Raw genomic sequence first — 72,089 nt, 5'->3', positions numbered from 1 at the left:
CATAGCTGATATGGCTGATTTGCTTAAGCAAATGTGGTTTCTACTGACAATTGAGATGTACAAACTATGGCATAAGGGAATGACGAGCAGATAAGAGGCAATCTGTAATTTCGATTAAGACATTAATGAGCGAGCTAGAACGGACGTAGTCAAAATAACTATTTGTTCAGCACTTTTAAAATGTACAGCGACAGAATTCAGAACATGGGCCGTTCTTACAGTATTCTCCCTGTACACCAAGTCAGAACCGTAGGATAAATAAAGGGGGCATATAAGCAGACAATGAAAGCTCTTACAATATTAGATGATTACATTTCTCTAAAACAGGCTATAGGCTACATGTGTACCATCAACTGACAGAACACTGAGCCAATCATGGCGCAACTAGAGAACATTACCAACCCCTACGCTCCACTCTGCCCCACCTGCCCTGAATGAAGCGTTGCCACTGACTGTAAGTGCTATGACTTTATTGTTACAGGGAAACGGTGTTATTCTGTCCTTCGGACTGCGGTCAGTTCAAAGAAGGAGCGACACAGATGTGTGCTCATATCATTTAGATAAGTGATTTTCAACTGTTGGGTTGCAAGAGGTTTTGAATGTCAAAAATAAATAAAAATAAAATGTATTTTTTAAATTGTTTCTTTATGTAAATATACTCCAGTCTGAACTTAAATTGCTAAAACCAGGTTGAAAGCAGTAGAAAGTGATTAATGAATTTAATCTCTGAACAATTGTTCTTAAATCACAGTATTTTCAATATAGAGCTATTGGCAGCGATGTTTAGCTGTTTTGGATGATTTTGTGTTCTCAAACCAGAGCTTATTACAGCATGATATAATAATAAAACGTCATCCTGGCACGTTTTAGCAAAAAGGTCACAGTAGCTGAAGTTTTTCTCAATGCATTGCAGTCAATGGGAAAAGATGAGTGTCACAGGGTTTGTGATTTTTCTCAATACATTGCAGTCAATGGGAAAAAATGAGTGTCACAGGCAGGGGTTGGAACCGAAATAATTTTCCAATCGTTTAGTTCTGAACAGAACCACCATTTTTTTTTTCACTGTTCCAACCAGCAAAATAAAGTTCTGAACCAGTTCGAACCCAATAAAGTAATGGATTATATCATTCCTTTCTGTTCCTTTTTAAAAAAAATTGAGCGAGGCAACAGAATTTAAATAAAAACACTTCTTACCGTTTTGTAAATAATAAATCCAATGTGAAACCTAATAACTATAGTATCCTTAACTAGCAATACAAAATCTCTCTCCCGGCCTCCTGAGTGGCGCAGCGGTCTAAGGCTCTAAGATAGGTTATAAGTAGGCCTGTTGTAAAATAAATAACAGTAGGCTATTGATGTCATTTGTCGGGTACGGTTGGCACTAGCCTTTGTTGGTAATTGCTGCAATATTGCCTTTTCAGAACTTTTTTGAAGGTTTAAACCAGTTCACAAATGTTTTGTTTCATTCTGTTAAGCCATTTTCTTTGACCAGATTGTTGAGACAGACAGATATGCAGGAAGACAGTTTCAAGTTTCAAGTCAATAAAAAAATAAAGACCAATATCCTCTTCAGAATTCATTCAAGAACTCATAATAAGGCTCTTAGTTTCTAGAACTGCAAGACCATTGTATCCAATGGAGGTCAAAATGTTTTGGGTTGATTGACTTCAAATTGCATATGCCGGGTCATGACTGTCCCCCGGTCACAAATATAGTGAATTTGGGAAGATTACATATATTTAACCCTTCAAAACCGCCCCATGACCCCCAAATAAGTCACTTCCTGTAATCAAACAGACAGGCAGGCATGCAGACACAGACAGACAAACAGACACAGGCAGACAGACAGGCCAACAGACAGGCAGGCAGGCAGTTAGGCAGACAGACAGGCAGGCAGGCCGACAGGCAGGCAGTTAGACAGACAGGCAGGCAGGCAGGCAGGCAGGCAGGCAGGCAGGCAGACACAGACAGTTTCACATTTCAAGTCAATAAAAAAAATGGGACCAATATCCTCTTTAGAATTCATTGAAGAATTCATAACAAGGCTCTTAGTTTATATAACTGCAAGACCATTGTGTCCAATGGAGGTATAAAATGATTTTGGGTCGATTGACTTCAAATTCCCTATGCCAGGTAGCCCTGTCACCAATATGTAAAATTTGGGAAGGTTAAACCTTTTTAACCCTTTGAAATCACCCCTATGACCCACTCTTAGTTGCAATGTATTGAGATAAACGTGAACGCTGTGACACTCATCTTTTCCCATTGACTGCAATGTATTGAGAAAAACGTCAATCCTGTGACATTCATCTTTTCCCATTGAATGCAATGTATTGAGAAAAACGTTAGCTACTGTGACATTTTACCCTTTTTAAAAAACATGCCAGGATGACGTTGCTTATTAACGTTCTTCAAGAATATGGGCAAAATGAAATTATTGACTATGAAAAATTATATATTTTTTACCCCTGTCATATAATTGCTACATTTACTATCAATATAGCGTTAAAAATTGTTTTCCAGATTGCACTTTAGTAATTTATTTTCCCGGTGCGACTAAGACAAACAGGTTAGATTTGGGTCCCGAGGCAAAACCAGTTGAGAACCACTGATTTTGATAAGAGTTGGATGATTAGATCCAAGAATACGTGTGTTGTTCCTGCCTTTTGTTTTCACTAGCAAAGTGCTAATCAATATTAATGAAGGTATTTACTGTAGTGGGGTAATATTTGATATACAGTGATCCCTCGCCACTTCGCGGTTCACTTATCGCGGATTCGCTATTTCGCGGATTTTCATAATGCATTTTTTTTTTTTTTTTGGTGCATTGTGCTCTGCATTCTGATTCGCTAAAAACTCACTCCCGCTTCTTGTATCAAAACATGCTACGAATTGTGCTATCATTTTGTCGTCTCGTGCAGTTATGTGTACGTACATAAAACAGCTTGGCAAATTTACATTAAGTTGGCCAAATTATCTTGTAATTTCGAACATCTTCTAAACCCATAATGTCGACGAAACGGCCTACACGTGAGTCACTGTATTTGTATACATGTAATAGTTGCTAATTGTAAAAAAAAAAAAGTTTTCTATTTCGCGGATTTCACTTATCGCGGGTCATTTTCGGAACGTAACCCCCGTGATAAACGAGGGATTACTGTATATTCATATTATATACACCACACATGTGACGCATAATATGACTATGCAATTAGCCTATTAAAATGTGTATCGGACTCCATAAAGATAATTTAGCAATATGCAAGAGACTATAGTTGAGTTACAGGAGTTGGCTATCAAGAAAGGTCTGAAAATGGTCTGTATCAAAGGCAGATATTCATTTAATGTTGTACAATAAATGATTACATTATACAAGGCATAAACTTAAGTCACAAAGCATTAACAAGCATTACAAGGCATTATTCTATGCATGATCAGAGAGGGAGAGAGAGAGAGAAGTTATAGACTGAAAGGCCATGCCCCAAGAGTCCCTGGGTTGGAGAGAGAACGAAAGAGTGTATCTCACCAGCACAGGTTAGGAACAAAGAGAAAGAACAATGAATCTAAGGCCTTTTATAATCATTTGACCGTGTTTAGATTCAAAATCTTAGTTGTTGACCATTAGCATTGCTGTTGAGTTAACTTTCAATCAGACATCAGACCTACAGAATGTTATCACAACAGAACCTCTGCTTCACTGAGGTGTGACAAAAGGGGGTTGGAGAGATAATGCAGCATTCCTAAGACAACACAGAGGAATCATTGCACAAAGTTGATAAGAGTCGCTGCGGATGCTGGGCCACCCTACAAAAGTTACACCTCACTTTTATATTTTTCGAGTTATTACATAAAACCGATCAGAATTCCGAAGAATGCCGAAGTCATGTCGGAAAATGTTTTTCCAGGGTGTGATGTAATATGGAGGACCTGGCAAGCCAGCCTATTCCCTATAATGTAAACTCCAACAGAAATAACTTCAAATGTATAACGTTACGTTAGCACTGCATGAGTTAGCCAATTGATATCAACACCTAGCTTACAGCTACATTAAAGCAAACCAATGTTTTGGAAATACATAACGCCATCTAACCAGTTATCAAAGAATGTTAGCTATATGCAGTTATCTTAGCCAGCAAGTTAGCCAGCCAGGTAATGTTAACTATTTGGCCAACTAGCTATTAGCCTAGCCAGCCTAGCCAACCACCACGGTTATGGTCGGCAAGCTAGAGCCCAACTACTGGAGATGAGCTAGAATACAACTAACACAACACAACTAAAAGATAACCAAGAGCAGAGACTTACAGATTGATGGTAAAACTTTTAAGAGTGCAGGCTGAGTTAGCTACCAAAGTGAGGGGGAGGCGGGCGCTTCACCGGGCCGAGAGACTGTCAAGGAAATCCAATAGCTACCGTATATAGCAAGCAAAATCCAAAATAGATAGAATCCAGATGTCAGTCAGCTAGCGCGCTAGCACTAAGCCAAGGTGGAAAGTTTCAAAACTCCTGTAGCCTACTTCAGAGAACATACCGAAAAGTTGACAAAACAAAAAGGAGAACAGATGACGTACTTTAGTTAGCTACCGAGCTAGCATACGTACTCCGTAGCACCACTGAGTGTTTCAATATGTTTCATAATGTGTAACAACATGTGCCCAATGATGTGCCAAATCAGTGATTTGGTGCATTATTATTGGGTAGGCTAGAAAAGCCGCAATATTTGTAGCCATATAGGTGATAATATCTCTCTAGGAGCTGCTCCATCATCAGTATTGCGGAATCATTCTAATGTTAAGGTAAGATTTGAATGGAGAAAGCAGGTCCGAGATCAGTGATGTCTTTCTTCTGATTCTATCATTAGGCCTATCAACACATGCTCCAATGACGCTTGAGTGAAAGTTCTCCCTACGTGGTGTTTTGGGAAACACATGTAAGTTGTTCGGCTGTTATATATACTATAGGAACGATATATTGTTAAAACACTTATACGCTTAAATTCCATTGCTATCAGGAAACTGGGCCCAGATCGTTATCATACTGATTAGGGTCCTGCAATGTAAAACTTTACTTCTGCATTTGTAGAGCTCTATCAGATCTGTATCAGGGCCATGTTCATCGAGAAAACATTTTAGAAAGTTGCATTTAGAAATGCTATGAACAGAGCCTACGTGATTCTTTATTCTACAGTGGCTTGCGAAAGTATTCACCCCCCTTGGCATTTTTCCTATGTTGTTGCCTTACAACCTGGAATTAAAATGGATTTTTGGCAGGGTTTGTATCATTTGATTTACACAACATGCCTACCACTTTGAAGATGCAAAATACATTTTTTTTGTGTGAAACAAACAAGAAATAAGACCAAAAAAAAGAAAACTTGAAAAAGTAAATACTTTATAGAGCCACCTTTTTCAGCAATTACAGCTGCAAGTCTATTGGGGTATGTCTCTATAAGCTTGGCACATCTAGCCACTGGGATTTTTGCCCATTCTTCAAGGCAAAACTGCTCCAGCTCCTTCAAGTTGAATGGGTTCCGCTGGTGTACAGCAATCTTTAAGTCATACCATAGATTCTCAATTGGATTGAGGTCTGGGCTTTGACTAGGCCATTCCAAGACATTTAAATGTTTCCCCTTAAACCACTTGAGTGTTGCTTTAGCAGTATGCTTAGGGTCATTGTCCTGCTGGAAGGTAAACCTCCGTCCCAGTCTCAAATCTCTGGAAGACTGAAACAGGTTTCCCGCAAGAATTTCCCTGTATTTAGCGCCATCCATCATTCCTTCAATTCTGACCAGATTCACCCTGCCGATGAAAAACATCCCCACAGCATGATGCTGCCACCACCATGCTTCACTGTGGGGATGGTGTTCTCGGGGTGATGAGAGGTGTTGGGTTTGCGCCAGACATAGCGTTTTCCTTGATGGCCAAAAAGCTCAATTTTAGTCTCATCTGACCAGAGTACCTTCTTCCATATGTTTGGGGAGTTTCCCACATGCCTTTTGGCGAACACCAAACGTGTTCGCTTATTTTTTTCTTTAAGCAATGGCTTTTTTCTGGCCACTCTTCCGTAAAGCCCAGCTCTGTGGAGTGTACGGCTTAAAGTGGTCCTATGGACAGATACTCCAATCTTCGCTGTGGAGCTTTGCAGCTCCTTCAGGGTTATCTTTGGTTTCTTTGTTGCCTCTCTGATTAATGCCCTCCTTGCCTGGTCTGTGAGTTTTGGTGGGCGGCCCTCTCTTGGCAGGTTTGTTGTGGTGTCATATTCTTTCCATTTTTTAATAATGGATTTAATGGTGCTCCGTGGGATATTCAAAGTTTTTGATGTTTTTTTATAACCCAACCCTGATCTGTACTTCACAACTTTGTCCCTGACCTGTTTGGAGAGCTCCTTGGTCTTCATGGTGTCGCTTGCTTGGTGGTGCCCCTTGCTTGGTGTTGCAGACTCTGGGGCCTTTCAGAACAGGTGTATATATACTGAGATCATGTGACAGATCATGTGACACTTAGATTGCACACAGGTGGACTTTATTTAACTAATTATGTGACTTCTGAAGGTAATTGGTTTCACCAGATCTTATTTAGGGGCTTCATAGCAAAGAGGGTTAATACATATTCACGCACCACTTTTCCGTTATTTATTTTTTAGAATTTTTTGAAACAAGTTAATTTTTTCATTTCACTTCACCAATTTGGACTATTTTGTGTATGTCCAATACATGAAATCCAAATAAAAATCCATTTAAATTACAGGTTGTAATGCAACAAAATAGGAAAAACGCCAAGGGGATGAATACTTTTGCAAGGCACTGTATATGTCACGGTGGACGTAGATTTCAGCGTGCACACGGGTGCAGACATTGTGGAATCTAGTCAACACACCGCTACAGGTTTGCACTACACGACTAAAAATCCTTAACATCGCTGAGCCTCTCACATGAAATGACCGTCTTTCCTGTTGTGTTTTGTCTTGTAATGGATGTTACTGTTTCATCAGGGAGCTACAAAGATGACGTAAACAAACGTAATCGCTGAATTCACGTTATGTTTGCTATTTCAAATGATTTTGTATTTGAATTTCACGTTGTTTAAAGTTGAGAGATATCATTCACGCAAAGTAAGGGACTGTACAATGAGACTGGGCGTGTAAGTATGGCTCCAGGATAATATGCTAAAGTTTGCCTCATGTATAGGCCCTGAACAAATAAATAAGACCAAGGACATCCAAAATCCATCAGATTAACAGTTTTTAATGAAGCCAGCATCGCTGATACCAAATGAATTTCCTAGAAGAAGAAACAAGTTATCACATTGGGAGAGAGAGAAGAGAGAGAGAGAGAGCGCTTCATCAACTTATAGATTTTTTAGAACACAGGTAAAATAAAATATGCTAACTGTGAAACATTTACAATATAATCAGCAGTTCACATGATCACATCACAGCAGGGGGGTTGACCAATCGGGTCGATCGTGAGCTACCAGTAGCTTGCAGCCCACCTATGAGTAGCTCGCCAAACAATTCTGAAAGTACATGCAATTTTCACCAACGCAAACTGTCATAAACAAATCTCACAAGTATCAGACACTGCAAGCTCCCAGCTACTATCTAATCCAGTGGAGGCTGCTGAGGGGAGGACGGCTCATAATAATGGCTGGAACGGAGCAAATGGAATGGCATCAAACACATGGAAACCATGTGTTTGGTGCATTTGATACCACTCCAGCTATTACCATGAGCCCGTCCTCCCCAATTAAGGTGCCACCAACCTCCTGTGATCTAATCAATGCAACATTATCCCACCCCTGGTTAGCCACTATTGGCTTAAAAATCCAAACATAAGAAAATATCTGCCAATTAATTTCCAACAATATTACCCGTCGGTTTGTGTGGTGCCGCACATTTGTCTATTACGCGATGTGAAAACGGTGATGTGATAACCTTTGATGTGATAACCATCTTGTGGGTTCACAGAAATACTTTTCCAAAAACCTTCCCAATTAAATGTTAACTGCAAAGTAGGCTTACCTGGCAGAAGGATATCATGAGTAAGTACAGTGCATTTGTAAAGTATTCAGACCCCTTGACTTTTCCACATTTTGTTATGTTACAGCCTTATTCTAAAATTGATTAAATCTTTTTTTCCCCTCATCAATCCACACACAATACCCCATAATGACAAAGCGAGGATGATGGAGGCCACTGTGTTCTTGGGGACCTTCAATGCTGCAAAACATTTTTGGTACCCTTCCCCAGATCTGTGCCTCGACACAATCCTGTCTAGGAGCCCCAAGGACAATTCCTTCGACCTCATGGCTTGGGTTTTGCTCTGACATGCACTGTCAACTGTGGGACCTTATTTAGACAGGTGTGTGCCTTTCCAAATCATGTCCAATCAATTGAATTTACCACAGGTGGACTCCAATCAAGTTGTAGAAACATCTCAAGGATGATCAATGGAAACAGGATACACCTGAGCTCAATTTCGAGTCTCATAGCAAAGGGTCTGAATACTTATGTAAATAAGGTATTTCTGTTTAAAAATATATATACACTGCTCAAAAAAATAAAGGGAACGCTTAAACAACACAATGTAACTCCAAGTCAATCACACTTCTGTGAAATCAAACTGTCCACTTAGGAAGCAACACTGATTGACAATAAATTTCACATGCTGTTGTGCAAATGGAATAGACAACAGGTGGAAATTATAGGCAATTAGCAAGACACCCCCAATAAAGAAGTGGTTCTGCAGGTGGTGACCACAGACCACTTCTCAGTTCCTATGCTTCCTGGCTGATGTTTTGGTCACTTTTGAATGCTAGCGGTGCTTTCACTCTAGTGGTAGCATGAGACGGAGTCTACAACCCACACAAGTGGCTCAGGTAGTGCAGCTCATCCAGGATGGCACATCAATGCGAGCTGTGGCAAGAAGGTTTGCTGTGTCTGTCAGCGTAGTGTCCAGAGCATGGAGGCGCTACCAGGAGACAGGCCAGTACATCAGGAGACGTGGAGGAGGCCGTAGGAGGGCAACAACCCAGCAGCAGGACCGCTACCTCCGCCTTTGTGCAAGGAGGAGCAGGAGGAGAACTGCCAGAGCCCTGCAAAATGACCTCCAGCAGGCCACAAATGTGCATGTGTCTGCTCAAATGGTCAGAAACAGACTCCATGAGGGTGGTATGAGGGCCCGACGTCCACAGGTGGGGGTTGTGCTTACAGCCCAACACCGTGCAGGACGTTTGGCATTTGCCAGAGAACACCAAGATTGGCAAATTCGCCACTGGCGCCCTGTGCTCTTCACAGATGAAAGCAGGTTCACACTGAGCACATGTGACAGACGTGACAGAGTCTGGAGACGCCGTGGAGAACGTTCTGCTGCCTGCAACATCCTCCAGCATGACCGGTTTGGCGGTGGGTCAGTCATGGTGTGGGGTGGCATTTCTTTGGGGGGCCGCACAGCCCTCCATGTGCTCGCCAGAGGTAGCCTGACTGCCATTAGGTACCGAGATGAGATCCTCAGACCCCTTGTGAGACCACATGCTGGTGCGGTTGGCCCTGGGTTCCTCCTAATGCAAGACAATGCTAGACCTCATGTGGCTGGAGTGTGTCAGCAGTTCCTGCAAGAGGAAGGCATTGATGCTATGGACTGGCCCACCCGTTCCCCAGACCTGAATCCAATTGAGCACATCTGGGACATCATGTCTCAGTCCATCCACCAACGCCACGTTGCACCACAGACTGTCCAGGAGTTGGCGGATGCTTTAGTCCAGGTCTGGGAGGAGATCCCTCAGGAGACCATCCGCCACCTCATCAGGAGCATGCCCAGGCGTTGTAGGGAGGTCATACATGCACGTGGAGGCCACACACACTACTGAGCCTCATTTTGACTTGTTTTAAGGACATTACATCAAAGTTGGATCAGCCTGTAGTGTGGTTTTCCACTTTAATTTTGAGGGTGACTCCAAATTCAGACCTCCATGTGTTGATAAAATGTTTTGTGTGATTTTGTTGTCAGCACATTAAACTATGTAAAGAAAAAAGTATTTAATAAGATTATTCCATTCATTCAGATCTAGGATGTGTTGTTTAAGTGTTCCCTTAATTTTTTTGAGCAGTGTATATATACAGTACCAGTCAAAAGTTTGGACACATCTACTCATTCAAAAAAATTACGGAAAAGTGGTGCGTGCATATGTATTCACCCTGTCACCACCCCTATTTAGCCCTGGACTGTTCTGGATGATGTGTGTGATTGTTAAGCTTCGTGTCGTTTACTCTATCTTTGTTATTTATCTTGCTCATTGTTAAGTAAACCTTGACCTGGTTAATTCCTGCGTCTGCGTCCTGCCTCTTCGTATACTCAGTACGCGTCACTCACCCCCTTTGCTATGAAGCCCCTAAATAAGATCTGGTGCAGCCAATTACCTTCAAAAGTCACATAATTAGTTAAATAAAGTCCACCTGTGTGCAATCTAAGTGTCACATGATCTGTAACATGATCTCAGTATATATACACCTGTTCTGAAAGGCCCCAGAGTCTGCAACACCACTAAGCAAGGGGCACCACCAAGCAAGCGGCACCATGAAGACCAAGTAGCTCTCCAAACAGGTCAGGGACAAAGTTGTGGAGAAGTACAGATCAGGGTTGGGTTATAAAAAAATATCTAAAACTTTGAACATCCCACGGACCACCATTAAATTCATTATTAAAAAATTGAAAGAATATTAGGCACAGGTCCTAATCCAGGCACTTGTCATCTCCCGTCTGGATTACTGCAACTCGCTGTTGGCTGGGCTCCCTGCTTGTGCCATTAAACCCCTTCAACTTATCCAGAACGCTGCAGCCCGTCTGGTGTTCAACCTTCCCAAGTTCTCTCATGTCACCCTGCTCCTCCGCACACTCCACTGGCTTCCAGTTGAGGCTCGCATCTACTACAAGACCATGGTGCTTGCCTACGGAGCTGTGAGGGGAACAGCACGTCCTTAACTTCAGGCTCTGATCAGACCCTACACCCAAACGAGGGCACTACGTTCATCCACCTCTGGCCTGCTAACTCACCTACCTCTACGGAAGCACAGTTCCCGCTCAGCCCAGTCAAAGCTATTCGCTGCTCTGGCACCCCAATGGTGGAACAAGCTCCCCCACGACGCCAGGACAGCGGAGTCACTGACCACCTTCCGGAGACACTTGAAACCCTACCTCTTTAAGGAATACCTGGAATAGTATAAAGTAATCCTTCTTCCCCAACCCCCTATAAAAAAATTATAATAATGAGGTGGTTGTCCCACTGGCTATCATAAGTTGAATGCACCAATTTGTAAGTCGCTCTGGATAAGAGCGTCTGCTAAATGATGTAAATGTAAATGTAAATATGGCACCACAACAAATCTGCCAGGGCCGCCCACCAAAACTCACGGAGCAGGCAAGGAGGGCATTAATCAGAGAGTCAAAGAGACCAAAGATAACCCTAAAGGAGCTGCAAAGCTCCACAGCGGAGATTGGAGTAACTGTCCATAGGACCACTTTAAGCCGTACACTCCACAGAGCTGGGTTTTATGGAAGAGTGGCCAGAAAAAAGCCATTGCTTAAAGAAAAAAATAAGCAAACACGTTTGGTGTTCGCCAAAAGGCATGTGGGATACTCCCCAAACATATGGAAGAGAGGTACTCTGGTCAGATGAGACTAAAATTGAGCTTTTTGGCCATCATGAAAATCGCAATGTCTGGCGCGAACCCAACACTTCTCATCACCCCGAGGGATGTTTTTCCATCGGCAGGGACTGGGAATCTGGTCAGAATTGAAGGAATGATGGATGGCGCTAAACACAGGGACATTCTTGAGGGAAACCTGTTTCAGTCTTCCATAGATTTGGGACTGGGACGGAGGTTCACCTTCCAGCAGGACAATGACCCTAAGCATACTGCTAAAGCAACACTTGAGTGGTTTAAGGGGAAACATTTAAATGTCTTGGAATGGCCTAGTCAAAGCCCAGACCTCAATCCAATTGAGAATCTGTGGTTTGACTTAAAGATTGCTGTACACCAGCGGAACCCACCCAACTTGAAGGAGCTGGAACAGTTTTGCCTTGAAGAATGGGCAAAAATCCCAGTGGCTAGATGTGCCAAACTTATGGAGACATACCCCAAGAGACTTGCAGCTGTAATTGCTGCAAAAGCAGTCCCCTGTAGCTCAGTTGGTAGAGCATGGCGCTTGCAACGCCATGGTTGTGAGTTTGTTTCCCACGTGGGGCCAGTATGAAAAATGTATGCACTCACTAACTGTAAGTCGCTCTGGATAAGAGCGTCTGATAAATGACTAAAAATATATACACATACAGTGGGGGAAAAAAAGTATTTAGTCAGCCACCAATTGTGCATGTTCTCCCACTTAAAAAGATGAGAGAGGCCTGTAATTTTCATCATAGGTACACGTCAACTATGACAGACAAATTGAGATTTTTTTTTCCAGAAAATCACATTGTAGGATTTTTAATGAATTTATTTGCAAATTATGGTGGAAAATAAGTATTTGGTCACCTACAAACAAGCAAGATTTCTGGCTCTCACAGACCTGTAACTTCTTCTTTAAGAGGCTCCTCTGTTCTCCACTCGTTACCTGTATTAATGGCACCTGTTTGAACTTGTTATCAGTATAAAAGACACCTGTCCGCAACCTCAAACAGTCACACTCCAAACTCCACTATGGCCAAGACCAAAGAGCTGTCAAAGGACACCATAAACAAAATTGTAGACCTGCACCAGGCTGGGAAGACTGAATCTGCAATAGGTAAGCAGCTTGGTTTGAAGAAATCAACTGTGGGAGCAATTATTAGGAAATGGAAGACATACAAGACCACTGATAATCTCCCTTGATCTGGGGCTCCACGCAAGATCTCACCCCGTGGGGTCAAAATGATCACAAGAACGGTGAGCAAAAATCCCAGAACCACACGGGGGGACCTAGTGAATGACCTGCAGAGAGCTGGGACCAAAGTAACAAAGCCTACCATCAGTAACACACTACGCCGCCAGGGACTCAAATCCTGCAGTGACAGACGTGTCCCCCTGCTTAAGCCAGTACATGTCCAGGCCCGTCTGAAGTTTGCTAGAGTGCATTTGGATGATCCAGAAGAGGATTGGGAGAATGTCATATGGTCAGATGAAACCAAAATATAACTTTTTGGTAAAAACTAAACTCTTCGTGTTTGGAGGACAAAGAATGCTGAGTTGCATCCAAAGAACACCATACCTACTGTGAAGCATGGGGGTGGAAACATCATGCTTTGGGGCTGTTCTTCTGCAAAGGGACCAGGACGACTGATCCGTGTAAAGGAAAGAATGAATGGGGCCATGTATCGTGAGATTTTGAGTGAAAACCTCCTTCCATCAGCAAGGGCATTGAAGATGAAACGTGGCTGGGTCTTTCAGCATGACAATGATCCCAAACACACCGCCCGGGCAACGAAGGAGTGGCTTTGTAAGAAGCATTTCAAGGTCCTGGAGTGGCCTAGCCAGTCTCCAGATCTCAACCCCATAGAAAATCTTTGAAGGGAGTTGAAAGTCCGTGTTGCCCAGCGACAGCCCCAAAACATCACTGCTCTAGAGGAGATCTGCATGGAGGAATGGGCCAAAATACCAGCAACAGTGTGTGAAAACCTTGTGAAGACTTACAGAAAACGTTTGACCTGTGTCATTGCCAACAAAGGGTATATAACAAAGTATTGAGAAACTTTTGTTATTGACCAAATACTTATTTTCCACCATAATTTGCAAATAAAATCATAAAAAATCCTACAATGTGATTTTCAGGATTAGTTTTTCTCATTTTGTCTGTCATAGTTGACGTGTACCTATGATGAAAATTACAGGCCTCTCTCATCTTTTTAAGTGGGAGAAGTTGCACAATTGGTGGCTGACTAAATACTTTTTCCCCCCACTTTATATATATATATATATATGACCTTGAGCCTTCTTGGATGGGCACTTCTAATGTAACTCTATGGCAGCACCCAAGGGGCTTGAATTTTCGAGCTCTACCCTTAGACTTGGCGGTGATGTAGTGTCCCCATGAGTGAGAGAACACTGAGCCAATCACAGCGCAACTAGAGTACATTACCAACACCTACGCTCCGTATTTTCAGCTGGCTGCCCCACCACCACCACAGAAAGCACTAGAAGTTACTTTAGAAGTGCCCATCCAAGAAGGCTCAAGGTCATTGGCCACAGATAAAATTATGTCAAATCACATTATATCTATAGTAACTTTGATAGGACTGATCATGTCAACATCATACTTTCAACATCTTAGCTAGCAGTCATCATCATGGCAACTGGCAAATCCTTTTTAATTCTTGTCATATGAAGAGAAAAAATGAAGAGAAATAATAGATAAAAGGTATCGGTGCTAGGCTGAAGCATTTTGGAACTGCCTTACTCAAGAAAGCAAAAATGAGACCATGTTTGTATGCAGCTTTATTAACTCAATGATTTTTATTTTGTATTGATGCAAAACAGGCAAGACCCAAAAAAGAAATATATATATATATATATTGAAGTCGAAAGTTTACATACACCTTAGCCAAATACATTTAAACTCAGTTTTTCACAATTCCTGACATTTAATCCTAGTAAAAAATCCCTGTCTTAAATCAGTTAGGATCACCACTTTATTTTAAGATTGTGAAATGTCAGAATAATAGTAGAGAGAATGATTTATTTCAGCTTTTATTTCTTTCATCACATTCCCAGTGGGTCAGAAGTTTACATACACTCAATTAGTATTTGGTAGCATTGCCTTTAAAAACAAGCTTCCCACAATAAGTTGGGTGAATTTTGGCCCATTCCTCCTGAGAGCTGGTGTAACTGAGTCAGGTTTGTAGGCCTCCTTGCTAGCACACGCTTTTTCAGTTCTGCCCACACATTTTCTATAGGATTGAGGTCAGGGCTTTGTGATGGCCACTCCAATACCTTGACTTTGTTGTCCTTAAGCCATTTTGCCACAACTTTGGAAGTATGCTTGGGGTCATTGTCCATTTGGAAGACCCATTTGCGACCAAGTTTAACTTCCTGACTGATGTCTTGAGATGTTGCTTCAATGTATCCACGTAATTTTCCTTCCTCATGATGCCATTTATTTTGTGAAAGTACGATCTTTGTCCCCATGTTCAGTTGCAAACCGTAGTCTGGCTTTTTTATGGCGGGTTTGGAGCAGTGGCTTCTTCCTTGCTGAGTGGCCTTTCAGGTTATGTCGATATAGGACTCGTTTTACTGTGGATGTTGTGTCAATTCCTGACTACAAGCTATACCGAGCACTCAAGCCTAAATCCACCCAGGGTGCTCAAAGCACTCCCAACCTGCAGGGGGCAACCATGCAACCGGAGCTGTTGAAACCAACCACCAGGAAGTGCTCTGGGGACCATATTAACCTGCGCACCCACAAGCAGTGCATGGCATCGAAATGTTTGGTAAAAGCTTACTTGGCTCTCACTCATTCCTGAGAAGAGATACCAATGACCACAGCTCCTGATCATCCAAAGACGCAACTGGTAGGACAGAATGTGTTGTGAATTCATGCTTCTATATGCCCTTTTGTTTGGTTGTAACATACAATTATTAATTAAATAGTGAAGACTTCATTATGTGAACGTAGTACTTGACAGTAACGTTACTATAATCATGTGTATTGTTAAATGTTTAATTATGATATTGATATTTAATTATTAACTTGCAATGATCCTAGGTTAATCTAAATGATGAAATGATTGTTTGGTTAGGTTTGAGGATTCAGTAACATTAGTTTATGCTTATTTTTGAGAAGTGGAATTGAGAGTTATTTGTAACTAATCCATGGGTTTTTGTTTGTGTGGTTTGAAGGTTATCAACCTATTCTGTTCCATCTTTATGACAATAAAAAATCATAAAGTGAACAGTTTTGAGTTGTCCTTTGCGTTCATCAAGGATAAAGCCGTTTTCAAGTTTGGGCAGAGCTGTGGTCAGCCAGAAATCACGCAGAACTTGACAGTTGATAACCAGCGCGGCAGTGAAGACGAGGATCAAAGGGCTGAAGTCAAGCTGTCGACGCAAAGGAAGAATTGCCTGTGAAACTCTACACCATGGCCAAGGAAACTTTTGGGAAAACAGTCAAGCAACTGAAGCAAGAGCGGACCTTAGCCAAATCTGCTTTCACCAGACAAGCGAACGACCTGAGTAAAGCTGCAGCTGGTATGATTAAGCATGAACTACAAGAGGAGTTCAGCAAGCTCAGTTCCCTGGCTAGAAGGGTCGGTGATTCAAATGATGACTACGCGGCTGGCCTACTGGCTGAAGCGGGAACTAAGGGAGATGAAGAGGTCAAGCTCGACAAGGACCAGCATGCTGATCTTGAAAGGACGATTGAAGAGTGCGACATGAAATTGGAGGAAATCCGAGAGGCAGTCCAATTCAACCTCTGGCCAAGATACGGTAAAGAGGAGGTAGACTTTGCAATCCAAGAAGCGGAGAAAGCCTGTGACAGAGCCAAAGAAACCCCCGTCACTGCTATTAACAGGGACGGCTATGAACTACAGCTGGAAAGAGTGAGGAAGCTAATCCATGATGCAAGTGAAAGCCTGAAAGACTGGGAAAAATGGGTCCCACACGATGAGACTGCAGATCTGAAAGGCAGAGTAAAAGATCTGAGAATATTCGGCAGTAACCTCGAGGCCAAAAGAACAGAATTCCTCATCGCACAGAGAATTGCAGAAGAGGACAGAAGACCTACAGAGCTTCAACCAAGAGCAGTCCCACAACCAGTGGTGAGAATAAAACCAACCAGTCTACCTAAATTCACTGGGCTTAGGAGGAATTTCCACAGATGGAGGAAAGACTGGGAGAGCCTGCAAAAGCAGGGAGAGCCGACTGGTTCAGTGGAGGTGAAGAAGTTTCAACTTCTTGACAGTGTGGACGAGAGAATATGTAGAGACCTGCGCCTGTCATCATATAACAGTGCTGAAGACATGTTTAGAGTACTCCAAAACCGGTATGGAAACAGGCCAACAATTGCTTTGGAGATAATTGAGGACCTGGAGAGGATCCCTCCTTTAAAGTCACACCAACCAAGGAAGGTTATTGACCTGATTCAAGCTGTGGAAAAGGCCCTGAATGACCTCACGGAGCTCGAAAGCAGTGGAGCCATAAAGAATCCCCTTGTCATCAGATCCATAGAGAGCAAGCTGCCGGATAACATGAAGAGGGACTGGCTGACATTCATGGTCAACCCAAGAAATGGAGTCACACCTGACAATCACTTCGACAGCCTTCTAAGATTTTTAAAGACACAAGAGGACATACTGGAGAAACTAGACCAGTTGGGTGTAAGTGAAAAACCTGAAAAGAAAGCTACGTACCCGGAGAAGCGGTATGCTTCCACAAGGTCCACGAGAAAGGGAGGATGCGTTGTGTGTGGAGATGAAAAGCACCGTGAGAAGATTTTCTTTTGTAAGCAGTTCAAAGAACTAAAGCCTAGTGAGAAGCTGAATGCTGTCGAAAGACTGGGAGCATGCAGAAGATGCCTCAGATGTCATGGAGAGGATGAGGAATGTACGGACACTTACCTTTGCAGAAACAGAGACTGCAAAAGAGGAAGCTCCTCGGATCACCATTTCTTTCTCTGCCTTAAAGGAGGGGCTAAGAGGAAAGAATACGTGAAGGTGGAAAAACCCAGCACCAGGAGGCAAACATTCACAGAGGAGCAAGAGAGATTAATACGTGAGCTCACCCCGAACATGGCAGAAAAATTCAGGAATGCTTTCACCAACATGGCAAAATCACACTGCACTGGAGGAAGCCTTCCTGGGGTAATGGACTCAAGCACACGTGAATTACCAGTTATTCTTATGCTTCTCGAAGTAACTACTAACGCAGGGCAGAAAATTGGAACTCTCATTGACTTAGCATCAGACACCAACTACATCACTCACACAGCCGCCAGGAGACTGAAGCTTCGAAGTGAAAGGATCACACTAGTCGTCCATGGAGTTGGAGGCATGGCCATGAAGGTGAAGACCAAAAGATACTTACTCAAGGTGAGAGTCAAGACACCAAGAGGCACGGAGAAAGCTCATGAGCTGATCTGTTATGGGTTGGATGAAATTGCAAAAGTTCACAGAGCAATCAAAGCACAACACCTCAAGAAGTTCTTCCCCGATACCAACCTGGAAGACCTTCACAGACCAGAACATGTTGAGCTTCTCATAAGCCACCGGGAAGGAAGACTTGCTCCACAGAGAGTAAAGGTAGTAGGAGATCTTGTCCTGTGGGAGAGCCCTTTAGGAAAGACCGTTGGAGGAGCACATCCAGACCTCTGTGAAGTAGTGGACATGGCCCTGCACAATTCTGAAACTCATTTTGCACGATCTATGAGAATCACAGCAGTAAAGTATCAAGAAATTGCTGAGATGCAAGAATCTAGAGCTGAAACTAAAACCACTGTTATTGGCAAAGAGTTCTTGGACTGGTGGAAGTGGGACAGCATTGGGGCGGCCTGTGAACCCATGTGTGGAGGATGTCGTTGTGGTAACTGTCAACCAGGAGGCAAAGACATGACTCTTAGTGAAGAAAGAGAGCTTGAGATAATCAGGCAAGGTCTCAGTTACGTGGAGTCAGATGTGCATAGTCAGGAGCCTCACTGGGACACAAAATACCCTTGGATTGAAGATCCAAGTTCCCTGCCCAACAACAGAAGCGCAGTGGAAGCCACGTTTCTGAGGACGGAGAAACAACTCAAGAGAGAACCAGATTGGCGTGCAGCATACACAACTCAAGTTCATGAGATGGTGGAAAGGAAGGCAGCAAAGAAACTCACTAGAAAGACCATTGCCGACTGGAAAGGTCCAGTATGGTACGTCAGTCACTTGATAGCACCAAACCCACACTCTATAACTACACCTGTCCGACTGGTATGGAACAGCAGCCAGAGGTTTAGAGGAAGCAGCATGAATGACCTTCTTCTGAAAGGGCCTGATGTACTTAATCCTATTCGAGCGGTACTGCTAAGGTTCAGGAGAGGAATCCATGCTGCTCTCGGCGACATCAAAAAGATGTACAATTCTGTGTGGCTCGAAGACCTGGAGATGCACCTCCATAGATTCCTCTGGAGAGACGGTGATGATGGGGACATTGAGGAATATGCCATCACCAGGGTCAACATGGGCGATCGACCAGCAGGGTGTATCGCACAACTAGCCATGAGAGAAACAGCGAAGTTGCCCATGTTCACACATCTGAAAGAGGAACGGAGGGTCCTTGAAGAGGATTCCTACGTAGATGACATCCTGACATCCCATAATGACCTGGAAAAGCTAGACGGAACCACCAAAAAAGTCGAAGAAATCCTAAAGGCAGGTGGATTCTTCCTCAAGCCGTGGGTCCGATCAGGCCAAAGTGGGAGGCAAACATCTACATCAGAACATCCAACATCATCAGATGAAGTCTTCATCCTCCCCAACCAAGTGAGAGAAGGAGACAACAGAGCCCTTGGAGTTGGTTATTTAGTCGAATCAGACAAACTGTACCTCATGACCTCGATAAACTTCTCAAAGAGACAAAAGAAGATGAGGATCAGTCAAGATCTCGTTGGAGAGGAAGTGAGAATGAAAACTCCAAACCCACTGACCAGAAGGCAACTGCTTAGCCAAGTAGCTAGTTTGTATGACCCAATAGGCCTTGCAACACCTGCCAAACAGAAAGGAGCCATTTTAGTCAGAAAAGCATTCCAAGAAACTGGAGGCAAAGCTCTAACAAGAGACACATGGGACACACCTCTGTCTGAGAAACTTAGAGGAGAAGCAATCCGCCTGTTTGAGGAATACAGACACCTCAACCAAATTACCTTCCATAGAAGCCTGACTCCAGTCAAAAGGATTGGAGAACCCTGGGGAATAACATTCTCAGATGGGAGCGACCAGAGTTATGGAGCAGTGGCATACTTCAGGTGGGAGACCGAGCAAGGCATCCTGGTCCGACTTGTTGAGTCCAAAGCCAAGCTTACACCACTTGACCAAAAGGGAGAACCAGTGAAGGCTGAAGTCTGTGGTGCTGTGTTCGCTGCAAGACTCAGGAAATACATTGAAAAGCACAGTCGGATGCAAGTAGGACGTTGGATCCATCTGTTAGATAGTCAAACTGTGCTGGGTGCAATCCAAAGGGACAGTTATGGGTACCAGACCTTTTTTGCAAACAGAGTGGGAGAGATCCAGAAGTCCACATCAGTTGAGGACTGGAGATGATTCCAGGTGAGCAAAACATTGCTGACCTCATGACAAGAGGAGCAACCCCAGAGGACCTCAAAGAGAACTCTGTGTGGCAGAACGGCCCAGAGTTTCTGAAACGACCTGTAGAGGATTGGCCGACAAAGTCAGCCAAAGAAGTCGCTGCAGATGCCAAAGAAGGCATAAACAAGCTCCAAAGGAAATGTTTTACAGCAGCACTGACCCGAGCGCAGGTGGGGAAAAAAATCCAACATGCTCCACGTATACCAATATCTCCAACCTCTGACAAAGGTAAAGACCTGCAAAGCAGCCCTAATGGAAGAGGGCACCAAATCCAAGTCCAAAGACCACCTTCTGGTTATTCAGTGGGGAATATCCTTAACATCAGCAAGTTCAGCAGTTTAACCAGGTTGACAAGAGTCATTGCCTGGGTGTGGAGAGCTGCCACAAGGTGGAAAGAAATGCTAGCCAAGACCACCACCACAAGCAAGCCAAAGAAAAAGGAAATTCCTTCAGCTCTTGAGATCAAGTCCAGAATCAAGAGAGCTACACTTACCATCATGGAGTGTGAAGATGCACTCAGGGATCTCTTCCTTGCAGCCCAAAAGGATGTAACCTGGCCAGACACCACACTCAGCAGGCTTGCTGTGGTCAAAGAGGAAAACACTGGACTCTTGCTCTGTGGAGGAAGATTCCAAATCTTTAATGAAGAAAAAACTGCAGTACAGGCTTGCCAGAGTTATTGACGTTAACACGGACAAGAAGGGAATTGTGAGGGATGTATATCTCCGATCCTTCCCCAGCTACCCAGTCGCAACTGTGAAGCCCACTAAAAAGATGGAAAAACATTCAATCAAGATACCAGCAACAGTTCTTCACAGGGATGTCAGATGGATAGTTGTCTTGCTTCCAGTTGAAGAGCAGCAGCAACAGGATCAAAAATAGAGTAACTGAATCCAACACATCACAGTTCTGTGTGACCTCCTTGGGTTGAAGAACCAGGAGGTCAAGTGGGAGGTGTTGTGTCAATTCCTGACTACAAGCTATACCGAGCACTCAAGCCTAAATCCACCCAGGGTGCTCAAAGCACTCCCAACCTGCAGGGGGCAACCATGCAACCGGAGCTGTTGAAACCAACCACCAGGAAGTGCTCTGGGGACCATATTAACCTGCGCACCCACAAGCAGTGCATGGCATCGAAATGTTTGGTAAAAGATTACTTGGCTCTCACTCATTCCTGAGAAGAGATACCAATGACCACAGCTCCTGATCATCCAAAGACGCAACTGGTAGGACAGAATGTGTTGTGAATTCATGCTTCTATATGCCCTTTTGTTTGGTTGTAACATACAATTATTAATTAAATAGTGAAGACTTCATTATGTGAACGTAGTACTTGACAGTAACGTTACTATAATCATGTGTATTGTTAAATGTTTAATTATGATATTGATATTTAATTATTAACTTGCAATGATCCTAGGTTAATCTAAATGATGAAATGATTGTTTGGTTAGGTTTGAGGATTCAGTAACATTAGTTTATGCTTATTTTTGAGAAGTGGAATTGAGAGTTATTTGTAACTAATCCATGGGTTTTTGTTTGTGTGGTTTGAAGGTTATCAACCTATTCTGTTCCATCTTTATGACAATAAAAAATCATAAAGTGAACAGTTTGAGTTGTCCTTTGCGTTCATCAAGGATAAAGCCGTTTTCAAGTTTGGGCAGAGCTGTGGTCAGCCAGAAATCACGCAGAACTTGACAGTGGATATAGATACTTTTGTACCTGTTTCCTCCAGCATCTTCACAAGGTCCTTTGCTGTTGTTCTGGGATTGATTTGCACTTTTCACACCAAAGTACGTTCATCTCTAGGAGACAGAATGAGTCTCCTTCCTGAGCGGTATGACGACTGCGTGGTCCCATGGTGTTTATACTTGCGTACTATTGTTTGTACAGATGAACGTGGTGCCTTCAGGCGTTTGGAAATTGCTCCCAAGGATGAACCAGATTTGTGGTCTACACATTTTTTCCAGAGGACATTTCTCAAAAAAGTACGATCTTTGTCCCCATGTGTAGTTGCAAACCGTAGTCTGGCTTTTTTTATGGCGGTTTTGGAGCAGTGGCTTCATCCTTGCTGAGCAGCCTGAGGTCTGAGGTCTTGGCTGATTTCTTTTGATTTTCCCTTGATGTCAAGCAAAGAGGCACTGAGTTTGAAGGTAGGCCTTGAAATACATCCACAGGTACACCTACAATTGACTTAAATTATGTAAATTAGCCTATCAGAAGCTTCTAAAGCCATTCCATCATTTTCTGGAATTTTCCAAGCTGTTTAAAGGCACAGTCAACTTAGTGTATGTAAACTTCTGACCCACTGGAATTGTGATACAGTAAATTATAATTGAAATAATCTGTCTGTAAACAATTGTTGGAAAAATTAATTGTGTCATGCACAAAGTAGATGTCCTAACCGACTTGTCAAAACTATAGTTTGTTAACAAGACATTTGTGGAGTGGTTGAAAAACGAGTTTTAATGACACCAACCTAAGTGTATGTAAACTTCCGACTTCAACTGTATGTATATATATATATATTATTATTTTTTTATGTGGGGCTAATTTCCCTCATTAAAGTGCAAATCAATTTATAACATTTTTTACATGCGTTTTTCTGGATAATTTTGTTGTTATTCTGTCTCTCACTGTTCAAATAAACCTACCATTAAAATTATAGACTGATCATTTCTTTGTCAGTGAGCAAACGTACAAAATCAGCAGGGGATCAAATACTTTTTTCCCCTCACTGTATTTTACCTTATGATTGCTGGAGACAAATGTGAAACCAGTCATATTTCAGCAAACTGAAAAGCATGTCAACATCACAGGTACAGTATTTCGTCCTCTTTTCCACAGTGAAGTATAAATATGTTGTGTCTTTATTCAGAATTGCAATTGTATGCCTTCATAATTTGCAGGGCTGAAATATTGAGGCTCAAGCCGAGGATGTAGCCTATGGAAACCTGTGCACGCTGACAGTAGCACTGAACCTAACAAGTTTATTTATGCCCTCTAGAAATGTTTTATTTAAATGCCTGGACTTTTCAGTTGTTTTTTTTTGTTGCCATTTCTATCATATGAAATATTAGCCACTATCGGTAGCCACCACCAGTAATAACCAGATACACAATGACTGTCACTTTAGATTCATAAATACTTTCCTAACCCTAAATAATCTACAAGATCAGAGTATTCTTTAAATCTACCAATTGGTGCTGAAAAGGAGATGAATATGTGAGTATTTAGATGGTGTTCTTTCATTTATCCCTATTCTGAACCGTTCTCTCTATATTTTCTAGTGAGTCTGTCCAAAAAATTATAATTAACTGTACACCGTATTTAAAGGTATGGCTTTAGATAAATGTACTGAAAACCCTATTGAATGAAAACTCCAGGAGAAAATGTGTTGGCCAGCAAGTGGGAGGGTTTTCAGTGGTTGATTTACATTTATTCAGAGCTCGCAAGGGAACCACACCTACAAAACCCGTTACACACCTGCATACATGTGGAGGCTCCTCAGAGGAGGAAGGGGAGGACCATCCTTTTCAGTGAATTTTATAAAAAGAAAAATAGTGAAACTTTAAAAAAGTTATCCTTTTTAGATAAAACTATACTAAATATATTCACGTCAGCAAATAATTGATTAAAACACACTGTTTTGCAATGAAGGTCTACAGTAGCCTCAACAGCACTCTGCAGGGTAGCACCATGGTGTGGCCGGAGGACAGCTAGTTTCCGTCCTCCTCTGGGTACATTGACTTCAATACAAAACCTAGGAGGCTCATGGTTCTCACCCCCTTCCATAGACTTACACAGTAATTATGACAACTTCCGGAGGACGTCCTCCAACCTATCAGAGCTCTTGCAGCGTGAACTAACATGTTGTCCACCCGATCAGAGAATTAATCTAGTACTGAAAGCATAAGCTACATTTAGCTAGCACTGCAGTGCATAAAATGTGGTGAGTAGTTGACTCAAAGAGAGAAAAAGACAATAGTTGAACAGTTTTGAACAAATTAATTTCTTTAAAAATTAAGGAGACGCAAGAGAGAGAGAGCGAGAGAGAGAGCTAGCTATAGTTTGTTGTATTTTTTTCACTTTCACTTAGCTACCGAATGCAGCTAGCTAGTTTAGTCTACTCAAATACCCAGCTCAAATAGAGAGGGATGCTATGTTAGCTATCTGGATTTGGCTATCCAACACTGGAACTCTTCCATGTCAAGGTAAGCGTTTGATTTTATTCATTTATTGCCACCGGGGCCCGCCGTTGTAACTGCTTGCTGACTGTACCCTGTTCTGCATGATTGTAGCAGGTTTACTAATGCGTTAGTTCTAGTAGCTATGCTGACTATGACGTTAGCTAATATGGTGACAATGATGTAGGCTGTGCGCAGCGGTTAATGGTTATGATATGAAGGTTTGGCTTGGAAAGGTTTTTTCGCCTAGTCACAGAAAGCTGATGTGTTGTGCACTGAAGTCCACAAAGGGAAAAGGTGAGAGGAGGAAAGTGCATAGATGCAAGAAGGAATTATACAATGAGCAAAATGATCATGCTGTTTGTATGAGGTTGCTATGAAAGTGAACTGTGTTTGCGTGTGATCAGGGGTGTATTCATTCTGCCGATTCTGTTGAAAAACGTTTCTTAAACGTAAGCAAACGGAACAAAACGGGGATAAACATACCTGAATTTGTCCAATAGAAACTCTCGTTTGCAACTGTTGGACTAATGATTAATAATAATAATATGCCATTTAGCAGACGCTTTTATCCAAAGCGACTTACAGTCATGCGTGCATACATTTTTGTGTATGGGTGGTCCCGGGGATCGAACCCACTACCTTGGCGTTACAAGCGCCGTGCTCTACCAGCTGATTACACTCTAGATCAGTTAGATGCAGGCTAGAGTTTGTAAGTCGGTATTGAATGTGTCACTGTCTGTCACCTTGATTACTCAAATTTTTCTCTCGACCTGTGCACCTACGTTGTCAACTTTTTTTTTTTTTATCAAATCAAATCAAATTTTATTGGCCACATGCGCCGAATACAACAGGTGCAGACATTACTGTGAAATGTTTACTTACAGCCCTTAACCAACAGTGCATTTATTTTTTATAAAAAAGTAAAATAAAACAACAACAAAAAAGTGTTGAGAAAAAAAGAGCAGAAGTAAAATAAAATAACAGGGGGGTACCGGTGCAGAGTCAATGTGCGGGGGCACCGGCTAGTTGAGGTAGTTGAAGTAATATGTACATGTGCGTAGAGTTAAAGTGACTATGCATGAATAATTAACAGAGTAGCAGCAGCGTAAAAAGATGGGGTGGGGGTGGGGGGGGCAGTGCAAATAGTCCGGGTAGCCATGATTAGCTGTTCAGGAGTCTTATGGCTTGGGGGTAGAAGCTGATAAGAAGTCTTTTGGACCTAGACTTGGCACTCCGGTACCGCTTGCCGTGCGGTAGCAGAGAGAACAGTCTATGACTAGGGTGGCTGGAGTCTTTGACAATTTTGAGGGCCTTCCTCTGACACCGCCTGGTATAGAGGTCCTGGATGGCAGGAAGCTTGGCCCCAGTGATGTACTGGGCCGTACGCATTACCCTCTGTAGTGCCTTGCGGTCGGAGGCCGAGCAGTTGCCATACCAGACGGTGATGCAACCAGTCAGGATGCTCTCGATGGTGCAGCTGTAGAATTTTTTGAGGATCTGAGGACCCATGCCAAATCTTTTCAGTCTCCTGAGGGGGAATAGGCTTTGTCGTGCCCTCTTCACGACTGTCTTGGTGTGTTTGGACCATGATAGTTCGTTGGTGATGTGGACACCAAGGAACTTGAAGCTCTCAACCTGTTCCACTACAGCCCTGTCGATGAGAATGGGGGTGTGATCAGTCCTCTTTTTTTTCTGTAGTCCACAATCATCTCCTTTGTCTTGGTTACGTTGAGGGAGAGGTTGTTATCCTGGCACCACACGGCCAGGTCTCTGACCTCCTCCCTATAGGCTGTCTCATTGTTGTCGGTGATCAGGCCTACCACTGTTGTGTCGTCGGCAAACTTAATGATGGTGTTGGAGTCGTGCCTGGCCATGCAGTCATGGGTGAACAGGGAGTACAGGAGGGGACTGAGCACGCACCCCTGAGGGGCCCCCGTGTTGAGGATCAGTGTGGCAGATGTGTTGTTACCTACCCTTACCACCTGGGGGCAGCCCATCAGGAAGTCCAGGATCCAGTTGCAGAGGGAGGTGTTTAGTCCCAGGATCCTTAGCTTAGTGATGAGCTTTGAGGGCACTATGGTGTTGAATGCTGAGCTGTAGTCAATGAATAGCATTCTCATGTAGGTGTTCCTCTTGTCCAGGTGGGAAAGGGCAGTGTGGAGTGCAATAGAGATTACATCATCTGTGGATCTGTTGGGGCGGTATGCAAATTGGAGTGGGTCTAGGGTTTCTGGGATAATGGTGTTGATGTGAGCCATGACCAGCCTTTCAAAGCACTTCATGGCTACAGACATCAGTGCTACGGGTCGGTAGTCATTTAGGCAGGTTATCTTAGTGTCCTTGGGCACGGGGACTATGGTGGTCTGCTTGAAACATGTTGGTATTACAGACTCAGTCAGGGACATGTTGAAAATGTCAGTGAAGACACTTGCCAGTTGGTCAGCACATGCTCGGAGTACACGTCCTGGTAATCCGTCTGGCCCTGCGGCCTTGTGAATGTTGACCTGCTTAAAAGTCTTACTCACATCGGCTACGGAGAGCGTGATCACATAGTCATCCGGAACAGCTGGTGCTCTCATGCATGCTTCAGTGTTGCTTGCCTCGAAGCGAGCATTGAAGTGGTTTAGCTCGTCTGGAAGTCTTGTGTCACTGGGCAGCTCGCGGCTGTGCTTCCCTTTGTAGTCTGTATTAGTTTTCAAGCCCTGCCACATCCGACGAGCTTTTCATTCATAGGCTAGGTTGTAGCAACCTCATGATGGGTATATGGAAAATCTGAGTATCATGTAGTAGCCTAAACCTATCAATGTTACATTGAGCTGGGTGAATGGAATATGAATGACAGTCATCCAATATGGTAGTCCCCTGTAGCTCAGTTGGTAGGGCATGGCGCTTGCAACGCCAGCGTTGTGGGTTCGTTTCCCACGGGGGGCCAGTATGAAAATGTATGCACTCACTAACTGTAAGTTGCTCTGGATAAGAGTGTCTGCTAAATGACTAAAATGTTTAATAGAACTATGGCCACGCTCATTAAAAAAATAATTGTCCTCCCCATCTTAAACATCACCGACCGCCACTGCTGCATACGGGTCTGAATACCAACTACTGACAAGTGCTTTAATCAAATTGGCCCTAAATTGCTTTAAATATGCACTCAGACTGCTAAAGGTACATAATGTAGTTAGGCATAGTGTTTAAGTTACTGTTGGCAAGTATGGATTCAGTGACCATTAGCCATTAACATGCTCCGTATTTCTTTGAGGATTATGATTTCAGAAACAAACAGCCGCTCATTAGCATGTGTGACCCGCTGGTGTTAAACACTTATTTCCACTTGAGTGCTAGGGCAGAATGAAAGCAAACAAGTGGTGGTCAAGTTAGGTGGACCCTGCCGCCACTCTTTATGAGAAACAGTTTATGAGGATTTAACAAATGCAAGTGGACAGGCAGGTCAATCACTGGAGACCGGGGATAATTATGCAGGAATGACTCACCATATCTGCAGTCTGGGTGGCCAGTGAAAGGCTTTATCTCTTTGATACAGTTTTCCTTTCTGATACAATGGTTCTGTTGACACGCAAACAAGTTGCAGATAAAGTATTTATGTTGGCAGTCATTACAACCAGAACTACTGTGTTTTACCTTTAACTAACTGATATGACCTTAGAATATTTTCCTTCAAAAACTGTTTCTACCTATTTGTGAGGATTATTGCAGCCTCAAAAATCTTCCAAATCAAGTGGTTGGGCCACACTATAAAGCTTCTATGCACCTTTTCCCAGGTTCTAGTTAGGATCAAAAGAACAAAGCGAGAGTAGCCTAGATTTATGACTGACTGACCATTTGGTCTATTGGCTTGCAATAATACTTGCAATACAACAGGGTGTCAGACAGAACAGACTCTGAAAAAGCTTTGACAGAGCAACACACTCATATCCCAACACAGTTTCAAATACCCTTGCTTGAAGCTGCATTGTCCTCAGTGATGCATCAATACTATCTTTGTAGCAACAGAGGGCGCCAGTTGCAAAATTGTGCATGGATAGAGCTCCTTGATGCACGGTATAGAAGCGGTCTAGACAGATGGCAAAACAATATTTAAAAGAATGGTTTACATTTTTTTTTGTCACTTAGCAGACGCTCTTATCCTTAGCGACTTACAGGAGCAATTAGGGTTAAGTGCCTTGCTCAAGGACACATCGACAGATTTTTCACCTAGTCAGGTCGGGGATTAGAACCAGCGACCTTTCAGTTACTGGCACAACGCTCTTAACCACTAAACTACCTGCCGCAGTAGTTGATAGTAACATCAGTGGTGGTGGTATAATAGGGGCACAGGAGTGCCAGTAAAATGGCTTTCATTCTGTGTCTCATTCACTTTGTTATTATTTTGTCTTAGATGCCTCTAACCCTAAGACAAAATAATAACAAAGTGAATATATATATATATATATATATATAAGCAATATACACAGTGACCATCAGTGCCCTCTCAAAAATCGTTGGTGCATGATGCCACTGCTTAGGTGTAATTCAGTAATTGTTTATGAAATATAAATGTAAAATGTTGATAAACATAAAATCCATACTGTCTGTTCAAATTTATTCTGACAGACACATTCTAATAAGAATGCCTTCATAAAAATAAATGAGTAGGCTCCATATGAAAACGTTATTGTCATTCCCCTGGAGGTTGGGGGCCACCCAGATAGCATATGATAGCAGAATGTGATGAATTGCAGGAAATTAGCATAAAAAATGCAACATTCTCTCAGCCTCATGGCAAAAAGTGTAGAATTGCAGGAAATTAGCTTTAAAACTGCAACATAAGATAGCTCAGACGTGCAAGTGCCTTTTGAATTTTGAAACAAAAAGCACGTCATGGTGTATCTATAAGCTAACACCACAAATTAAAAATGTGTGACCTGTTTTATTATTTGTATCCTATTCAAATCAGAATGTTATTTTTGCAGAATGAACATAGATTATTTGAGCCCAACCCATTGCGCGCTATCTATACAAAACAAGCCAGAGACAGGCCACAGATGAATGAACGCTAATATTGAGTCCAATCCGTGCATTTGAATGAAATTCTATGGCGGATTTTACTACTCGCTTTGGCCTATCGTGTGTCAGGCGAAGTACCGTCCGTGCACATCAAAAATGTGGAACTGGGTAAGATTATCTATTTGAAAATGGTCAATGTAGGCTATACAACACATACGGCAGTCTATTATAAGTCAATAATCATATACATTTAATTCCAAACATAAAGGTAGGCTATATAAACGGACATTCCCATCCATATACAACCAACATATCCCGAAAGAATCAAACAGGCACTGCGGAAAATAGACTAACACAGGCTAGGCTATTTATAAATTCTGTGTACATTTATAGGCCTATCAATAATCTAATATAACAAATAGTTTTGCATTATAAGCACAATGCATCCAACAATACAATGTTGCACTGTGATTGTAATTATTTGCTTGCTAAATGTTTATCAGGAATTAGGCTACCTGTTTTGATAGGGCCCGAAGTTAAGAGGGAGCTGGATTCTAAAGTTTAAACAAAATAATTACAAAACATAACATTTAGGCCACTGTTATATATATATATATATATATATATATATATATATATATATATATAACTACTCCAGGGAATAACAAATAAATTAGCTCTTGTTCCAGATATCGCACTTGTTAGGCTACTACACAAAATAATATATGGAAAGTAGACATAGCCTATAGGCAGAATAATGTATCTTTACTTTGCTTTTATTACCCTATAGACTAATATGTAACGTTATAACCTAATGACCATCAATCAGACCAAATAGCTTAATTTAAGGCAACACCGTTAGCTACATGGTATAACGGTTATAAAGGGTTTAGCTGTATGTAGATTATAAACTCTTAATTATTAGTTTAGATATTATAAATGTAATGTAAACGTAATAAACAGTTATAACACATTGGTTGAAACTGTGTGTTTGTTATGGTTCTTGCCCATGACTGCACGGGCAATAATAAAAGTAGCCTAATAATGATTAACAGTGTAGGCTGGTCATATATGAACACACAATTTGGCAAACTCAGAAATAACAATCTCACAAATGTTTATTACAGATTTACCAATGTAGCCTATACAACGGGAGCTATAATTAACCGTTTACAAACGACTTATAACCTTTTGTTAAACGTCTTTTTTTTTTTTCCAGGGCTGCATCTTTTTTAATAGGCTAAATTAAATGTAAAATAACCTTAACATTGGTTATCCATGTCATCGGCTGCTTGCTCCATTCCAGCTTTTGTCCGTGACTTGCCGTATGCTTAGTGCTATGTGTTTCTGTGTGAGCTGAGCTGACTCTTGTTTACAGCAGTGATTCTACGGACTGGAGACCGACAACGAGGGCAAGTGATAGGATTGCTGCTTACTGGAGCTGTACGGGAAAACAAAAAAAATACACATCATCACCCATAAATGGCTCACAGGACATAACGGAAGCTTGAGTTTGGTGCAAGTATACCATACTCCACCCCAACAGAAGCTCTTAAACTCGATAGTCTACTGTTGCGTGGCATACATCTTTTTTTCAGCAGCAAAGGAGTGGATTGACTGCGCGAACGGCGAAAACAGACAGTGCAGGGGGGCGGGAGTAAAGGGGGGTGAGATTGGTGAAACAATTTCTGTTGTGGAGGATATTTTGGATTGCGCCCTGTTGGCTCATTGAACGGAGTTACGTTCTCATTCATTTCCCATCTCAGCCACCACCCTGTGGAACTGGCCATATATTTTCGTGCTAATTCTCATCACTCAGACGGAAATGAATGATAGAAGATTGGAATTCCCTTTGGTCTACTACAAGTGAACATTGTTCGATTGCGAGTCATAAAAGCTCCTGCGCACAATTACTGGGGTTTCAAGAAATGGAGACTGAGGATGCGGATTACCATCATCTGTCGAGTGAAATCAGTGGCACGAATGTCTTGCCAGCAATCCTTAAATCATTGTGTCGTTGGCAAGAATAACGAATTGTTTTAATTTATTTCATGTTATTATATTTTTTTTATATAGGCTTAGGCTATATATAATATCACCAAAACACAAAACTTGGAAAAACAGTAGGCTATCGTTTGAACACGAATTTGTATCGACCTGTCAAACAGTGTAGCCTATTTGCTGGACCACATGTTTTTTCTTCTTTTTTTCTTTTTGTGAACTCGGTGGCATCATCTCCCTTTTCCACTATTTTGGAATTAAGTTATTTGCTTTTTAGAGAGGTGAATAATTGATCAGGAATGAGATCTGGGACAGAGAGGAATAATTTGACCTTGTTTTGGGGTCTGATGCTATCTGTCTCCACTATCTGCCTATGGTCCGCAAATGGAGAAAGTAAGTGCCATTGTGAAGTCCTACTCAAAATAATACGGTATTCGTTGGCAGGTTTCTTCGGGTTTATCCTCATGCATGCGAGCCGTTACAATGCAAAAATGTTTGGCCGCCAATGGTTTAACATTGTAGCTATTTTATATGTTAATATTATTTAGTTACAGCTGTATTGTTGGTCTGACTACAGTATCAGTATCTTGTTTTGGTCCACATCAGATGGGCTACATGACTGTAAAGAGATACATAGGCCTACATGCTAGGCTACATGTTATTGTAGGCTTCATCGCCAGGCTCACATGAGTTCAGCGATTAAGCAATTTTGGAGTAGGCTAAATAGCAAAAGCAAATTGATGATTTTTAAAATAATGCATAAGCTAGCTTGTTTTAGCTATGGAAATAACTGAAAATATGGTCACATTGCATAATGTAAACATATATCACATTAGGTTTTGGGATTGTTAAGATTTTTCCACAGTAGCCTACAAACAGATTAGCCTATATGTTTTTGATTTTGTTTAAATCTTATTAGCTCATATATTGAAGGAGTGAATTAGGCCTACAGCCGTAACAATTTGAGCCTTTACAACGATGCTTTCCCGCAAACGAACGAGGATGAATCCATGGATGAAGGTTAGGCTACTATTTCGACCATGTGGCCATTTTGCATTCGTAGTGGTGGTGGGAGCGCACTGTTTCCGAGTCCCACCAATGTCATTATGTGTATGCACATGCACGCGCATAGTAGAGGTAAATACTGTCATATTGGCTTATCTTAGCTTTTGGCCTTTGCTTTTAGGGACAAAAAAATGCATATAGGACTTGATATCACATCCCGGATGACTGTGTTAAACAAATGAAATAAGCCTAGTATTTCACCAGTTTTACAATAGCCTATACAATGGAAAAGTGCGCCTCTTTATCCACTTCAATGTATTCAAATAAAGGTACACTCTTAGAAAAAAAAGTGCTATCTAGAACCAAAAAGGTTTCATTGGCTGTCCCCATAGAAGAACCCTTTGAAAAAAACCTTTGGCTCCAGGTACAACCCTTTTGGTTCCAGATAGAACCCTAACTGCTTCCACAGCTGTTTTTTAGTTTACTCAACTTTTTGATTGGTCTTACCTGAATTTAACATTTTTTGTTGGCCCAAATTCAGCTCCAACTTGAGAAAATGTTGTCAACTTAAAGTTATGTGTTTGCTCAACTTGTCTCATATGTTTATTCAACTATAAATTATTATTTGGGCATCTTCACTAAAAAAGGCTGTGAAACTAGTTACACACACACAGTGCTTTTGGCGTACAATGTTTTCAACATACATATTTGACACACTTTGACATACATGATGACATTGTGCATGTTCATTTATACAGTAATTATTATTCAACATCTCCTCACCTGGGATTTTAACTCATAATCTCTTGGTTCACAGCATACCGATCTTCCTGCTACGCCACCATGTCTGTGTCAATGACTGATTTCACCTGTATTGCTATACTTTGCACTTCAAAGTAAATCTCAGCTCTGTTAAAAGTACATTCAAGTAAAATTAATATTAAAGAGTAACATTAAAACAGAGTACTATTCCCCACCAACATTAGACAACTATACAGAAAACCCTAAAATTGCATAAATAAGTACATCAAATCAATGATGAGAGAATAGTCAGATGAACTGCTAATTGACACAGACATGGTGGCGTAGCAGGACGATTGGAATGCTGTGAACCAAAAGGTTGTGAGTTCAAATTGCAGGTGAGGACAATAATTACTGAATAGATGAACATGCACAATGTAATCATGTGTGTCAAATATGTAAATTGAAAAGATTGTATGTCAAAAGCACTGTGTGTGTGTTACTAGTTCCACAGCCTTTTTTGTGTGAAAATGCCCAAATAATAATTTCTAGTTGAATGAACATATGAGACAAGTTGAGCAAACACGTCATTTTAAGTTGACTGAATTTTTGCCAAAGTTTTCTCAAGTTGGTGCTAAGTTTGGGCTAACTAAAAATGTTAAGTTCAGGTAACACTTTGACCAAACAGTTTAGTAAACTAAAACAGGCTGTGGAACCAGTTACTTAATAATAATTAGTTGAAACAACTATATATTTTTGTACAGTGTATGCAACCTCTTAAAAGTGGTGCGGGAGGCCTATTCAGAAAGAAGGACAAGGTCATTGGGTACCTAAGTAGCCAAAATTACTGTTTATATGCCATGAGTAGGCAAGCAAGTGGTGGAATACACATGAAATGCAGAAGACCTTCTCTGGGAAATTAAATTTACAACTGAGCTACTACTCAGTCCTATTTCTATTTACAATGCCTCCAGTCTCATCCCCATGCATGTTCTATGTCAAGGAAATAAACAGTTCTCAACTATTTTCTTTAAAGAATTTATACATAGTTCACCACCATGACTTTGAAGGACTGAGCGGCTTGTAAAGATGTGGATTATTTTCCATAGCATAAAAGAGTGCATCGCTCAATGTTTTGAGGACTGTTGCTGTTGTCAAATTAGCATTATTCTCTACCTCATCTGTCTTGCAATCATTTAGCAGATGCTCTTATCCAGAGTGACTTACAGGAGCAATTAGGGTTAAGTACCTTGCTCAAGGGAACATTAACACCTTCACCTAGTCTGCTCGGGGATTCAAACCAGCAACCTTTTGATTACTGGCCCAGCGCTCTTAACCGCTAGGCTACCTGCCGGCCATTAACTATTTCTTGCTCAAGTGGTTACCCTCAACAGCTCAGGGAACCTGGGCACCTGGTTCCTGCAACCAGTCAGAGCAGCTTCCAATTGTGCTGATTGATGTTAATAGTGTTCTTCATCATGTTTTGAGAAGGCTATGAAAAGGCAATGGCTTATTAGTTAGTGGAGAAGACAACTGGGCCTTGCTATAGCTTCTGACATCATCATTTGGAGCCCGGTTTCCAGCTAGCCTTCAAGAAGGGGCAGGTGTTTTTGGAGAGTGAATAAAGGAGTCAAATGTAATAACGTTTCGGAGCAAGCTTTGCAAGGTTTGCGCAGTATCCAATTTTCTTGTCTCATTCGTTTACATCTGTAAAGACAGGTAGAGGTGTCTAACTAAATAAAAAATAGAACAAATGTTTAATCCAGTCATGTATAATCGGAATGGGAAAAGTTTAATGAGGCTCAATGCATTTCTGACTGTGTCCCCTCTGAATAGAGTATATGCCCAGTTTGTGACAATTAAGAATATTTAGGCTACTGTAACAGCTCACTTTGATCGTGTTTAGTTTGACTGCTGTTAAGCAGATTAGTGGAATCTCTAAGGCAAACACCATGTGGTGGAGCAAAGTGACCCAACAGTGACTGAATCATGTCTCCTGCAAAATCGATTAGGGGTGTAAAGGTACACGTATTCGTACCGAACCGTTCGGTACGGGGAACTCGGTTCGATCCGCACTGTGAACCCGAATGAATACATAAAGAATATACTGAACAAAAATATAAACGCAATATGCAACAATTTCAAAGATTTTACTGAGTTACAGTTCATATAAGGAAATCAGTCAATTGAAATAAAATCATTAGGCCCTAATCTATAGATTTCACATGACTGGAAATACAGATATGCATCTGTTGGTCACAGATACCTTAAAAAAAAGGTAGGGGCGTGGATCAGAAAACCAGTCAGTATCTGGGGTGACCACCATTTGCCTCATGCAGCGCAACACATCTCCTTCGCATAGAGTTGAACAGGCTGTTGATTGTGGCCTGTAGAATGTTGTCCCACTCCTCTTCAATGGCTGTACGAAGTTGCTTGTTATTGGAGGAAACTGGAACACGCTGTCGTACATGTCGATCCAGAGCATCCCAAACATGCTCAATGTCTGGTGAGTATGCAGGCCATGGAAGAACTGGGACATTTTCAGCTTCCAGGAATTGTGTATGGATCCTTGCGACATGGGGCCGTGCATTATCATGCTGAAACATGAAGTGATGGTGGCGGATTAATAGCATGACAATGGGCCTCAGGATCTTGTCACTGTATCTCTGTGCATTCAAATTGCCATTGATAAAATGCAATTGTGTTCGTTGTCCGTAGCTTATGCCTGCCCATACCATAATCCAACTGCCACCATGGGGCACTCTGTTCACAATGTTGACATCAGCAAACCGCTCGCCCACACAATACCATACACGTGGTCTGCGGTTGTGAGGCCGGTTGGACGTTCTACCAAATTCTCTAAAACGACATTGAGGTGGCTTATGGTAGAGAAATTAACATGAAATTCTCTGGCAACAGCTCTGGTGGACATTCCTGCAGTCAGCATGCCTATTGCACGCTCGCTCAAAACTTGAGATAGAGGCCTATATCTATAGTACTTTGGTGGTTGCATTTACATTATAAGTGAGTATGGGTATCTATCAGAAATGACACTGGCACTTGGCTTCTTTAGGAGGGGTGGTTGTTTATCTATGTGATGTCTGGTTGATTTTGTATAGTTAGTAGCTAGTGTGTTTGTGTAGCCCTGTGGATGTAATTAATGAGAAAGGCTGTGTTTTGTGCTACGAGGAAAGGAAGGGGATGTGGGGGAATGGAGATGATTTTGACTTGGAAAGGAGATAGGGAACGACCTCAATTAGCATGAAAAAAGAGGAGGACTCAAACAATTGAGAGCTATTGACCAGTGTGGTCAGGCCAGCGTCCTCGCCACTGTGAATCACAGAGTGGGGCATTTCTCAGCACCCTGCTGAGCCCGGCAGGGTCCCACCGCCTATGTATAGGAGCCCATGAAAATATTTTACTCTTGAACTTTGGGGTTCCATTGTCCCTCAGTCCCTCATGCCATGGGTGGAGTTTCTCAACATATAGCTCACCATCATGTGTAGGAGGACTGTAAATAAGTGCATGTTTGTTGCATTCATGTTGACTATTTCACTTAGAGCAACAAACCTTGGTCACTTCATTTAATGGTTAAAGTTTTTTAAAACCCTAAATTAGTGTTGATGCCGGCCAATCTGTTTTTACAATATACAGTGTATAGAATATACATGTATATTAGTATGATATTGCCCATTGCCCAAAGGTTTAAAAAAATCTGCAGAATTGAATCAAGGGCTATATTTTATGCATAGAATATACAATTATTCTGGGCAGAGCAAATTAATGGCCATGCTCCATCAGGTCTTGTATACTTTCTACCCTGTGTGTTTTAATAATCTGTCTACGCTAATAAAATGTAATTAAGCTTCCTTTTAACTCTCACCACAGTAAACTTTCCATGCCATTGCTTCCAAGTATACAGCAAACAAGGCTCAATGATACATTGAGAGAGAGGGAGAGAGGGTGAGAGAGAGGGAGATAGAGGGAGAGAGGGTGAGAGAGAGGGAGCGAGAGAGAGAGGGTGAGAGAGAGAGAGGCAGAGAGAGGGAGAGTTAGAGAGAGGAGAAAGTTGGTGTTTGGAAATAGAATGTGCAAAAATACACCCGCTAGGGAAACAGACATGGTTTTGTTGATTGGAAGAGTGGAGAGTTTGTGAACTGTTTTATTGGTCTTTGCTGTTCACACGCGCAGGCTCTGGACAGCCTGGCCTGGCAGCAGACACCTGCTCCTATCGAACCCCAGCCCCAGCCACACTCTGACACACACACTATTTGAGGTACTCCTTTTGGCTAGCATGACTCATCATTTTACTCAGTTGCCTCCTTGTTGGAGCTCAAGTAAAGGTTTAAGTGAAGTGTGGGATTCAGGGCTAAAATCACAATTTAGAATAATGATGCTATCCTCACCTGGAGGGCCTTGAATGAAGACAGATCTCACTGTATGTGTGTATTGTCAGCTTCCACTGTTTGTTCATGTCCTGTGACTGCTGGCTCTTGTTTAACACAGACACACTGGCATTGCTATTGCATAGTTACTACAGGACCCATTCCTCCTGGAAAGCAGAATGGTATTAGCTGTCACCAAGGTTACGCAGAAGGTGGGGTAGATGTTCCTCTGCACTTGACATCCAGGCTCCCTCTCTACCTTTGGCTGAGGGGTACAGAAGACTGGGATCAATCAATCAATCAATTAAATGTATTTATGAGAAAGTAAGACTCTAGGGATGTAACGATTAACCAATACGCATCAGTCCCCGGTTCAAATGTTTAAGATGCTAGTGCATTGGTCTGCGGGAGCCCAAACTGATCCAAACTAAGCATGAATCGGTAAGAAAACCGATTCAAATGTTACCAATCGGCGGTTTACTAATATTTTTTACTCGTATTGTTTTATTCCGAAAATACCTCTTATCTGTTGTGACTAAATTGATGAGTCCTCTCCTTCAGTTCAGTAGCCCAGGGGTTCCCAACTTTTTCACTCAGGCCCCCCTTCCATTTTACATTTACATTTTAGTCATTTAGCAGACGCTCTTATCCAGAGCGACTTACAGTTAGTGAATACATATCTTTTTTTTATTTATTTTTTTATACTGGCCCCCCGTGGGAAACGAACCCACAACCCTGGCGTTGCAAACGCCATGCTCTATCAACTGAGCTACATCCCTGCCGGCCATTCCCTCCCCTACCCTGGACGACGCTGGGCCAATTGTGCGCCGCCCATGAGTCTCCCGGTCGCGGCCGGCTACGACAGAGCCTGGATTCGAACCAGGATCTCTAGTGGCACAGTTAGCACTGCGATGCAGTGCCTTAGACCACTGCGCCACTCAGGAGTGGCATTGGGGAACGTCCCACGCCCCCCCTGCGCGCCCACGCCATGTCTATTTCTATGGGCACAATCACTGTTCATGACACAAACTGTTCATAGCCCTCTTGTTGGCGGAGAGAAAATGTTGCAGGTTTAAAGCTTATTTCCTGCAATTTTGCACATTTTGTTATGGGGTACAGAGGAAATCTTGCGGTTTTAACACACATTTTCTTGCAATTCTATAAATGTTGCCATGTCTAATGTGTATTCATGTGATATTTGAGTAACCCGAACATTACTACAAAATCTATGGGCTAAAATACCTAGCTGAAAAATGTTAGCTGACATGGGCTAGTTGATCTGGACATTTCTGACAAGTTATAGATAGCTCTCTAAGGTATGCAATGACGGACATGACAAGAGGAATACTGATGATGCACTACCCAATTTCAAAATTTCACCTTGTGCGTTCTACTATTAAAACGTTCAAGAGTAAGTTGATATATATATATATATATATATATATATATATATATATATATATATATATATATATATATATATATATATGTATATATATATATATATATATATGTGTGTGTGTATATATACATATATATATATCAACTTACTCTTGAACGTTGTAATAAAGTCAATACTTTCCAAATGTACTGTATATATCTATATTATTATTATTATTATTATTATTTATTTTTATTTTGGGGGGACTGGGGTACCCCCGTGCCACCCCTGCCGACCCCTCAGTTTGGGAACCACTGCAGTAGCCTATTGAACTTTTATGTATGTAACTGTGTATGACTGTCAGACAACTGTGTGCACAATGTGGGAGACAGCTGCTCATGAGAGGTAGGCCTATCCCTGTTCTAATTGGTCTAATAGGCTATTCATACCTGCATTCAGATGTTTGTAAAATGGCTTTCACAATGTCAAATCATAGGTTTTGTAGAGTGACAATCAATGTAATTTGCTGGGTCATTGTTACCTAGCCTTTGCCGAGTCCGCAACAACCGGATGTTCCGGTTTTCTCTCAGCCTCATGACAAAATGTGTAGAATAGCATTATAAAACAGCAATTTTTCTCTTTGCACCATGGCAAAATGTGTTGAAATGTAGTAAGTTACTTGATTAAAATAAAAAATATATATATTTATATATACTGCACGCGGTAGTCCGGCCCTACTAATTTCTAAAGGTAAACGTTGACATAGTACTAGCTCAAAACATTTTTTATCTGCAAAAATGACAAGTTAATCAGTGGGTGATTTCAGATGAAAGTGGGGTGGTATCTGATAGTGGGATGGTAGATGCTCAGTCTGACCTATGGCTCAGCTCAGGTGCCTACACACCCCATTGACATTGACACACACACACACACACACACACGCTGAGGGCCACTCAGTTTAGAGAAGTAATCTCAGACTGATCCAGCTCAGAGAGGCCCAGCTCCTGAGCTCACATCAGCAGCAGATATTAATTTAAAATGGAAAGTAATGTGGTCATGCAAAAAAAATTGTGTATCGAATTGAACCGAATCGCATCAATTCGTTCTCCTAATCAAACCGAATCTACACTGAATAATTTCAGACTAAAACGTATTGTTCTTGTATCGTATCATAGCCCATGTATCTAGATGCGTATCGAATCGTTCATGAAACGAGAGATGCACATTCCTATAAGACTCCCACTCTGTCTCGTGACTGGAAGTGCTCAGTCTCTCCCTTGTGCCTCTGTGTGTGTGTGTGTGTGTGTATGTGCATGCATGCGTGTATGTGTGTGTGTGCCTTGTGCGCGGATCTGCTCTCTCTCTGCAGTACACACAGCGTGGCAGGCAGCCTGACAGGGACTGTGCAGGCAGAGATGGGAAAGTGTGTCACTGTGCTAGTTTGTGAGAGTGCAGTCATATCCTGTCCTACGGCCTCTCCAGGCCGCCAGCTGAGGTTTACAATGCTTAATTAAACACTTATTTAAAGTAGACTGTCAGAGTATTTGCTCATATGCAATCTCTGGCTAGACGCATACATGATCATGTACTGTGGCCCACGGGTTTAATAGCCCATGGAGTATTGTACAATTTGCAGGATGATTGCAAATGTTATCTCTTCTAATAGATTGCAAAGTGACAGGCTGCAGATCAAGAGACTGTGGCCAGATCCATATTGAAATAATTTTTATGATTGTTCTGGGGGAACATCCTCTCTTTGGTAATGTGCAGCTCTTTGATTTGTAACACTTGATATGGACAAACCATATAAATAAGCTGCGACATACTGTGGATGTCGTTTAAAATGGGTGGGGAGATAATGTTTCAGCCGTTCCTCAATAGCTCAACTGTTAAGCTAAACTTAAGTGGTATTGGAATGTGACCTGATTGTGCAAACCCATTAAACGTGACTATAAACTATATTTAAAAGACGGCAGGTATGTGTGTGTTTACCCCTTCTCTGCCATGCTGCGATGGGGCCGAGGAGTGGGTTTGGAGTGTGAGTAGGGGGGTGACAGTGTTGTGTTACCAGTCTGGGTCTGATATCTGAACCTGTGCTTTTGAAGTGAGGACCATGCGGGGGAAGTGGCCCACCAGGCCACTGGTCAGATGACTTCCAGCATGTGGGGGATTAAGTCTAGTTGAGGTGTCAGGTGTGAGGGATCGTGAGGGACAAGTTTCAAGTTTTATTAGTCGTATGTACAGGATACACCTGGTATACTCCGTCCAATTAAATCCTTACTTGCAGGTTCCTTCTCGAAAATGCAACAACAATAAGAAATTATTAAAATATAATAATCCGAACATAAAGTAAATGGTTCAGTAGAATAGAATAAACATTTAAGAAGAGTATAAAAAAAAGCAAATGTCGAGCAGGAACCGGCAAGACGCGTGCCCTGCTCAGCGCCGCCATCTTACATCAAATTCGGAGGGATGGAGGGACCTGGTCCACTGTATTTGCACTACCCATCAGGCTCTCACATTTGTCTGCATATCTGAGAAAAACAAACTGTGAAAAATGGAGTAGAACTGAATAGTGTAAAGGATAGTATAATGTGTTCTGATGGACAGGAACTTGTGGGTGAGTAAATTCAACAAGGTCCAGCCCCAGTGTTTTTTCCCATCACATTACATTTCAGAGCCAAGAAAATACTTCCTCCCCGTAACATCCTTCCTGGAGTTTACAGCCGGAAGACCGGAAAAATATACAATTAATCCCATTCCAAGAATGGTCTCATACTGGACTTTTAAATGGTTTCAGTAACCTCTGATAAACAACTCAAGATACTGATCTTGAGTTGGGACTGACTTCCTCTACTGTTATGGGACGCAGCTTAACCGTCAAAGTTCAGTTAACGCAGAATGTGCATTTTTTTATCTTTTAAAAGATTGTGGCTGATATATTGTGATAGTCAAGTGGTTTACTACCCTTGGGTTTTTACTTTGTTTGAGGATAGCAATATGCTGTGCATTGGCCATGTCTTGATTTCAGTCTTTCACAGGGTCACCTGTGTATGTGTGTGTGTTTGCGTGTGTATGACTGTGTGTGGGATGACATTCCTATGGAAGGTCAGGGCAAGGTTATCAATCATAACCATGAGCCGCTGGATTCCATTACGCGCTGGAGTGTGTTTACTCAGCAGTGTGAACAGCGCAAAGGGACAGGAAGAAGCACTTTATTCTGTGTGCTTATCCCACTGTGAGGACAGCGGCTAGACACAGCTGTTACACAACAATAGGAAATTACTTCTGTCATGGTTGGTATTTTATTAATTTCCCACATACTCTCTGTTCAAATGAATTTGGACAAATATGAAGATGATTTTAGATATAAAATATAGTCAATAGGGACATCAGTGTAATGCACCTTTATTGCTTATTAAGTGATAGCCCATCACAACATATGGATCAGACTTGGCAGGATGCACAGATCCCCGATGGCTTAGCTTTGAGGCAGATCTACTCAAGCCTTTTCCAAGGAAATGGTTGGAATTCCTGGTGCTTAACACAGCTAATGACTTTAACAAGTGGGTGAGAAAGGAGGGAGGTAGGAGTCTCTTTCTCTCTCTCCCCCTTTGTTGGCATTATGTGGGAGAAGAGGATGTGGTGTTGTTATGTTGGTTTGAGAACAGAGATGTCGCGCGCGACATGTTCAGTTGGAGGAGTGTCCCAGGATTACTAGTACTATTAGATATTCTGCTAGTGTGGTCTTTTGTCAATCAGAAAGCATGAGCTGGCGCACACCCAGAGAAAATTATTTAGTGTAGAGATGCTGACTAACGGAGAATAAACTGTAAGCTATAAAAACAATCAATCAATCAATCCAATGTATTTATAAAGCCCTTTTTACATCAGCAGTTTTCACAAAGTGCTTATACAGAAACTGAGCCTAATACCCCAAAGAGCAAGCAATGCAGATGTAATTGCCACAATAGCATTCAAAAATACTTTACATTTAATTAACCTTCTCCTTTTATCGCTGACGGGTTTTACACCGATAGCAAGGCCTCAGATAGTCTCGCCTGGCAGAAACCCTATCTCCTCCGTTGCCACAATATCCCCCACTGCCTCTTCCCCACCAGACTCCCCCTGATTTTAGTAATGCCTCCAACAGGAAGTGAGGCCAAGAGTCTCTCTTTACTTAACAAACAAATTAGTCTTTGTGTTTGAGTTGCTCCACCCCTCCTCCCCTCTCTCTGGCTGGTCAAGGAGCAGGGAAATTCTCAATGAAACAAAGAGGACATGCAGCTTGATGGCTCACAAGTGGATCCCTAGAGCTTTTGTGTCGATAGGAGAAAGCAAATACTATTTTCTACCGTAGTAATCATTTCCGTTCTACATTTGAAAAAGTGTACCACACTGACAGGCGAAAATAAAGGCCATTCATCCTGATAAACAATGTGCTCACTATTTTTGGCAGGATAGATTGAAGAAGAAACTTCAAGCAGGATTTTTTTGTCATTAATGAAGTGGAATCTCTTTTAGGCTGGCCTAGTGCTAGAAATAATGAGAGTAAATGTTTGTCCTATGGTGCAGTATGTGTTCTATGGATGTCATTCATATGAAAGTAGAGATTACATCTTTTGGTTTCCATTCAATTTCAATTAAATTCAAATCTAAGAAGCCGTAGATCAACATGATAAAACTGGGAAGCTTTTGTTATGGTCATTATTGTGAGGTTAGAGACAGTTTAGCTCATTGTTCAACTTTGTGGAAATTAGCAGAAAACATAGCATCAATTAAATGGTGTGTTGACATGGATCAGGGCCGGGCGGTTTAAAGCAGGACTATTTGTCACTGCACAGGCCCTGTGACGCTGACACTCATTGAGAGGGTGTCCTAAGCCTCTGTAAGAACATAACAGGTTTAGCCAAAGGAGCTCATATGTCAAGACATTTCTTCTACTGATTGTTTCACCTTCCAAGTAGCATTTCAAACCTCTTGTAGATCTGTCGAGTTTTCTATGTTTCTTTTGTGGTGTTTTCTTTATGTTTTATGTTTATATCACACAGTACTGTCTTGACCAATACCTGCCTTGGACAGGGAGTTGGTAATGAGTGTAGCAGGTCTCCCTCCTACTGTGAAAGGTCGTATGTTGATACTGTTTGTTTTGTTTTGCCTTTGTACTACAGTCCTGAGAATCTCAACACATTCCATGGTATGTCATGGCTACAATGTAGCTCTGCTTCCCTGTGAATGGACTGTTAGAAGAAATCATTATTACATCATTACATACTGTACGTATCAATAGACCCAGAGGAGATGGTTTGCTCGAAGTGTTACAGTGAAAGGATTATCTTGGGTTTATAGGGAGACAGGGGCCAGGCGACAGCCAGTACAGGTAGATGTGACATAAAGTTTTGTTTATATTCTGACAGTACATTTAGTGTCCTCCATGAAACACTTAGATAAACAGGGGCTGTGTTTTATATGGTCTGTTATCATAGCAGTCTTTCAGTGATGATATCCCATTAGCTTGTATCCATTCCCACTTGGAGTAATTGACAGACACAATTAAAAGCAGAGAGGATTGTCATTAATGAATAATAGATCATGGTGTGTGTGTGTATGAGTGTGTGTGTATGAGAGAGAGAGAGAGTCGACTCTGGGCACTTTGGTTTTGTGTGTTGCTTTCTGTGTGCTGAGATGGATGGAATATTTTTAAACACCGGTTATCCCGGTAAAGGAGAGGAACCTAGGATCCCAGATCTTACCAAAATATATGGCAAGAGAGTGTCTCAAAATATTGACCCTTGTCATTGAGAGAGAGCTTCCTAAGCCTGCTCAGGATGAAGAGCACACTCACCTCAGATGACCCTGTCTGTTTGTCTCTCTCTTTTGTCACAGTAAAATGAAAAGTTACAACCATAAAACAAAAGCAAAAATAAACTTTTGTACATGAAGAGAAGAACATAACACAAGACATCCTGTTTTATTTTCAGAGATGATCTCAAGAAGATTAGATTCAGTCCTATTAATGGCTGTTGTGCTTGTTATTTTGGTGCTGTCATCTTACAGTACGTCTGGGACTGGCTGACAGTGAACCTTTAAGACAGGTCACCACCTGAAAAGACTTGAAATTGATTTTCATTATAGACATGGTAAACAGATTAACACAATGAATAGGTATGCAGACAAATGGATAAATAAATTATAAAAAATCGAATTAAAAAGGTACATTTTATTTAGGTACATTGAATAAAGGACAAAAAATACTGTATTTTAAAATGATAAACTAAGATGTGTAATAATTATGTAATGTGTGATTTTTCTTTCCCTTTGTCTCTCCTCCAGTCTGTGGTCCAAGTATTGACATCCGTAATGACATCAGTGAGTTCAAGCGTCTGGAGAACTGCACGGTGGTGGAGGGCTACCTGCAGATCCTCCTCATCGGAGACAAGACCAACAACCTCAACCAGGAGCTCTTCCGCTCCCTCAGCTTCCCCAAGCTGACCGTCATCACCGACTACCTGCTCCTGTTCCGCGTCTCCGGCCTGGACAGCCTCAGCACACTCTTCCCCAACCTCAACGTCATTCACGGACGCAACCTCTTCTACAACTACGCCCTGGTTATCTTCGAGATGACCAGTCTGAAGGACATCGGCCTGTACAACCTGAGGAACATCACGCGAGGGGCCATCCGGATCGAGAAGAACCCGGAGCTCTGCTACCTTGACTCTGTGGACTGGTCTCTCATCATGGACGCAGAGTTCAACAACTTCATCGCAGGGAACAAGCAATCCAAGGAGTGTGGTGACGTGTGTCCAGGCATCATGGAGGACAACGCTCAGTGCATCAAGACCAGCTTTAACGGCAACTTCAACTCTCGCTGCTGGACATCCAACCACTGCCAGAAAGGTAAGGAGCTCTGAGCTTTTCTCTTCACTCTTCACAGTGTGGGCAGCAGAGATCCAGTCACATCAGCATAGAGGACAGCCTGTCCACAGAGATCATGTTTATTGCTGCTAGTTTTCTTTTACGATCTTTGTTTACGCCTGCAGAAAAGTTTTTTTTATTTTTTTTAAAGGTTTTAAGGTTGATTATTTCTCAAATAACTGGGGTATTGGGCAGTGTTTGTCTATCCCACTTGTGATGCAAGCCTTTTGCAGAGGTCTCTGATCTAGCTACAGTTGAAGTCGGAAGTTTACATACACCTTAGCCAAATACATTTAAACTCAGTTTTTCACAATTTCTGACATTTAATCCTAGTAAAAATTCCCTGTCTTAGGTCAGTTAGGATCACCACTTTATTTTAAGAATGTGAAATGTCAGAATAATAGTAGAGAGAATGATTTATTTCAGCTTTTATTTCTTTCATCACATTCCCAGTGGGTCAGAAGTTTACATACACTCAATTAGTATTTGGTAGCATTGCCTTTAAATTGTTTAACTTGGGTCAAACGTTTCGGGTAGCCTTCCACAAGCTTCCCACAATAAATTGGGTGAATTATGGCCCATTCCTCCTGACAGAGCTGGTGTAACTGAGTCAGGTTTGTAGGCCTCCTTGCTCGCACACACTTTTTCAGTTCTGTCCACAAATGTTCTATAGGATTGAGGTCAGGGCTTTGTGATGGCCACTCCAATACCTTGACTGTTGTCCTTAAGCCATTTTGCCACAACTTTGGAAGTATGCTTGTCCATTTGGAAGACCCATTTGCGACCAAGCTTTAACTTCCTGACTGATGTCTTGAGATGTTACTTCAATATATCCACATAATTTTCCTTCCTTATGATGCCATCTATTTTGTGAAGTGCACCAGTCCCTCCTGCAGCAAAGCACCCCCACAGCATGACGCTGCCACCCCCGTGCTTCACGGTTTGGATGGTGTTCTTCAGCTTGCAAGCATTCCCCTTTTTCCTCCAAACATATATATGGTCATTATGGGCAAAAAGTTCTATATTTATTTCATCAGACCAGAGGACATTTCTCCAAAAAGTACGATCTTTGTCCCCATGTGCAGTTGCAAACCGTAGACTGGCTTTTTAATGGCGGTTTTGGAGCAGTGGCTTCTTCTTTGCTGAGCGGCCTTTCAGGTTATGTCGATATAGGACTAGTTTTACTGTGGATATAGATACTTTAGTAAATGTTTCCTGCAGCATCTTCACAAGGTCCTTTGCTGTTGTTCTGGGATTGATTTGCACTTTTCGCACCAAAGTACGTTCATCTCTAGGAGACAGAACGCGTCTCCTTCCTGAGCGGTATGATGGCTGCGTGGTCCCATGGTGTTTATACTTGCGTACTATTGTTTGTACAGATGAACGTGGTACCTTCAGGCGTTTGAAAATTGCTCCCAAACAGACTTGTGGAGGTCTACAATCGTTTTATGAGGTCTTGGCTGATTTCTTTTGATTTTCCCTTGATGTCAAGCATAGATGCAGGTTTGAAGGTAGGCCTTGAAATACATCCACAGGTACACCTCCAATTGACTCAAATTATGTCAATTAGCCTATCAGAAGCTTCTAAAGCCATGACATCATTTTCTGGAATTTTCCAAGCTGTTTAAAGGCACCGTCAACTTAGTGTATGTAATCTTCTGACCCTCTGGAATTGTGATACAGTGAATTATAAGTGAAATAATCTGTCTGTAAACAATTGTTGGAAAAATTACTTGTGTCATGCACAAAGTAGATGTCCTAAACGACTTGCCAAAACTATAGTTTGTTAACAAGTCATTTGTGGAGTGGTTGAAAAACAAGTTTTAATGACTCCAACCTAAGTGTATGTAAATTTCCGACTTCAACTGTAGGTGGGTTCCAGTCTCGCAAACATTCTCAAATTGTGCATTTCTTCTCCAGTGAACAAATCCCATGAATCTATGCAGTGTTTTTCCCTTTATATTCAGCAGGGAGCAGGATTGTCCCCCGTCCAGTAAAAACCTTTCCTCTCTATTTATTATGGAGGCCTTTTCTTTAGATCAACCTATTTGCTGACAGAACTAAGGATGGGTGCATTATACAGCTCTTGGTATTAAATACATGCTCAGTTGAGGTTACTTTTGCTCTGCCAAAAAGCCAGGCAGGGAGTCTTCCTGTCTGGACCATATCAGACCAATATTTACTATATCTTATCTGATGTGATGAATAAGTTATGACACACCACACTACAGCACAAGTATTTAAAAGCTATGAGAAATGAAGGATACGGTTCAGGTAGCCTCTATATATAGTTATATTATTAAGATGTATATCTGTCTATTACTCACAGATATAACATTTTAATTAAGTAAATAAATAAAATTAATGTCTGGTTGTAACACTTTAACAGCTAACAATTGACTTATTTAGGACTGGAATCCTTAATTGGTGAAACTGACACATCTGTTTGGGATATTACAACAAGAAAGACGTTTCTGCAAACAACAAACACTGTTTTTTCCCGACCTCAGTCATCGTTGCACACAAGATAGGACAGCAAAATATGCACTGCAATTCTCCTCTCCTTTGTTTTCATCAACAAAACAAAAACAATACCAAAGGCGCTGGGCGAACAGTGGTGCTGTTTCCCCTAATGCGGATTCCATCTTTAAGGGCAAGACATAGTGGAAAAAGTTGTTTTGTTGTCTTCCTTAGGCATAGTGGGTGTTATTGTTGATGTTGATGTGTGGCTGAGAGGGTGACATCAGTGCCACAGCATTGACCAACCAGACTCCCACCACAGCGTATTTATTTGTTTTGTCTAGACTATTAGTGAGAGCTTGAGTGAGATGGTGCCTGTTTAAAGCCTGTTTAAAGTGTCTCTCTGTGTGGACAGTTTCTGCAGAATCTCACGGGTCCAAATCAAAGGTATTCAGATGCATTAGCCAGGTGAAGGAGATTAGGTCGACCATGACTCCAAAGAGCTTGGGAGGAAAACAGAACTCCTAGGCTCCTACTCCTCCTGCCTGCCTGCCTGCTCGCCTTTCATCTCAACAACATGGAATAATGGGGGGAAAATGTCCTCCCAGCCCTGGCCTTTTGAAGACCTGTGTACAGCTCCCATGGATAACTGGTAGTTCTAAACATCCCCCCCCCCCCCTTCCCTTCAGACCCAGAAAACAAATAGAGGAAATCAACATCTAGCGACTTCCTTAGTGACCATTTGTGTTTCTATAAACAAGGAATGGTCTTTATTGTTGTGATTATTGTTCTTTTGATGCAGAATTAAATTAATCAGAATGTTGAAGGTATTTGTTGTAAGGGTCTCTGGTGTAGCTAACTGTATGTTGCAGTATAGACAGTCTGGACTGTCTGTGATGGACATGCTTAAGTGGCCTCCCACTGGGCACAGACATCATTTAAACATCTAGCTTTGATTTACATTTGGTAGAAATACGAAATTCCCTTACGTTGATGACTTTTTGCAAATCCAATCAGTTTCCACATTGATTCAACATCAGATTTCATTTTTTGTTGAAATGACATGGAAGAATGTTGATGCAACCCGTTTTTGCCCAGTGGGCTGTGTGGAGTGAACTTCCCTGATGTACAAATATTTGTTTCTGCTTTATCTGATGTTGGTTGGAACCAATGTTAAGGGCCAACATCTTTGTTTTTCATAAGATTTGTAACAGAAAGTAGACAAAGGGCATTTTTGATTTGCTCCCACAGATCCGCTCTCCTACCTTAACGCCAAGCAGAGGTCAGGATAAATACTCTGAGCGTTGAGGTCTCAACTCTGAAGATAAAGGCTATCAGAGATAGACTGCGTTGTGATATCAGGATAGAATGGCTCATTTAGAGGGTGTGAGATTGTGGTTTAGTGGTAGTACTGCTAGATTTGTAGGCTCAAGTCTCACCCATACAATGTTCAAGTCTCTGAGTCTAGTAGAGATGAGACTTTCTCTGGCTCTCACTGAAGGGCAGATACTCCACTTGTCTCCACCCCTCTGCATAATTGCCTTGTTTTTCTCCAGTACAGATGTTTCTTCAAGGGCATGCAGTGCAGCGGTTTCCTAGTCAATCCAGACCAGCCCTCTACTCTGAATGCCTCTCTTTAATTACAGTACGTGACTAGGAGATGCTTTTTGCTAGAAGGACTACTTTAGCCTCCGGTGGATGTTTTTTGGAGCACTATTGTTTGTCAGGTCAAACAGGCCATTACTCTATACTTGCCTTGCCTGCTTGTATATACACGCTGTGCACAGATTTAAACAACACCAACCTGCTTAATGTTAGATTAGAAAGGAACAGATAGCCTCAGAGATGGGCATGAAAATAGCAACACATGACATGTTAATTCCTGGCTCTATGTTCCTGTCTGGCTGGGCGTGGGTAGGGTAGGATAGGGTTACCTGGCTGATATTTGGCTCTTTGTCTGGGATAAGGCAGAGCCGGGCCGTGGAGATTCAAGGGGGTACTGGGTTCTCTTTAGTAGCAGGCTGCGGTGTGTTGCGAGGCGCTAACAGAGGGCTTATATGAGGAGGGGGTTGAGGGAAAAATGTCACAGAAATGTCAAGTGTACAAGCACAATGAAAGGCTCTCACTAACACCCCGGAGGAGGCATAACACAGCCCAGCTCCCTCCTCTTCCAATGTTCCCCCTTTCCCTCCCTCCTTCCCTCCATCAAGTTTGGTCCGGATGTCTTCTTTTATTGCCCTTCTTGATAGTTTTACTAGTAATTTCCCTTCTCTCTTCCGCCAGCCTTATCAGAGGCTGTTAACAGCTTTGACTGTGAGATATCTCTTGACTGTTTACACACTCCAGCCGCCATGCAGTCCAGTTGAGTGGTTTGGCTGGCCGTGGCCCCTGTGACATTGCGTGTTGTCTGTGTGTTTTTGGGTCTTGTGACTGAGCGTGCTCTCTGGCCTGCTTCAAATGGGCCCCTCAGGTCGCTCTGTTCCAGACAGGCATATCTTCCTCCCCCAGAGGAGAAGGGAGGAAAGCCAGCCAACGGGAGAGAGAGAGGCTGGTTGATACAGGCAGGCAGGCTGTCCCAACCAGCCTTGTTCTATAAGGGCAGGTCACACCACACAGCTCTGGAGAAAACTACTGAGTAACAGAGTAACAGAGTAACAGACACTACTCATCTGACCTCACATAGCTAACACCTGATAACACCCTGTTGGTTTGTATCTTTCATTTTGCTCCAAATGTGTCAACTGTCCAAGGCAGCTGGTTTGTGATTTGTGATAAATCATCTGTGTGTCTATTACTTTTCTACTACGCCCCGTTAGTCAGCACCTTGCAAGACTGGTTGTGTGTTTTCCTCAGTCTACATAGTAGTAAAATAAGGCACTTGCCTTTCCTCGTTTGAGGTTAATAAAGGATCTTTGTGTGAGTTGATATGAGGGTGGGTCTTTAGGAGTAACTGTGGTATTAACCCAGCTAGTGCTGTTGTGTCAGTGTTAGGGTTAAGGTTGGTGTGACTGGTCACAGAGAAAAAAAGCAAATGGCAGCTGTTTTTACAGTTTCAAAATAGCCTAGAATCAAGTAGTTATCACTTCTAAACAATTAACCTTTTGGGGGGATTCTAATAAGGCTACAGTGTTGTTTGGTTTATTGTTTGAACTGTCGCTGAGATTATATTTGGTTATCAATGCAAAATAGGCTACTTTGATGCGTAGCCTATATATATCAGCTCAAGGAACTAAGCGAGGTGGTGGTAAAATGCAGCTTCATTGCCTACATGACACTGCCTCCACGGCTGCGCAAGGAATTATACAGTGTGTCCAAATTTAATGGCACACAGGAGTACATAGAATGTATGCACGTACTACAATTAGCCAGCCCTTTTCTGACGAAAAACGACATTGCACCACTGCGCTACGCTCCGACACTTCCGTCTCCGTAGGGTATAAATACCCCTTAACAGAGTAACAGACACTCATCCTCGTCTGACTTCACATAGGTAACATTTCCCATTAATGTGTTTGAATATTTACTCACAATATGCTCAGCTTCAATGAAACTCTGGTGTCTGGTTTCTTACATCTGGCCCTTTACTTAGATAGAACACCAGATAACACCCTGTTGGTTTGTATCTTTCACTTTGCTCCAAATGTGTCAAATGTCTAAGGCAGCTGGTTTGTGATTTGTGATAAATCATCTCTGCATGTGTGTCTACACGTTTCTACTACGCCCCGTTAGTCAGCACCTTGCAAGACTGGTTGTGTGTTTTCCTCAGTCTACATAGTAGTAAAATGTATCAACTGTGTCAGCTTTTTGGCACTTGCCTTGCCTTAGGTTAATAAAGGGTCTTTGTGTGAGTTGATATGAGGGTGGGTCTGTAGGAGTAATTGTGGTATTAACTCAACCAGTGTTGTTGTTGTGTCAGTGTTAGGGTCAAGATTGGAGTGACCAGTGTTGGGATTAATTACTTGGAGTAATATATTACACATTTAACCAAAGTAATACGTTACTTTACAATATTACTTTGCATGGAAAGTAACGCCTTATATTACTCGTTATATTACTTTGCATTACTTTCATGAAATAAATCTAAAAACCTCACCTTTTTGACTGTCTGAGGGAGCGAAGCGAGCTGCTCACGCTCTACCAAAGATAGGCTACTTACTAACTCAGGTTTGATCACTAGTTTCTCCTTTAATCTGTGGCGCTGCTTTCCTGTGCTAGTCAACAAGTGCTGCACAATCATATGGGCTGCTTAATTAGCCATATATCAGTGGCGGTCAGTGCCGTTTAAGATGAGGGAGCATGGCCTTATTTCTATTACAGCATATTGGATGACTGTCATTCATATTCCATTCACCCAGTTCAATGTAACGATAGGTTTAGGCTACTACATGATACTCAAATGTTCCCTATACCCATCATGAGGTTGCTGTAACCTAGCCTATGAATGAAAGTTGACAATGTAGGTACACACAGGTCGAGATACATTTTTTAGGTGACAGACAGAGAATTTGGCAGTACATTCAATCGGCCTCACAACCGCAGACCACGTGTAACCACGCCAGGCCAGGACCGCCACATCTGGCTTCTTCACCTGTGGGATCGTCTGAGACCAGCCACCCGGACAGCTGATGAAACTGAGGAGTATTTCTGTCTGTAATAAAGCCCTTTTGTGGGGAAATACTCATTTCTCATGATTGGTTGGGCCCGGCTCCCAAGTGGGTGGGCCTATGCCCTCCCAGGCCCACCCATGGCTGCGCCCCTGCCCAGTCATTTGAAATCCATAGATTAGGGCCTAATGAATTTATTTCAATTGACTGATTTCCTTATATAAACTGTAACTCAGTAAAATCTTTGAAATTGTTGCATGTTGCGTTTATATTTTTGTTCAGTATATATATATATATACAGTACCAGTCAAAAGTTTGGACACACCTACTCATCCAAGGGTCTCTAGCATATGTGGGACTCCTTCAATACTGTTGAAAAGCATTCCAGGTGAAACTGGAATGAGTAGTAACCAAAAGTGTTCAAAATCAAAGCTACTTTGAAGAATCTCACAAAACATATTTTATATTTGAGATTCTTCAAAGTAGCCTTTGCTTTGCACACTCTTGGCATTCTCTCAACCAGTTTCACCTGGAATGCTTTTCCAACAGTATTGAAGGAGTTCCCACATATGCTGAGCACTTGGCTGCTTTTCCTTCACTGTGCGGTCCAACTCATCCCAAACCGTCTCAGTTGGGTTGAGGTCGGGTGATTGTGGAGGCCAGATCATCTGATGCAGCACTCCATCACTCTCCTTGTAGGTCAAATAGCCCTTACACAGCCTGGAGGTGTGTTGGGTCATTGTCCTGTTGAAAAACAAATAATAGTCCCACTAAGCGCAAACCAGATGGGATGGCATATCGCTGCAGAATGCTGTGGTAGCCATGTTGGTTAAGTGTGCCTTGAATTCTAAATATATTGCAGACAGTGTCACCATAAAAAGTAATCCGATTACATAACGTGTCCCTTTTGTAACGGGTTACCCCCAACACTGGGAGTGACTGGTCACACAGGGCTGATCGCTGCCTGTCCCAGCCCTGAACCCGTACATAACCCAGCCGGCCAGCAGAGGAACATCATTAGGAGCCTTGGCAGTTGGCACCGTTGCTCTCTGCTCTCTCCTGCTCTGGGAGACTTAATCTGTTTACTCCCTGGATGCCAGAGACGCACTTGATATCACTGCTCTGTGTGCTCTGACCTGAACTAGGCCTATGGTACAGAATACAGACTGTGGGAGTCATTGTGGTTAAGGCTTTTTAATTAAATGTATAGTTTGTGGGATCTGATACATTTAAACTACCTCTACAGCAGAGCTAGAGTGTGTACTGGACAGGAATGGGGAAAGGGGCTTGTGACTGTCTCTTTAAGTGAGTATATAAGGTAGGAATTCCTGCTGGCTTAGTCATTGCAGCTCTGAGAGGATAACGAGGGGTACCACACAGAACAGCCTGTATGTACAGAGGCCATTTGGTATGGTGGAGAAAGAATGTTTGTGAAAAACCAAGAGATCACTGAATGGAAGTAAGGATGATGATGGGGGGTGGCAGAGACAGGTGCTGGGAATGTGTTTATGTGTTTGTGTCTCCTGAATGGCGCAGTGGTCTAAGGCACTGCATCGCAGTGCTAGCTGTGCCACTAGAGATCCACTTCGAATCCAGGCTTTGTCGCAGCCGGCCGCGACCGGGAGACTCATGGGCAGCGCACAATTGGCCTAGCGTTGTCCAGGGTAGGGGAGGGAATGGCTGGCAGGGATGTAGCTCAGTTGATAGAGCATGGCGTTTGCAATGCCAGGGTTGTGGGTTCAATTCCCATGGGGGACCAGTATGAAAAAAAACAAAAGAAAACATATATATATATATATATATATATATACAGTGGGGAAAAAAAGTATTTAGTCAGCCACCAATTGTGCAAGTTCTCCCACTTAAAAAGATGAGAGAGACCTGTAATTTTCATCATAGGTACACGTCAACTATGACAGACAAATTGAGAAAAAAAAATCCAGAAAATCTCATTGTAGGATTTTTTATGAATTTATTTGCAAATTATGGTGGAAAATAAGTATTTGGTCACCTACAAACAAGCAAGATTTCTGGCTCTCACAGACCTGTAACTTCTTCTTTAAGAGGCTCCTCTGTCCTCCACTCGTTACCTGTATTAATGGCACCTGTTTGAATTTGTTATCAGTATAAAAGACACCTGTCCACAACCTCAAACAGTCACACTCCAAACTCCACTATGGCCAAGACCAAAGAGCTGTCAAAGGACACCAGAAACAAAATTGTAGACCTGCACCAGGCTGGGAAGAATGAATCTGCAATAGGTAAGCAGCTTGGTTTGAAGAAATCAACTGTGGGAGCAAATATTAGGAAATGGAAGACATACAAGACCACTGATAATCTCCCTCGATCTGGGGCTCCACGCAAGATCTCACCCTGTGGGGTCAAAATGATCACAAGAACGGTGAGCAAAAATCCCAGAACCACATGGGGGGACCTAGTGAATGACCTGCAGAGAGCTGGGACCAAAGTAACAAAGCCTACCATCAGTAACACACTACGCCGCCAGGGACTCAAATCCTGCAGTGCCAGACATGTCCCCCTGCTTAAGCCAGTACATGTCCAGGCCCGTCTGAAGTTTGCTAGAGTGCATTTGGATGATCCAGAAGAGGATTGGGAGAATGTCATATGGTCAGATGAAACCAAAATATAACTTTTTGGTAAGAACTCAACTCGTCGTGTTTGGAGGACAAAGAATGCTGAGTTGCATCCAAAGAACACCATACCTACTGTGAAGCATGGGGGTGGAAACATCATGCTTTGGGGCTGTTTTTCTGCAAAGGGACCAGGACGACTGATCCGTGTAAAGGAAAGAATGAATGGGGCCATGTATCGTGAGATTTTGAGTGAAAATCTCCTTCCATCAGCAAGGGCATTGAAGATGAAACGTGGCTGGGTCTTTCAGCATGACAATGATCCCAAACACACCGCCCGGGCAACGAAGGAGTGGCTTCGTAAGAAGCATTTCAAGGTCCTGGAGTGGCCTAGCCAGTCTCCAGATCTCAACCCCATAGAAAATCTTTGGAGGGAGTTGAAAGTCTGTGTTGCCCAGCGACAGCCCCAAAACATCACTGCTCTAGAGGAGATCTGCATGGAGGAATGGGCCAAAATACCAGCAACAGTGTGTGAAAACCTTGTGAAGACTTACAGAAAACGTTTGACCTGTGTCATTGCCAACAAAGGGTATATAACAAAGTATTGAGAAACTTTTGTTATTGACCAAATACTTATTTTCCACCATAATTTGCAAATAAATTCATAAAAAATCCTACAATGTGATTTTCTGGATTTTTTTTTCTAATTTTGTCTGTCATAGTTGACGTGTAACTATGATGAAAATTACAGGCCTCTCTCATCTTTTTAAGTGGGAGAACTTGCACAATTGGTGGCTGACTAAATACTTTTTTTCCCCACTGTATGTATTCACTCTGGATAAGAGCGTCTGCTAAATGACTAAAATGTAATGTGTATGCGCGCGCAGCATTAGGTGGGCTATGTTATGCGATCGGTTGTCTTGTTTTTGTTTAACCAACGTAATCCCAGACCTTTGCCTCGACATGCAGGGAAGGCTTTCAATTTTTAATAGCTTTTCTGAGGCTTATCAAAGGGCCGTGGTGAGGGACAGAAAGCAGGAAGGGCTCCAGTTCCAGCAGCCTGGCCTGCCCTGGGCCTGGCCTCCGAGAGGCCTGTGCTTTCCTGGGGGTACGGTATTGCTGCTGGTGACTCACTGCCCGGATCCATCTCCCTGTGCCAGGCCTACCTGCCCGGCTCTGCCCAGGCATTGTGCCACAGTGAAGACAGAGCTATGCCACTCTGTTGATCAACCTCACACAGTGAGCACTCCCTCCCTTACCTCTCTACTCCCTCCTCCCCCACAGTAAAGACGGCAAATCAAATCCATCATCTTTTTCTCCACTGCCCTCAGCCCTGCAGCATTCTCAATGGGTCACGACAGCTCCTCGTGAAAGAGGGAAAAAGCCATGGGAAACTGCGTCTGCACTACACACATTAGCTAGCTAGCTAGCCTAACCGCCTTGTTTGTGTTGTGCTGCAAGGCCCTACCCCACCGGTCTATCTGCGAGCTGTACAACAGAGCATTACAGGAGAGGTTCCCCATATGGATTCTATCCCTGAGATGCGAGAAGGGGGGTTTTAATCAACACGTGAGACACAGTCCTCCTGTTCGGTTAACCCTGGGTCTGCTACTGCTGTGTCTTTATTATTTCCCTAGAAGACTGAGCACTATTGATTCCTGTTGCTACTCCATGGTGCCATTGAAAATAAATATATAGAGAAGGTAGACAAGCCCCTTCATGGCAGGCCTGTGTGCGACCCCCTCCCTCTATTTGTTTTCTTAGACTGTCTTTTTAAAGAGTGGTCAGGGGCAAGCAAACTGACAACAGGCTGTAAATAGGGTTATATGGTAGCATAGAGAGCTGCTTTATCAGTGGACAGAGGCTCGGCTCTCTCCCCTCACTACTGCCCCCCTGCAGACAATAAAATCAGCTTGTATCTCTATGAACACAAATATGTTAAAGAGTGCTTATTAATACTTAAGACTTGTGCAGGCACAAGTACAAAGTGTTGTTGCCCTAGAGTGGTTCTGTGTGTGTGTGTGTGTGTGTGTGTGTGTGTGTGTGTGTGTGTGTGTGTGTGTGTGTGTGTGTGAGTACATTCCATGCAGCTCTTCTCCTCCTCTCTCCCCTCGCCCCTCTTCTGGCCTCTGCCACATTTTCTCTCATCTAGGTCACATTCATAAATGTAATTCTTGAGAAATGTGAGCAGGAGATCTTAATATGTTTAGCCATTACAGAGCCGCTCTTCAGTCGGCCCCAAGAACCTGAGCCCTTGGAAAACAAGGGAAAAATCTGTTTGGTTTCAAATAGTTTTTCTGCTCAATTGGTTTTATAGGTTTCCTTTGGACTTTGCTAGCCATAGAGGTTGAGTGGCGAGTGTGATTGGTCGGACAGGAATTATTTTCCCTCACTGTTTAATATGTTTTTAGTTCTCCCCATATTATATACTGTTTCACTGCATTGCTAGTTTGTAGTGATGAGGGAAAAAAATCATGTTGGGATATTATGTTTGATGATGTATTGTATCGTTTTGACAATATCGCAATATTATTTTTGCGCTAGTTGGCTGTACCTGCACCAAAACTCCAATATTTTTCCTTCATAGCTTGTTCTTCGTCTTCTATACCAGCTCTGTCAGGAGGAATGGGCCATAATTCACCCAATTTATTGTGGGAAGCTTGTGGAAGGCTACCCGAAATGTTTGACCCAAGTAAAACAATTTAAAGGCAATGCTACCAAATTCTAATTGAATGTATGTAAACATCTGACCCACTGGGAATGTGATGAAAGAAATAAAAGCTGAAATAAATCATTCTCTCTACTATTATTCTGACATTTCACATTCTTAAAATAAAGTGGTGATCCTAACTGACCTAAGACAGGGAATTCTTACTAGGATTAAATGTCAGAAATTGTGAAAAACTGAGTTTAAATGTATTTGGCTAAGGTGTATGTAAAATTTCCGACTTCAACTGTACATGCCTGCCATGCTTCTGTCAACAACAAGTTTGCTACTATGCAAAGCATTTTGAACAGTAATGTCTTTCAAATAGTAATTTTAAATGTTTTGTTTATCTGTTGTTTATTTGTAAAATGTGAATACTTTTTTATCAAAATACTGTCCTCAATGCCCTTCTAAAGGCTGGATAGTGTAGCTTATGCTGCCACTCCGGACACCCACATACACATACACATACACATACACAAACACACGCATACACATACACATACACATACACATACACATACACATACACATACACATACACATACACATACACATACACAAACACACACACACGCATACACATACACATACACACACACACACACACACACACACACGCGCATACACATACACATATACATACACACACACACACACACACACACGCATACACATACACATACACATACACATACACATACACACACACACACACACACGCATACACATACACATTCACACATACACATATACATACACATACACACACTGTGTGCGAGCCACTCATTGCCTGTGCTGATGTGCTGCCTGCTGCCTTCTGGCCGCTCTGCGCGGCAGCTGTGACTCATCCGGCGCTCTCAACACTCATTCATAAATCTGTGTGAATACTATAACTTCCTCTCTCAGCGCCGTGGGGCCTCTGCTCTGTGGTAGATTCCGCTCAATCCCATTGTAATGGCAGGAAGGATGAGGCCTATCTCGTCTCCGTCTGTTAGCACTGCTACTCGCTAGCTGCTCCACACGGAGGTGAAAGGAGTAGCCGTGCCATGCTGCCCTGCTCTGTTCCTCTCCACGCTGTTGGGACTGCCTGCCTGAGCTCTCTGCCCGCTGCAGCCACTACTCACTGCTGGGCAGGCTTGGCATTGCCAGGGAGATAATGCATCATGCCCGCAAGTAAACTCTCAATGCCCAAGTCAATTCCACAGTGAGAAAAATAATATCTCATGCTGACAAATCTCTCCTGCAGAAGTGAGGGTGTGTGCGGTATTGGTACCTTGCAAAAGTATTCAGATCCCTTGGATTTCTTCACATTTTATTGTGTTACAAAGTGGGATTAAAATTGATTTAATTGTAATTTTTTGTCAACAATCTACACAAAATACTCTGTAATGTGAAAGTGGAAGATATTTTTTTGGGGGGGGATGAATAAAAATGTCATAACAAAAAAGTATTCAGCCCCTTTGTTTAGGCAAGCCTAAATGAGTTCAGAAGTAAAATGTGGCTTAACAAATCACATAATAAGTTACATGGGCTCACTCTGTGTAAAATAATAGGGGTTGACATGATTTTTGAATGACAAACCCTTCCTCTGTCCCCTATACATACAACATTTGTAAGGTCCCTCAGTCAGGTATTGCATTTTAAGGACAAATTTAACTACAAAGACCAGGGAGCTTTTTGAAAACATCATAACGAAGGGCAGTGATTGGTAAATGGGTAACAGTAACAAATCAAACATTGAATATCTCTTTAAGCATGGTCAAGTTAATACTTATGCTATGGATGATGTATTAAACCACCCAGACACATCAAAGATACAATAGTCCTTCTGAACTGAGCAGTAGGAGAGGAATGAAACTGCTCAGGGATGCTACCATGAGGCCATTGGTGATTTTAAAACAGCTACAGAGTTCAATGTCTGCGATGGTAGAAAACTGAGGATGGATCAACAATATTGTAGTGACTCCACAATAATGACCTAAATGACAGTGAAAAGAATAATACAAATATACAGAATACAAAACTTGCATCTTGTATGCAAAAAGGCACTAAAGTAATACTGCAAAAAAAACACAGCGAAGGAATTTACTTTTTGGCCTAAATGCAAAGCCTTATGTTTGGGACAAATCCAACACAACACATCACTGAGTAACTGCCTCCTTATTTTCAAGCATGGTGGTGGCTGCATCATGGTATGGGTATGTTTGACATCAGCAAATGTACTGGGGAGTTTTTCAGGATAAAAAGAAATGGGATGCACAGGCAAAATCGTAGAGGAAAACTTGCTTCAGTCTGCTTTACACCAGAGATTGGGAGAGGAATTCACCTTGCAGAAGGACAATAACCTACAACACCAGGCCAAATCTACACATAGAATGTTCCTGAGTGGCCAAGTTACAGTTTTGACTTAAATTAGCTTGAAAATCTATGGTGACACTTGAAAATTGCTGTCTAGCCATGATCCCTGACATCTTGACAGAGTTTGAAGAATTTTGAAAAGAATAATGGGCAAATATTTCACAATCCAGGTGTGCAAGGCTCTTATAGACTTATCCAAGAAGACTCACAGCTCTAATCAATGCCAAAGGTGTTTCTAACATGTATTGACTCAGGGAGCTGAATACTTACGCAACGACTATATTTTTGTTATTTAATTTCTAATTCCACTTTAACATTACAGAGTATTTTGTGTAGATTGTTGAAAAAAAATGACAATTAAATTCATTTTTATCCCACTTTGTAACACAATAAAATGTGAAGAAATACTTTTGCAAGGCACTGCATTAACATACCGCAGAGAAATAATATTATTATGCCATGGTTGAATAGCTAGTTTCAGGGGCAACAGGATCAGATAAGCCTCTCTGCTGGCGTCTTCCCCTGCTCCCTGAATGGTGTGTGTGTTTGTTTATGTGTATCTTTTCTGTTCATGTGTGACGCCCCCTCACATTGCATAAATGTGAAGGCAGAAGCTTATGACAGACGCACTGAGGGGACAGTGTGTGAATGTGGAACGTGTGATAACTGAGAGGAGGGTGGGTCCATTCTGAGATGCCCAGTGGAGCTACGTGGATTTTTCTTTTATAATTTTGCTTATTATTTTAGCTAGGGTTTTTGGTACTCTTTACAGCTGGGTGTGTGATAAGGGTAATACAAATCACTGCTGCTGATAAAGTGTGGCCAATGCCGTCATGAGTTCATAACATGAGGCAATATGGTAAAGGAGCAGTAAACGTACACGTTAGTAATGGAAATACGATTTTAAGGCTAATGCTTTTCATAGCTGTAGCTGGTCTTTGTCGATAGAACAAATGTACTTACTTGTATGACTTATCTCTTTCAGAATGAAGTGGGAAGGAACTTCTTTGAAATAACAGAGGTTAGCATAACAACTCACTCTGTGTCACTTCTTAAGAGCTAAAGAAAAACCACATGAAGGAGTGTTTGTGTGTGTGTGTGTGTGTGTGTGTATGAATGAGTGAACAGGCTGCAACGTGACAGCAGCACGAACGTCTGTTCTTATGCTAGTTTGTACACACTGAGGAGATGAAAGGGTGTCATAAAATGACAGATACATAAAAAAAGGAAATCTTATGGAGTTACGCAGCTAATAGAAATGCCTCTGACAACCACACTTCCCCTTTAGCCCTTATTCAGTCTCCAATGTGAAGACAGAACAGAATGCCTTGTTGATATAGATAGGGCTCACTCAACGTTTATAGCTAGCTAGCCTCCAGAGTTATCTCTGAGTCCTCTGAGTTATAGCTTCTGTCTATCATAGCATTGTAAGTCATGTGTGCTCTGTCTGCGATTGTTGTAGTTCGAAGGATGATCTTGACACCATCTGGGAGGAGAAGGAGGGTGCTTCCTTTTACTCCGCCCCCTGGCCTGTTTGGGTGTAATCCCTGAGCAGTTGTCAACACCCTGGGTAATATGCTCAGGTGTCTGGGGCTCCTATGGTCTGCTGCTGCTACTGGCCCTTTTAGTCTTGGCCTGTCTTTCTCTCCTGGTCCTGGGAGGCCCGCTGCTCATTGGCCAGACACCCCACCTGGCTACTCCAACAGACCTATCACCAGTTGGCGCTTTGCTAGCACCAGGGTGGCCAAAGATGACATTTTTTTAATTTTAGTCATTTATCCAGAGCGACTTACAGTTAGTGAGTGCATACATTTTCATACTGGCCCCCTGTGGGAATCGAACCCACAACCCTGGCGTTGCAAACGCCATGCTCTACATACTGAGCTACACGCTTAATGCGCTGAGTTGCTCCTGTTCAGAGAACTCTGTAGGTGTCTTCGGGCACACCATTTCTTTTCTTGAGGCAAGCCGAAATCAGTAGCTGAAGTCTATGCCCCTTCGTCGGTGATTGGTCAACAGTAGGGATTTGTCAGTAAAGTCTTTGTTATCATTCAACGAGAGACAACTCGTTTTCATGCAAGTTTTTTCATTGAGAAATACCGCACCAAACACCTTAGTTAGATGTAAAATTGCGCAACTAAGATCTCCTCAGCAAAAACAAAAAAATTTATGACAGATTTCTTGAGTTATTTTAGATTAGACTATTTTGAGGAAGTATATACTGACTACGGCGTCTCAAAATGGACAAACAGTACTATTGCCGCTTTTTTCTCATTTTTCAAGCGAAGGTCTTTTAAGGGAGTATGCAAGCACACTCGTTCGGTTCACCTAGCTGACTTTGGCTAGCTGTCAGCCGAACTGAAGCATGCTGACACCTTAAAGAGAAGTTAGACACTGCAGTTTGTTTCAATATCATTTCAGGCTGATCTTGTTGGAGGTGGAAATGCTCTTCATTCTTGGAGGATGTTGGGTTATTTGATATATGTTTATATCAGGTGTCATATAGTCCCGTGTAGCTCAGTTGGTAGAGCATGGCGCTTGCAATGCCAGGGTTGTGGGTTTGATTCCCACGGGGGACCAGTATGAAAATGTATGCACTCACTAACTGTAAGTCGCTCTGGATAAGAGTGTCTGCTAAATGACTAAAATGTTTTTAAAAAATACCCTCATCCCTGGCTGCATTACTGTTGTAAGGTTTGGGGGCTGAGGAGGTTCAGCACAGCTGCACTCCAGTTTCATCAGGAGACGGGCCGGGCCGTTACTGTGTCAGTTAAATATAGACCGTCTCCGGAGCAGCAACAACAGCAGTTCTATCTCAGCCTGTTAGGAGGGGAGGGAGAGGCCACGTCACCTAGGGGACCTCACTATCCTCATTTATCCAGCCGGCTAAACACTAATTTAGTGTTCCTTATTGTAATTTTAGGTTATAGTTTAGGGTTAAAGAGGGGGTACGTGTTAATATAAGGTGACACCAGGCGATAGTCTCTCTTTTTCCTGTAAAATTTTCCATATTCCCACAAATTATCCGAAGGTCACCCCTGGTATCACTACAGGTAAATAGTTGGAAAACAGCCCATTTGTAAGTGACATCATGGAGATGGACACTGTTCATGCCATGTTTGGCCATCTCTCCCCCATTCCAAGAGGGAGTTGCTTATTGGGTATCTGCTCGGATGACCTACCGAACCCCCCAACACTGTCTGGCCTGTCTCCCTATTTCATGTCGTCATCTGGCTCCCATCCCCAGGCCCAGCGCTGATAGAGCAGAGTAGAGTGGAGCTGTGGGGGCGAAGGTGCATTAGTCTTCCTTTCATCTGCCTGTACTCTTGTGTCTGATGAGAGCACGTTTGTTGATAAGTGTCCTACAGGCCTTTGAAGTCCCAGCCTCCGTTACTCTCTCCCCAACCATTCCCAACCCACCTATCCCTCCCATTAGTGCATCAATTACTAAGACATGACCAGCCGAGCTAGGCTTGTTTGCACTTGAGTGTGTTTTAGGGTCCACCTCTCTCTGGTCTTCTGATAAACATGACAGGCACTAGCCCACAGCGTTCATGTAAACACCTCCGATTCTCATTCATGTTTTTTTAGTCCACATTAGTTACACTCATTTACTCAAGGCTGCCTCTTGTTGCTAAACAATGTTTTTTGGAGGGGTTTATCTTGTTACACTTGCCTGGGTCCTTTGGATATAATTGTAACATTGACTGTACAAACTTGAATTCTGGTTTGATACATGAGTGAGTGAATGGTATTTTCCGTCACGATACATGGCATCATATCTCCTCTGCTGTGTGGTCCATCTCACATCTCTCCAGTCAGGAGTTTTTCTCATGTACTGCAGTTAGCACTGTTTCTTGGCCAGGCATGTACTAACTTGTTAAAAGGCTTGTTTTTACATTCCACCCCCTTCACTAGGTGATATATGGTTTATCTTGCTGTTTTGTTTAGTTTTTCCCTCCACCTACGTGTGGTAATGATACTGATGCTCCGGTTGAGGAAAGCCCCTGGAATCTCAGGCTGGTGGTTTTAGCTGTTACAGTTGTCTAACTGCCCTGTCTGTCTACCCAACCAAACTGCTGCTCTATCTGTCCATGTACTGTATCTGCTGTTGATACTGGCGCTGAGGGTAGTTAAGATGTTTCTGAAGAATTTTCCAAAAATAGTGAAAAGATGTGTTACATAAGGTTGCTTTACACAATTATTTTGTTCGGAACCACATTGTGTTCTCTCCGGCCTGGCGCAGTTGAGAGCTCACAGACCGTTCGTCTGTTACCAGCTTGAGAGTGGCTGTCTGCGAATAACTCTAGGCCTACACACTGGATGCATGTGTTTAGACAAATATGCCCTTAAACGTCAAAGCCCAAAGCCCAACTCCAGATGTGTGTCCTCCAGCTAGCTGGGGTTTGGGGGCGTGGTGTGATAGGAAGTGTGTGTGTAGCATGCCTGTAGCATTCAGGAACACAAAGTGGCCTTTGTTCAAGGGGATTGCAGCATTGTGACTCTGATGTTTTTCACTCTGCATGCAAAGTCATTCATCTGCACCATGGAATGCTGTTTCCTCTAGGTCATACATTTATTTAATGCGTGTGGAGTTATTTTCTCTCTTTTGCTCCATGTTTCTCATTTGCTCATTTTTCAAACGACTGGCTAATTTTGTTTACATCAGAGTCATTAAGGGAATGTGATTAGTGGCCCCAGCACCGAAGAGCATCTGCATTGTGCCACACAAATGGCCAATTGTAGTCGATGTTGATTATTAGATTAAGCACTTAGTTGACCCCCCTCTCCAATGTGTTTTCATCTGTTCTCGTTAACTGCGGATTCATTCACTCTCTGCTTCCATTGCTCTGCTCTGTGTTTTATACATGGGCAGAAAATGGAATCCAATATGTTTTTAACTGTGGGCTGTCCCACAGGGACTGTGAATATCACTGGGCTTTGTGAGAGAACGAGACCATGCAGTATAGATGGAACTGAAATAAACCATAAATCAGGCTGTCTGTCAGTCCAAGAACTCTGCTTTCCTTTGTTTGATTACCACTGGCTGACAAGACGCTTGATAAAAAAAAACTGATATGAGAGGACATTGAGTTTCATTGGCTGGCAGTGAGATGGTTATATTAGGTATCTGTATTGCTGACCTTGTATAGCATTGTGTTCTGTAGATCCTGGTGGTCCTTGGCTTTATCTGGTGTGCAGCACAGTGAATGTTGATGTGACATGATCTGGTGACAGCCAGGCAAACGGGCTGGCTGGAGCCTCGCTAGGGGCTGAATAGAGGACGTCTCGCTGCCTGACGTTTACCCTCCACTCTGCCGTCGCCATGGAAGACAGTGCTGACCTTAGTGCTGTGGCACAGGGTTCCTCAGCACAGCACTTGCTGGCCAGGCGGAAGAGTGGCAGGTGCAGCAGGTGCTAAAGTTCACAGGTTTCCCAGCCAGGGTTGAGGACTGAGGCCCCTATAGGTGCCAATGTACTGCCTGCTGCATCTCCCTCTCTCTCTCCTCCCCCTCCTCTAACCAACAGAGAAGGAGTTAGGGTTAGTTAGAGTCTGGAGTGCTTTTTGTGTGTTTTTGATGTTGTCCTCAGCCGGCTGAGTTGGTGTTGGTTATCCTCAGTACAGAGTAGCATGGAGAGTTCAGGCCTGAATCCAAGCAGTGATACGGGTTGAAAGGGGGAGTGTGTAGAGGTTTGTCAAAGTTTCATCGTTTATTTGCCACGTGCACAGCACAGGAGGTTGGTGGCACCTTAATTAGGGAGAACAGGCTCGTGGTAATGACTGGAGTGGAACATGTTTTCCAGGTGTTTGATGCCATTCCATTTGCTCCGTTCCGGCCATTATTATAAGCCATTCTCCCCTCAGCAGCCTCCTGTGGTGTACAGGATACAACAGGTGTAAAACAGTACAGTGAAATTCTTACCTTGAGAGCTCTTTCTCAACAATGCAGTGATATTATTATTATATAGATACTAATAGAAAATAGAATAAGAAATATAAATAAAAAACACAAGAACTACGATGTGAGTTAGAGACACGGGAATGCAAGTATATAGGTCAGTGCCAGTACCTTCAATGTGCAGGGGTACTGGAGTGGTTGAGGTGGGTTTATACATAAAAAGTGACTGGTAGTAGGATATACAGTGCCTTCAGAAAGTATTCATACCCCTTGACATTTTCCACATTTTGTTGTGTTTAATTTTTTAATTTTACCCCTTTATTACTTTCCAACCCCACCACCCTTTCCCTAATTGGAGTAAACTAGTGAACAACAATGCTTAGGCCTCTACTTCCAGCTTATACTTACTATATACATTTTATGGACACAGTCAATTTTACAATAATTCTATTTTGTTTGTTTTTTCTCCTAAACTTCTTCTACTCTCAACCTCTCCGATCATTTTCATGATGTCCATCCGGTTTGCTTCTATATGCCATATCTTTCTAACTGTGCTCTTTCACAAAAGCTCCCAACCTACAACCTATATACTTATTATGGACACAGTGTGCTTACATTATTAGTTATCTTGTTATTAGTTGTTGTTAGTTGTTATTAGTCCCATCCTTCAACTCCATTCAAAACCACCCATCTATCTCTTAACACCATCCATATAGGATTTCTATTTGCCATATATTTTTCAACTGTACTGTGATGTTTTACAAAAGTTCTGAACCTTTCTATTCTCATTGTTTCTACAGATTATAAATTGAAAATAAACATTTTTGCTAAAAGTATTATTATATTATTGATCGATTGACTATGACTTTTCAGATCACCCAGTAATGCTATCTGCAAGGTTAGCTCCAGGTAAATATTGCAATCCTTTAGCCATTCCTGGACCTGTGTCCAAAAACACGCTACAAATGGACAGTACCAAAACAAATGATCTAATGATTCTGTCTCTTCGCAGCAAAATCTACATTTTGTTGTGTTACAGCCTGAATTTAAAATTGATTAAATTGAGATGTTGTGTCACTGGCCTACACACAATACCCCATGATGTCAAAGTGGAATTATGTTTTAAAAAATGCTTACAAATTAATAATTTTTTTTAAACTGAAATGTCTTGAGTCAATAAGTATTCAACCCCTTTGTTATGGCAAGCCTAAATAAGTTCAGAAGTAAAAATTGGCTTAACAAGTCACATAATAAGTTGCATGGAATATGTGTGCAATAATAGTGTTTAACATGATTTTTGAATGACTGCCTCATCTCTTTAATTAACACTGCAAAAAAATGTGGCAAAGAAATTAACTTTATGTCCTGAATACAATACGTTATGTTTTTGGCAAATCCAACACAACACATCCCTGAGTACCCCTGTTCATATTTTCAAACATGGTGGTGGCTGCATCATGTTATGGGTATGCTTGTCATTGGCAATGACTACAGTTTTTTTTGGGGGGGATAAAAAGAAACAGAAGAGTTAAGCACAGGCACAATCCTAGAGGAAAACCTGGTTCAGTCTGCTTTACAACAGACACTGGGAGACAAATTCACCTTTCAGCAGGACAATAACCTAAAACACAAGGCCAAATATACACTGGAGTTGCTTACCAAGATGACATTGAATGTTCCTGAGTGGCCTAGTTAGAGTTTTTACCTAAATCGGCTTGAAAATCTATGGCAAGTCTTGAAAATGGCTGTCTAGCAATGATCAACAACCAATGACAGAACTTAAATAATTTTTAAAAGAATAATGTACAAATATTGTACAATCCAGGTGTGCAAAGCCCTTAGAGACTTACCCAGAAAGACTCACGGTGATAATCACTGCCAAAGGGGATTCTAACGTGTAGACTCAGGGGTGTGAATACGCATGTAAAATAGATTTTTCTGTATTTAATTTTCAATAAATCTGCATTAATCCATTTTGAATTCAGGCTGTAACACAACAAAATGTGGAATAAGTCAAGGGGTATGAATACTTTCTGAAGGCCCAAACCTTCTCAATTGGGTTGAGGTCGGGGGATTGTGGAGGCCAGGTCATCTGATGCAGCACTCCATCACTCTCCTTCTTGGTAATATAGCCCTTACACAGCCTGGAGGTGTGTTGGGTCATTGTCCTGTTGAAAAACAAATGATAGTCCCACTAAGCCCAAACCAGATGGGATGGCGTATCGCTGCAGAATGCTGTGGTAGCCATACTGGTTAAGTGTGCCTTGAATTCTAAATAAATCACAGACAGCGTCACCAGCAAAGCACCCCCACACAATAACACCACCTTCTCCATGCTTTACGGTGGGAACTACACATGCGGAGATCATCCGTTCACCCACACCGCGTCTCACAAAGACACGCCGGTTGTAACCAAAAATCTCCAATTTGGACTCCAGACCAAAGGACACATTTCCACCGGTCTAATGTCCATTGCTCATGTTTCTTGGCCCAAGCAGGTCTCTTCTTATTGGTGTCCTTTAGTAGTGGTTTCTTTACAGTAATTCAACCCTGTATGTACAGCCTCCCTACTGTTATTTTATTTGTATCTTTTTTTCTCAAACACTTTTGTTTTATTTAACTTTTTTTATAAAAAAATAAATGCATTGTTGGTTAAGGGCTGTAAGTAAGCATTTCACTGTAGTGTCTAGACCTGTTGTACTCAGCACGTGGCCAATACAATTCGATTTGATTTGATGAAGGACTGATTCACACAGTCCCCTCTGAACAGTTGATGTTAAGATGTGTCTGTGACTTGAACTTTGTGAAGCATTTATTTGGGCTGCAATTTCTGAGGCTGGTAACACTAATTAACTTATCCTCTGCAGCAGAGGTAAATCTAGGTCTTCCATTCCTGTGGCGGTCCTCATGAGACCCCGTTTCATCATAGCGCTTGAGGGTTTTTGCGACTGCACTTCATGAAACTTTGAAAGTTCTTGTAATGTTCCGTATTGACTGACCTTCATGTCTTAAAGTAATGATGGACTGTCGTTTCTCTTTGCTTATTTGAGCTGTTCTTGCCATATGGACTTGGTCTTTTACCAAATAGGGCCATCTTCTGTATACAACCCGTACCGTGTCACAACACAACTGATTGGCTCAAACACATTAAGGAAAGATGTTCCACAAATTAAAATTTCACAAATTAACTTAAGGCACACCTGTTAATTGAAATGCATTCCAGGTGACTACCTCATGAAGCTGGTTGAGAGAATGCCAAGTGTGCAAAGCTGTCATCAAGGCAAAAGGTGGCTACTTTGAAGAATCTCAAATATATTTTGATTTGTTTAACACTTTTTTGGTTACTACATGATTCCATATGTGTTATTTCATACTTTTGATGTCTTCACTATTATTCTACAATGAGTAGGTGTGTCCAAACTTTTGACTGGTACTGTATATTTATATACACACACATTAAAATACAAAAAACACAGTCGTGGTAAGCACGAATAAAACACCACAAATTACCCAGAAAAACAGTTACATTCCTCCACAAATAAATCCCCAATCAATACTTTAAATTGCCCGAACGGCAATGTATTTTTTATTTTGTTCCAGCAATACGGTGCATTAAATCTAAAAGCAGATGTACCTAGCTCGGTGGAGACCCTAGGAACCTCAAGAGTTAACCAATCCTGTGAATGGGTTAGGAAACTCAGGTGTCTATACTTCAACAGCAAAGTCAGATTAGATGGAAGTTTATGAAGTAGGGGCTTGTAAACAAAAAGGGAGTAATGTAGAGATCTATGGGTCTTTAGCGAAGTCCAGCCAACCTTTTGATACAGGATGCAGTGATGAGTATTAAAACTGTCGCCAGTAACAAAACGAAGGATACTATGGTAGATGGCATCCAAAGGTTTAAGAGTAATAGCAGCTGCAATTTGATAAATAATGTCACCATAATCAATAACAGATAGAGGTTGACTGAATAATCTGCTTCCTACTGCTTAGAGAACGGCACAATCTGTTTCTGTAGAAAAGTCCACTTCAAATCTTAGCTTCTTAACCATCTCATCTATATATTTTTTAAATCAATGGACAGCAGTGTAATGGAGTAATAAGTCTAATCAATAATAATTTCAGCAGCAGCATAGGTTGTCTGAATGGGTAGAGACCTGTGGATGGACATAGAGTCCACTTGGATAGTCTGTGGGAGACGGAGAGCAGTAGTTGTTAGCCATTTATACCACGGGTGGGTCTAATCCTGAACGCTGATTGGTTAAAACCGCATTCCGGCCGGTGTCTATTCCACAAGTTACCACCGGCTAAATCTACGACGTTAAAATGCCTATTTACTCTGTTCCATCTGACTGCGCAATCCACTGTCTCATCAGGCAAGTTATAAACTTGACCTCCGCTATAAAAAGCATCTAGACATTATCTCATTTCTTTTAGACTAATATTTAGTTCAACAGTGGAGATTTGTATAAACCTTGCGGTCTGTCTCTCTGACATTTGCAACATGGTTTCTATATTCAAATTCGATCTCCAGCTGTCCCATAGTAATGAACGTGTCGGGAGTCGGGACGAGACAGACAGGCAGGCAGCGTTTCTCAGCCAGTTAAAATCATGAATCAGCATCATTTTTATGGATGTATACAAAGAAATGTCAATTGAAAAAAGGTCAAACTAAACGAAGTGCAGCTAGTTTGCAGTCTTTCCAGCTTCGGTTTGGATTGATTGTGTTAGCTGTGTTGTTGGCTAGCTCCTCTGAACAATAGTGTCCTGACGAGTGAGCACATTATCTACGCCAGGTGGAATCGCGCCTCATTAGCTCATTGTTATGGATGTGTCCAAATAAATGTCACTTGAAATTAGCTTAAACAAATGCAAATGCAGCTACTTTGCTGTTATTCTGACTAAGTTAGCCGTAGTTGGCTAGCTGGCAAGCAAGGGATAAGAACGTTGCCAGCCAGTATAGATTTGTGTCGGGACAATATCTTGTGGAAGGATGAAATAGTATGAATAAATTCATCAAAATAACGTTAATGAAAATTTCATTTATGTTTTGAATATGTTGGTAACCCGTTTTATAAAAGTGATAATGCCCTCAGTCGGTGTTTGAAGGATATATTGGCATGGTTTGCCAGCCCTCTACGAACTAACACCCATGCCAATATATCCTCCAAACACCGGCTTCTTGGGCATTATCACTTAAGTCTTATTGTATTGATCAGGGTTGATTGTGACATCTCTACTTAAGTCTGACAGAGAGAAGGCCATGTTCAGGGTCGTCTGTGTCTGTATGCAGCACAAGCCCACTCACTGGGGGTCTGCTCTAGCACTGACCCTGAACTCACTATAAGCTGCTCATGTGGCTTGTCTGAGGCTGCGATTACACAGGCAGCCCAATTCTGATTTTTTTTCCACTAATGGATCTTATAACCAATCAGATCAGCTCTTTTGCCAAAAATTGGGCAAAAGATCACAATTGGGCTGCCTGTGTAAACGCAGGCAGAGTGTCAGCTAAGATGGAAAGATACATACTGCACTAGGACATAGTCA

The sequence above is a fragment of the Coregonus lavaretus genome, assembly GCF_964263955.1.
Source record: "Coregonus lavaretus genome assembly, chromosome: 11".
NCBI lineage: Eukaryota > Metazoa > Chordata > Actinopteri > Salmoniformes > Salmonidae > Coregonus > Coregonus lavaretus.
This window is presented reverse-complemented; position numbering follows the sequence as displayed.